This window comes from Bos indicus x Bos taurus, chromosome 27 (genome assembly GCF_003369695.1).
Source record: "Bos indicus x Bos taurus breed Angus x Brahman F1 hybrid chromosome 27, Bos_hybrid_MaternalHap_v2.0, whole genome shotgun sequence".
Lineage (NCBI taxonomy): Eukaryota > Metazoa > Chordata > Mammalia > Artiodactyla > Bovidae > Bos > Bos indicus x Bos taurus.
In genome coordinates, this window is record NC_040102.1 from 5,857,659 (window position 1) to 5,929,592 (window position 71,934).

Sequence of the window (71,934 nt, forward strand, 5' to 3'; positions counted from 1 at the left end):
TGAGTCAGATCTTCCCATCACGTGGCCAAAGTATTGCAGCTTCAGCTTCAGTCCTTCCAATGAATATTCAGGGTCGATTTCCTTTAGGATGGACTGGTTTGATCTCCTTGCAGTCCAAAGGACTTCCAAGAGTCTTCTCCAACACCACAGTTCAAAAGCATCAATTCTTCGGTGCTCAGCCTTCTTTATTGTCCAACTCTCACATCCATACATGATCACTGGAAAAACCATAGCCTTGACTAGACAGAGCTTTGTTGGCAAAGTAATGTCTCTGCTTTTTAATATACTGTCTAGGTTGGTCATAACTTTCTTCCAAAGAGCAAGCAAGCGTCTTTTAATTTCATGGCTGCAGTCACCATCTGCAGTGATTTTGGAGCCCCCCTCCCAAAATAAAGTCTGTCACTGTTTCCATTGTTTTCCTATCTATTGGCCATGAAGTGAAGGAACCAGATGCCACGATCTTAGTTTTTCAAATGTTGAGTTTTAAGCCAGTTTTTTTTACTCTTGTCTTTCACCTTTATCAAGCAGCTATTTAGTTCCTCTTCACTTTCAGCCATAAGGTTGGTGCAACTGCATATCCGAGGTTATTGATATGTCTCCTGGCAATCTCCATTCCAGCTTGTGCTTCATCTAGCCCGGCATTTTGAACGCTGTACTGCTGCTGCTGCTAAGTCACTTCAGTCGTGTCCGACTCTTAGCGACTCCATGGACTGCAACCTACCAGACTCCTCCGTCCATGGGATTTTCCAGGCAAGAGTACTGGATTGGGGTGCCATCGCCTTCTCTGGCTGTACTCTACATATAAGTTAAATAAGCAGGGTAACAATATACAGCTTTGGCATATTCCTTTCCCAATTTAGAACCAATCTGTTGTTCCACGTCCAGTTCTAACTGTTGCTTCTTGACCTGCATATAGGTTTCTCAGGAGGCAGGTGAGGTGATCTGGTATTCCCAACTCTTTTTCACAGTTTGCTGTGATCCATAGAGTCAAAGGCTTTAGTGTAGTCTATGAAACAGATGTTTTTCTGAAATTCTCTTGCTTTTTCTATGATCCAATGAGTGCATGCATGCTAAGTTGCTTCAGTAATGTCCGACTCTTTGTGACCTTATGTACTGTAGCCCACCAGGCTCCTCTGTCCAAGGGATTCTCCAGGCAAGAATACTGGAGTGGGTTGCCATGCCCTCCTCCAGGGGATCTTCCTGACCCAAGGTTCAAATCCACATCTCTTATATCTTCTGCATTGGCAGGCAGGTTCTTTACCATAGTGCTACCTGGGAAGCCCAAAGGCAGAGGAACCAGAGATCAAATTACTATGATCCAATGAATGTTGGCTATTTGATCTCTGGTTCCTCTGCCTTTTCTAAATCCAGCTTGAACATTTGGGATTTCTCAGTTCATGTACTGTTGAAGCCTAGCTTGGAGAATGTTGAGCCTTACTTTGCTAGCATATGAAATTGTGCAGTAGTTTGAACTTTCTTTGGCACTGCCCTTTTTTGGGATTGGAATGAAAACTGATCTTTTGCAGTCCTGTGGCCACTGCTGAGTTTTCCAAATTTACTGGCATATTGAGTGCAGCACTTTAACAGCATCATTTTTAAGGATTTGAATTAATGCAGCTGGAATTCCGTCACCTCCACTAGCTTTTTGTTCCTAGTGATGTTTCCTAAGGCCCACCTGACTTCACACTCCAAGGTGTCTGGTTCTAGGTGAGTGATCACACCATTGTGGTTATCTGGGTCACTGAGATCTTTTTTGTATAGTTCTTCTGTGTATTCTTGCCTCCTTTTCTTAATGTATTTTGCTTCTGTTAGCTCCATACCATTTCTGTCCTTTATTGTGCCCATTGTTATATGTGCACAATAAAGGACATTTATTCCCTTGGTATCTCTAGTCTTTCCCATTCTGTTGTTCTAAGTCCCACTATGTTCTTTTCCTTTGCATCTCTTGCCCCCACAAAATGAAACCAGTTTGGTGGTCAGCAAGATCAAACTAGTCAATCCTAAAGGAAATTGGTCCTGAATATTCATTGGAAGGACTGATGCTGAGGCTGAACCTCCATTATTTTGGCCACCTGATGCGAAGACCCAACTCATTGGAAAAGAGCCTGATGCTGGGAAAGATTGAGGGCAGCAAAAGAAGGGGGTGACAGAGGATGAGATGGTTGGATGGCATTACCGACTCAATGGACATGAGTTTGAGCAAGCTCTGGGAGTTGGTGATGGATAGGGAGGACTGGCGTGCTGCAGTCCATGGGGTCACAAAGAGGCGTGGACATGACTGAGCGACTGAACTGAACTGTGAGGCTGAGTATCATGAATCCTAATAATCAAGGATAAAAAACAAGTTTACATTTACCATGCTGGAAAGGTGAGTACTTTCCTGTACATAAAATATAAAATGTTTTTCATAATCAAAAGAAAGTTACACTCTATCACCAATCTGTAATACAGCTGGTCTTCCCAGATGGCACTTCCAATGCAGGAGATGTAAGTACATAGGTTTGATCCCCTGGAGGAGGGCATGGCAACCCATTCCAGTATTCTTGCCTGGAGAATCCCATGGACAGAGGAGCCTGGTGGGCTACAGGGTCACAAAGAATTGGACACAGCTAAAACACCTTAGCACGCAGGCATACACATGATACAGTTATATAATAAAACATTTTTCTGAGTATTCTATTTTTGTGGAATGTCAGCCTGTAAACATTTATTTTCTCATTCTAAATAAATATCCATATTAAAATCCAATTTTGTATTTGTAGTTATATTCTTTTATTTTTTTCCCCTCCCGAAACTTATGTTCTTAAAGCACTCTCCATTGTCCCAACTGAGGAAGTTCCATGCCCCACAGAACCTGTTTCCACCCTTCAAGGATGAAACCAAACTCCATCTGGTTTACTCAAGCCTGAAACTGAAGAGGCATCCTTCACTCTTCCCTCCCCATCCTTATCACTAAGGTCAAGTAACTCCCTCGGATCACACCTTCTGGCTATCTCTTGCCAAAGTCACCTCTTGGCTTGTTTTTCTGCATTATTTTTATTTGCCTCTGTAACAAATTAATCCCATCGTCCACCCCAGGCCAGCAAAGGTCATGGCCTCAGGGTCTTTATCTGTTCTCTCTTTTATCTCTGACACCCAGCAAGAAGTGGGATGTGGAATGCTGGATACTTATTTGCTAAATCAATATTTTTTTGTTAAAACTTGAAATGATACAGGAAGTCCAGCTGGCCTTCATTTAATCTTACTTCCTCTCCCCTGAGAAAACCACTGTCATCAGTAGTTTTTAGACTTTTACATCTAGAAATAGAGATTTTTGTTCTTTTTTTTTTTTTTTTTTTTTACAGAAATGGGATAATAGTGCATATATTATCTAGCAGGCTTCCCAGATGGCTCAGTGATAATCTGCTTGACAAGCAGGAGACACAGGAGACTCGGATTCGATCCCTGGGTCCAGAAGATCCCCTGGAGGAGGAAATGGCAACTCATTCCAGTATTCTTGTCTGAAAAACCCCATGGACAGAGGAGCCTGGCAGGCTACAGTCCATAGTGTTGCAAAGAGTCAGACTCTACTGAGCATGCATTATCCAGCAACTTGCTTTTTTCACCTAACCTGCAGATCTATGATGATACATTTGGGTCTACTTTTTTTTTTAACTGCTGTGTACCATTTCATTTCTTGTGTCATCTTGGTGTATTCATGCAACCACTCTGCTACTGACTGTTCATTTAACTAGATTTATTGAGTCAATGGTATCTGTCCATTTGATCTGCCTCAGAAGATTCCGGGAGTCCAGAACACCTTGCATTTCACAATGTCCCATTCACTTGCCCCTTCTCCATCTTCCATACGATTCTGCACTCAGATGGGAAAGGTATAATAACTTTAGCACACAAAGAATAACTTAACTTCTTTTTTACTGAAGGATAATTGCCTTACAGACAGCTTCCTTGAACTGTTGTTGTTCAGTTGCTCAGTAACGTCCAGCTCTTTGCAACCCAATGGACTGTGGCACGCCAGGTTTCCCTGTCCTTCACTATCTCCTGGAGTTTGCTCAAACTCATGTCCATTGAGTTGGTAACTGAGGTATCATTAACACAAACTTTATTTACAGTAATTATCAGATTTTGTGATATACAATGATTAAATTGTACATTGCTAACAGCCATAGCTCAATCCAGAAGAAATTTTAACTCTTAGGACCCTGATAACACAGTCTGATCAATAAAAAAGACTGGGAAGCATAAAATATATTCTGTGAAGATAAAATGATGTGGCAGAAGTGGAATGAAAATGTTTTCAAGGAGATAAAGGATCAACGTAAAATTCTAATTGGGAAAAATCTTGTTGATGTTCAGTCACTAAGTCTTGTCCGACTCTTTGCAACCCCACAGACAGCAGGACTCTAGGCTTCCATGTCCATGAGATTTTTCAGACAAGAATACTGAAGTGGATTGCCATTTTCTTCTCCAGGGGGTCTTCTTGACCCCGGGAACAAAACTGAGTGTCCTGTGTCTCCTGCATTGCAAGCAGATTCTTTACCCACTGAGCCAACCCATGGGGTCCACTTAAAAGATTTCTGTAATCACTTAATTTAAAAATTTTATTCACAACTCATGGGAACTTACTTCTTTTTTAACTGATTAAACTTATGATAAAAATAATTGTAGATATTAGCTTAAAAACAAGTGAGGGAAATACACAACATACTTCGAGGGGGCATCTGAATTAAAAAAAATGTAGGACACATTACTTGCTGAACACAGGTTTCCTCCACCTTGAGAACCTGTGAGCTCTTAACTTCAGTCCTTCAGACATGCTGTTCTCACTTGGAAGGTGCTTCCTCTTCCTTCTCATCCCTAGTTTTACCCTAGCAAGCTCACACTCTCTACCTCAGAAGCCTTCTATGTGCCCAGCCTAAATGAGATCTCATTATATGTCCATATGGTACCATGAATTCCCCCTTTACATAAAACTCACCCCACTGCAAGGGGTTAAAATATGTACAAGGTAAGGAAGTACAGGCAGAAGGTGTGGCCTGAGTACAGCCTAAGAGGTGGACAGGAGAGTAAATTTGTGACTGGGAGTCTGCAGATAAGGAAGCTGCAGGGCACAGGGGATAATCGAGTGGGAAGGGGCTGAGTTTGGATATAAACAGAGGACAAGGGCAGCTCAAGTTCTCAGTGTCTCCACGTCAGAACCTGGCACAAAACTTTACAACCTGCTGACCAAGAGTAATACAGGGATGCTGCTGCTGCTGCTAAGTCACTTCAGTCAGTCCTGTCCGACTCTGCGTGACCCTAGGGACAGCCCACCAGGCTCCTCTGTCCATAGGATCCTCTAGGCAAGAATACTGGAGTGGGTTGCCACTTCCTTCTCCAATAGAGGGATAATCCACAAGAAGTAACATATTTACACATATCACACACATTTACTGACTTCATGTGTACAGATTGTAATGTTAACACTGAACCAGTTTTATCCCTTCACGTCTGCGTGCTTAGTCACTCAGTCCTATCGGACTCTTTGCGACCCCATGGAGTGTAGCCCGCCAGGCTACTCTGTTCATGGGATTCTCCAGGCAAGAACACTGGAGTGCATTGCCATTTCTTTCTCCAGGTGATCTTCCCAACCCAGGGATTGGGAAGATTTCTTTCTGTTCCTTTCCTTTATTGCAGGTGGGTTCTTTGCCTTCTGAATCACCAGAGAATCTTATCCCTTCATACATTTCCCTAGTTGTACAGATGTCTGGTCTCATTTAATTCAAGGAAGCATGGGGCCACTGATTGTGCACATTATCCATATCCATGACTTTTTCCCTCCAGTATGAATCTAGTTCTCACTGGGCATTGCTTTCCACAGAAAGAGGGGCGTGCTCGCTTTGGCAACACATATACTAAAATTGGAATGATACAGAAAAGATTAGCATGTCCCTGTGCAAGGATGACATGCAAATTCATGAAGTGTTCCATATTAAAAAAAAAAAAATCCTGTTGAAAATTTCTCTATTGTGAATGCTTACCTGCTGGCAATATACCTGTGCAAACACTTGTTCCTTGAGCAATTTCCATTCATCTGGCTTTGTCCCTCAGGGTGATCATTTACCAGTCGTGTTACATGTCAACTGTGTACAGACGGTCAAATCAGGTAGCCACTGTTCTGGACCTGATTACAATTTTCCACTAAAATGCCACTAAATGCATTTGGCTGGGCTTCCTTGGGTTCGATCACTAGGTCAGGAAGATCCCCTGGAGAAGTAAATGGCAACCCACTCCAGTATTCTTGCCTAGAGAATTCCATGGACAGAGGAGCCTGGTGGGCTACAGTCTTTTGGGTTGCAAAGGGTCAGACAGACACTTTCTCAGGCTTGCATCCAGAAAAAAAAGCTTTTTCTTTTTTCACTTAAAGGATTACACAGTAAACCACACTCACGGTAGTCAAAGGATGGTAGAAGAATTCAAAAGGCCTCAGAATCTGTTTTCCTAACAATAAAACAGCTGCCCTGATGTCTTAGATTTTTGTGAAGGTCACAGAAGTATGTCAGTACTTTATTTCACATGTCCATGCGGACATGGCAACCCACTCCAGTACTCTTGTCTGGAGAATCCCGTGTACAGAGGAGCCTGGTGGGCTACAGTCCTCGGGGTCACCAAGAGTCAGACACGACTGAAGCGACTGAACTACCACGCAAGTACCTTCAAGAACTACACAAAAAATGAGGCTAAGCATAAGCTATCAGGAAGACATTAAACAGCCAGGCCTAGGGAAGTGAAGCAAGAGTGAATCTGATAAGCCTGGAAGGGAAGAGAGTTTGGGTGAGAATGGATCCATGTATATGCATGGCTGAGTCCCTCTGCTGTCCATCTGAAACTATCACAACATTGTTAATCTGCTACGCGCTGTGCTGTGCTTATCAGTCCTGTCCGAGTCTTTGGACCCATGGAATGTAATCCTCCAGGCTCCATGGGGATTCTCCAGGCAGGAATACTGGAGTGGGTTGCCATGCCCTCTTCCAGCGGATCTTCCTAACCCAGGGATCAGAGCCCCGGTTTCCCCGCATTGCAGGCGGATTCTTTACCATCTGAGCCACTAGGGAAGCCAGTTTATCTGCTATACCGCAATATAAAATAAAAAGTTAAAAAAAATAAAATTTGGCATCCAACAATTAAAAAAAATGAGTGAATCTGATAAATTAAAGAAACTTGTAAAAATGCTGTCCAGCTACGCGTGAACGTAGTGATGAGAAAGAAGGGACCTGATTCGGACACACGCTAGAGGGCGAGTGAAGGGCAGGAAGCGGGGTCCTGGGCACCGGGGGGAGCAGAGGCAGGAGCCGAGGAGAGCGGGTGGGCGCCGCCGTGAAGAGGAAGGGCAGCCTGACTGTAGAATCCAGGCCGAGAGCCCCGAGAGCCCCTTTGGCTCTTCTGTAACTGCCCCGATTGTCTTCTGCTGGCCTTGACCCAGCCGGCCTGACGAATCTGTCATCTGGGCAGCCAGGGTCTGCAGCACCTTCTAAGTGCCGAGCTTCACCTGTGCGCCCCACGGGAATGGGACGTCTCGGCTCGAGGGCGCATCCCGGCGTCCAGAGGCCCTCGGTCGTATGAGCAGGTGGTGGGGCGTCCCCTGAAGCCCACCTGTGCTCAGAGCCCGACCACGGGGTACACTGCCACCCAGATCCACTCGGCGACCCGCACCCACAGCACCGCACGCCTACAGCCAGTCACCGCGTCGCTCCCGCGCGCGCGCCCCCGGAGCGGGGCGGGGCTGAGAGACCTTTGGAACATGCACAGTAGCCTGAACAGGGCAGTCCACGCGGCTGGGCAGCAGATGCGTTTCAACCGTCTACAGCGTTCAACCAATCAGGAGGCGAATTCTTGCCGCGGGGCCCCGCCCCCGGCGGGGGACTATAGCAACGGGCGGCCTATCGGGAAGCGTGTTGTTGGCGTGGAGCCCCGCCCCCGGCCGGGGCAGAGGGTCATGGGGTGTGAGCGATCCTGAGCTCCCCAGCCCTTGAGGGCCGCGGCGTCCCTGCCCCCGGGCCGCGATCAGCGCGCCCCGCCCTTCTCTCGCCAGCGCGCCCGTCCTCCGGCGGCGGCCCGGCCCATGAGGCTGGGGGCGGAGGCCCGAGCGGGCGCGGGCCGGGCGTCTCAGGTGCGGCGGGCGGCCGGGCGCGGTGAGGGGGCGGCGGCGGGGCCGGGCGCGGCCAGCTGATTGGCCCGCGACCGAGGGCCTCGCGGCGGCGGGAGGCGGCGGAGCAGCCTAGGGCCGGCCGAGCGCCGGGCGCGCGGAGACGGGAGGATGCTGCTGTCCCTGGTGCTCCACATGCACTCGGTGCGCTGCGTGCTGCCGGCCGCCGTGCTCCTGGGCACGGCGCCCACCTACGTGCTGGTCTGGGGCGCCTGGCGGCTGCTCTCCGCCCTACTGCCCTCGCGCTTCTACCAGGCGGTGGACGACCGGCTCTACTGCGTCTATCAGAGCATGGTGCTCTTCTTCTTCGAGAACTACACCGGGGTGCAGGTGAGGCCCCTGCGCGCGGGCCGCCGCCCCTGCCGCTGTCGGGGGGCCGGGCGGCGGGGTGGGGGGTCGCGGGCGCATCTCCTAGCTTCGACCCGCCCCGTGTCCCCCAGCCGGTGCAGGTCCGGCCCTGCGAACACGTGCCGCCACCCCATCCTCGCCCTGTGGGCCACGTTCACGGTCGCGCTCCGGGATTTGGCCCGATGCTTCGGTGCGGGCACCCCGAGTCTCTGGGTATAGCTGCAGGAATGCTGTTCTGCGGCCACAAATGGGATCAACCGCTCCCCTTCCCCGTCTCCCGGCTTCTGTAACTGTCTGTCTCGTGCTTGGCGAAGTCGGTGCAGATGGACATTTAAGTAGGGCAGGCAGTTGACAGTTTCTGGCGCTTGGTCTGAGAGGAGATGGTCATGCTGGAACTCGAAAGTGCGCTCTTAGAAATCGGACACCTTCTCTGCAGACAGATTGGTGTTACTCTTTGGACAGGCAATGCAACTTTGTGTTTCGCGTTCTTCCCCAGGATGATTGAAAGCTGGGCATGAAAAGTAATACATTTGTTACTGTAGAAGCCTTAACGGAGATAACATTTTTGCCAACTTTGACTAGGCTTAAGTGTGTGGCTAATCTTTTTTGTTTTTCCTTCTGTTCCTTTCCTTCTCTGTAGAGAATGGATTATGTGTAGATTAAATTTGTAAAACAAAAGTAGAAGGCCCTCTTTATTTTTTAAAGTTTTACACAAAAATAGCAACTATGGGAAAAAATTGTGAATTTTCCTTTTGTTCTCCAATTTGGGGGGGAAAAATAGAGCTTAATTCTTGGTTTTCCTTATACCTAGCCCTCTTCTTTTCTTGTTGCAGGTGAATTGGAGTGAATGGGATGGCATTATTTTGTCTTTTTGTCTTTTCTCCCTGCTAGTTCTGTTGCTTACACCCTCTTGTCCACCAGCTATTATTTTGAATTTGCACTTGCATTGCTGTTAATGCCTGATGACTCTGAACTTGCCCCAGTTGGAGGTTTGAGGGGTGGGAACTAGAAGCCAGGCCCTCTGTTTAAATCAGTATTTGTGTTTCCTAGAAAAGAAAGAAAGACTGCTTTTCCAGATAATGGTTTCCTGATCTTTGACTTTTACAATGGGCTTCATTTAAAATTTTCACTAATTCGGAACAGTCATTTCCCCACTGTGTTCTTACTTCACCACAGTTGTCTAAACGTATGGTTTTGTCATGATACGTATTGAAGTTTACATCATATGTCAGTTGGTTCAGGCTAGGAAACAGACTCAGAACATGTAACACAGTCATTTACCTTTTCGAAAAAGAATTCTACCTACAGTGTTTTTTTGTTTTTTTTTTTTTTTCAATTTTAGTTAAAAGCCTGTAACATATACGGCTGAAATAATTTCTGTAGTAAGTTTCTTATTTTAAAAAGTGGGTCTGAACTTTCCAGTGTTTCTGAATTTGTATATCTCACTTTACATCTGTTCAGTACAGACCTCAGCACATGGTTTTTTAAAAGTTTAGTCTGTTGACTAAACTCCTTTTCCTGTTTGGAACCAGTCTGTTGTTCCATGTCCAGTTCTAACTGTTGCTTCCTGACCTGCATACAAATTTCTCAAGAGGCAGATCAGGTGGTCTGGTATTCCCATCTCTTGAAGAATTTTCCACAGTTTATTGTGATCCACACAGTCAAAGGCTTTGGCATAGTCAATAAAGCAGAAATAGATGTTTTTCTGGAACTCTCTTGCTTTTTCCATGATCCAGCGGATGTTGGCAATTTGATCTCTGGTTCCTCTGCCTTTTCTAAAACCAGCTTGAACATCAGGAAGTTCACGGTTCACATATTGCTGAAGCCTGGCTTGGAGAATTTTGAGCATTACTTTACTAGCATGTGAGATGAGTGCAATTGTGTGGTAGTTTGAGCATTCTTTGGCATTGCCTTTCTTTGGGATTGGAATGAAAACTGACCTTTTCCAGTCCTGTGGCCACTGCTGAGTTTTCCAAATTTACTGGCATCTTGAGTGCAGCATTTTCACAGCATCATCTTTCAGGATTTGGAATAGCTCAACTGGAATTCCATCACCTCCACTAGCTTTGTTCGTAGTGATGCTTTCTAAGGCCCACTTGACTTCACATTCCAGGATGTCTGGCTCTAGGTCAGTGATCACACCATCGTGATTATCTGGGTCGTGAAGATCTTTTTTGTACAGTTCTTCTGTGTATTCTTGCCATCTCTTCTTAATATCTTCTGCTTCTGTTAGGTCCATACCATTTCTGTCCTTTATCGAGCCCATCTTTGCATGAAATGTTCCTTTGGTATCTCTCATTTTCTTGAAGAGATCCCTAGTCTTTCCCATTCTGTTGTTTTCCTCTATTTCTTTGCATTGATCGCTGAGGAATGCTTTCTTATGATTTCTTGCTATTCTTTGGAACTCTGCATTCAGATGTTTATATCTTTCATTTTCTCCTTTGTTTTTCACTTCTCTTCTTTTCACAGCTATTTGTAAGGCCTCCCCAGACAGCCATTTTGCTTTTTTGCATTTCTTTTCCATGGAAATGTTCTTGATCCCTGTCTCCTGTACAATGTCACGAACCTCATTCCATAGTTCATCAGGCACTCTATCTATCAGATCTAGGCCCTTATATCTATTTCTCACTGCCACTGTATAATCATAAGGGATTTGATTTAGGTCATACCTGAATGGTCTAGTGGTTTTCCCTACTTTCTTCAATTTAAGTCTGAATTTGGCAATAAGGTGTTCATGGTCTGAGCCACAGTCAGCTCCTGGTCTTGTTTTTGCTGACTGTATAGAGCTTCTCCATCTTTGGCTGCAAAGAATATAATCAATCTGATTTCGGTGTTGACCATCTGGTGATGTCCATGTATAGAGTCTTCTCTTGTGTTGTTGGAAGAGGGTGTTTGCTATGACCAGTGCGTTTTCTTGGCAAAACTCTATTAGTCTTTGCCCTGCTTCATTCCGTATTCCAAGGCCAAATTTGCCTGTTACTCCAGGTGTTTCTTGACTTCCTACTTTTGCACTCCAGTCCACTATAATGAAAAGGAGATCTTTTTTGGGACAGACTTCATCAAGGACCCATGCTAAATAAAATTTTAAATTATACTTGAGACCATCAGACATCCTTTTATAAATACATGAAGAACCAGTATCTAGTGATAATCTTCTAAATGTCAGGATTCATTTTTCTTGTGTATTTAAAAAAATGTTGCAACTTTCTCCTCTTTCTATTGGAATATAGGAAAAACTGATCATTGATATTTGCAGACCAAAATATATACTGATACACAACATGCTTCCTCATTAAAACCTAAGTATTTTAGTTACCATTTTCTTCCTGCTTAAATCAGTTAGTAACAACTGGTTTACTTTAAAATAGATTTTACACTAATGACTGCTAATACCTACCTCCCAAAATGCTAACATGATACATTGTAATAGTCAAATATGAAATTCGGTATGAAATAAATTTAGTTCTTCAATTGACCTGTTTCAAATATAAAATAGTTTAAATACCACTAGAAGTAAGACAGAATTAAGTCTAAGATTTTGATGTTTATATAATGTGTTCAATTAGAATACTCTATTAATTTACACATTTACTTGAAAGATTGTTTCAAGTTCGTGAGAAACCCTCAAGGCCTTCATATCTGGAGGCCATTTATAACTGGTTCTTTATTTTGGTAGCACTGTGTCCTCAAAAGTAGTGCTAAACTCTTAATGAGATAAATTTGTATTCCGTATCCTATAAAAAGCGGGCTTCCCAGGTGGCGCAGTGGTCGAGTCCTCCTGCCAATACAGGAGACTCGAGAGACTCAGGTTCCATCCCTGGTTCAGGAAGATCTCCTGGAGAAAGAAAATGGCAACCTACTCCAGTATTCTTGCCTGGAATATCCCATGGACAGAGGAGCCTGGCAGGCTACAGTCCATGAAGTCTCAAAGAGTGAGACATGACTGAGCATGCATCTTGTAAAAGCAGCTAAGCTATTAGAATGAAACGTGTGTTTAGAATCAGAGAAGGGACCTCACAAGTCCAAGCCTTTTATCACTTTTGGATTCTTTCTGCATTTCTGCTGAAATGTTGCCCAGATTCTTCCCAAATATTAGTAGTCCTATGTAGAATATAAATATTTCCTTGTCTCCTTTTATTTTCACCTTCCTCTACTTATTTATCATCCTCGTGAAGACTTTTAAAGACCTTAGACTAAGGTCTTTAAAAGCTAAATCTTCAGTTTAGCTAGGAGGCACAGAACCCAGAAGATGCTTAAGCAGAACACAACCTTTGAAAGAGGAAATTAAACATTTCTCAATCAAATAGGATTCCAATCTAACACAGTTTAAGTCCGGCCAGGGAACAGACTTATAAGAAAATCTTAGAGAAATGTAATCAGAACCTTGTTTTTATACTGTCTAGAAATATCAATCCTGGACTGTAAGCAACACAGTTATTTTGGGTTGTATCCATATAAAAAATTTTTAATTACCTTATTTTTCTAAGTTACAGATGCAATAAAATATTCAAACATTGCAAAAAGATTTTGAGACAGTTAAAGTTCCCTTATCTACACACCTCCTCCCAGCCTGCAACAGTTTGGTGTGTAACTTTGGATTTCTACCAGGAGCTTTTAAATAAATGTATGAATTGTGGAGAGTCTCCTTCTCCATTTTAAATTAAGTTCTTGGATGGGTTTTATGGGTTGTATAGTAGCACTAGATGTAATCTAACCTATGGGGACACTTCTGTGCCATTATGATGGAAAACAAAAGAAAAGAGGGCTTTCTGTATATACAGTTTACTTTCCCTTTTTCCTAAATGGGTCTAGTTTTATAGACTTTATATAGTCTTTTATAGACTTTTATAGAGTCTTTGTGACTCTGCTAGATTATTCAAGAAGGCTGTATCAATTGTTATGAACCACTCTGAGCTTTTATACTTCAAGCAGGAGTAACATGCTGTGTTTTATTCAGGTGGTAACTGAGTAAAAATGAAAACTCCTAAGCATGGCCTTCAAGGCTGTCACAGTTCCGCCCTGGCCAGCTTTTCCATTCACTGATTTCACTTTTGCGGAACTGCTGCTTCCTTCCCAGTACCCGCTCCCCCGGTGCATTTGCAAGGATGCGCCCTTGCACCACTCTTCTCGGTTGCTTTCTTCCAGCTCAGGCACTCTTCCTCTTCACCTGTCACGATCTCACCCCATCTCAATGTCAGGCTCATTTATGTGTAACATTAGCATGTGATATTAACATAGCAGGAGCATATTTTAATATATATATATAGTCCCTTTACATGATTGTAGCTCCTTGGAGGTGGCAATAGTGATTTGACTCGATGGTTCCCTTGAGTTGGACACGACTGAGCGACTTCACTTTCAGTTTCATGCATTGGAGAAGGAAATGGCAACCCACTCCAGTGTTCTCACCTGGAGAATCCAGGGATGGGGGAGCCTGGTGGGCTGCCGTCTCTGGGGTCACACAGAGTCGGACACGACTGAAGCGACTTAGCAGCAGCAGCAGCAGCAGGAAAACATTTTATGTCAGTTTTTGAATTTTTACTCAAGGCTTTCTTACCTCCTTGTGGTTAATGTTCAAAGTGAAACAAAAATTACATAAGCTTCTAATACATGGGACTCCTTCTCATTTGACAATTTTTATTTGGAATTTTTCCAGGTAATTTGTTATATTCAAAAGATTTTTGGATGTTGGGTGAGATTCCTAGTTCTTTGCCATTTTCTGTTAGCTTGAGTAAACCAACTTTTCAACTCAATATTCTCATTCTTAAATGGAATACTTATTTTCCTGTTATTTTGAAGACTGAGATAATATGTGAAGCTGTTTAGCTCAATGACAGATCCATCACAGATACTCAGGAAAAACAAAATCTGTAAATGAAGACAGTATCAAGTGATACATATGACGAATATATTGTATAAAGAGAGCTTTGTGATTTGTAAGGTTCTACTTAAATGTTGCATAATAATTATTTTTATACTGATTATTAGACAAATGACTATGTTTATATTTTAACTTTGTTTCAGAAGGGCATCATACTTTTCCTGTTCAGGGAAATGTTTCAAGCTGGGCAGAAAAAGACCATCATTTCGTGTGTATTACAGTAGAAATCTTGTGTGTGATCTTGAAATAATGTATTTCATCGACATAGAAATATATTTAAAAATTCACTTTAAATAATTATAAACAATCACGGTGTGAATTACATATGCAAATGCTGAAATTATAGCTGCATTGCTACATAATCAGACCTTTTTTTTTTTTTAAAGGAAGATAAACTAGCTATCTATTTCTGTTATCCATTCATCATTTAACACAGTTTTGAGTGAACAGTTTCACCATATTGGATAATAATAATAACAACATGAGCTTCCCCTGTGGCTCAAATGGTAAAGAATCTGCTTGCAATGCAGGAGACCCAGGTTCGATCCCTGGGTCTGGAAAATCCCCTGGAGAAGGGAATGGAAACCCACTCCAGTATTCTTGCCATGGACAGAGGAGCCTGGAGAGCTACAGTGCATGGGGTCTCAGATTCAGACAGGACTGAGCGACTAACACTACTACTAATAGCAACAGTTAACGTTTTGGGGGGATCGTTACTAGGAATCATGTGAAGTAGTTTGCTGCTGCTGCTGCTGCTAAGTCGCTTCAGTCGTGTCCGACTCTGTGCAACCCCATAAACGGCAGCCCACCAGGCTCCCCCATCCCTGGGATTCTCCAGGCAAGAACACTGGAGTGGGTTGCCATTTCCTTCTCCAGTGCATGAAAGTGAAAAGTGAAAGGGAAGTCGCTCAGTTGTGTCCGACCCTCTACGACCCCATGGACTGCAGCCCACCAGGCTCCTCTGTCCATGGGATTTTCCAGGCAAGAGTACTGGAGTGGGGTGCCATCACCTTCTCCGGTGAAGTAGTTTACATGGTCTCAATTATTTCAGACAACCTGTGGGGAATATTGCATTCATTTTACAGGTTACCAAAAAAAAAAAGACACGGAGAGGTTAGGTACTAGTGCTGAAGTTCATAAAGTTGGTACGGTGATGGACTAGGATTCACATCTACGTCTTCATTTGAATCGAACATTTCTGCCTGTGTCTTAATGATGATTATATTGGAGCATAGAGGAGGCAAAATATTCTGTAGCTGGGCCTGCAAATTCAATCGACAGAAGTCAGAACAGAAGAAAAGGCATACAAATTCCATTGATATTAGTATTTAAAAAAATTTTTAGTATCTTACACGTTAAGTAAGTGTGTTTTTATTGGAGCATCACAGAAAAGAAGTGAAAACCAAAAGAAGTGGTTAGACTTAGCCCAGGGATGTGTATGTGTTAGGCGCCGAGTCCAACTCTTTGTGACCCCATGGACTGTAGCCTGCAGGCTTCTCTGTCCATGGAATTCTTCAGCCCAGGGGTGTATATATCATTGTATTAATAACAAAGGACAGTAGACTGTGGAAACACAGCTAGATAGAGGAGAGTTGTGTTGGGTTCTTGGGGCTGGTAAATGGTGGGACGGTCCCTGGGATAAGACTGTTTAAGTAAGGTTTGCTGACTCATTGATGAGTAGAGTTTAATGTCACCTTTACAAAGGGACATCACCGACTCGATGGACATGAGTTTGAGTGAACTCTGGGAGTTGGTGATGGACAGGGAGGCCTGGCATGCTGCAATTCATGGGGTTGCAAAGAGTCGGACACAACTGAGCGACTGAACTGAACTTAACAAAGGGAAGTTTAGGGGGAGGACAGCTGTGTGCGCTGTTTCTCAATTGCCTTCAGCTCAAAATAATCCTCATGTCAAAGTGGCATATTTTGGGGTGGATATTCTGAGCCCTTTCTACAGCATCATATATATTGAAGGACAGCGAAGGAAGGTTTTTACAAAATTCATATTTCAGTTTGCATACTGAAAGAAAATAGATATTACTGAGATCAGTCGTTCAGTCGTGTCCAACTCTTTGCAATCCCATGCACTGCAGCACACCAGGTCTCCCTGTCCATCACCAACTCCCAAAGCTTGCTCAAACTCGTCTCTTTTGAGTCGGTGATGCCATCCAACCATCTCATCCTCTGTTGCCCTCTTCTCCTCCTGCCTTCAGTCTTTCCCAGCATCAGGGTCTTTTCCAGTGAGTCAGTTCTTCCTATCAGGTGGCCAAAGTTTGGAGCTTCAGCTTCAGCATCAGTCCTTCCAATGAACACCCAGGACTGATCTCCTTTAGAATGGACAGGTTGGACCTCCTTGCAGTCCAAGGGACTCTCAAGAGTCTTCTCCAACACCACAGTTCAAAAGCATCAATTCTTCGGTGCTCAGCTTTCTTTGTAGTCAAACTCTCACATCCATACGTGACTACTGGAAAAACCATAGCTTTGACTAGATGGACCTTTGTTGGTAAAGTAGTGTCTCTGCTTTTTAATATTGAGATAAATGAAGACTTTTGTTTTTTGAAGAGAAAGTATGCTGTGTTTTATGTCCCCAAGGCATTGTTGAGTAGATATTCCACTGGGTGAGATATGTGATTACTTTAGATTCCGTTCTGCCATCCCTTTTCAGGATACAAAAGAGGGCGTCTTCAAGTAGTTTACAGATGATGAGAACAAACCAAAAGAAAGGTTACGGTGAGACCCTGGTGAGCCGACAGTGTCGCACCTAAACCCAGGGCTGCTGAAAGCTTTCTTTGTGCAACCTAAACGAGCTTGTTTGACTGGGGCAGGGCTGTAACCAGCGTGTTTCAGTCACGATGAAGGTAATCAAAGAGCATTTTTATTGTCTGTTAAGTTAATAAAATTAAAAGAGAACATTGTTATTTTTCTCCAGAGGGATTTTACATGAGTTTTTAAAAAATGGATGATCCCCAAATTGAACAATTGTGATGAACCTAAAATTCCTCAGAAACTTAGGAAGAACCAAAAAAGCCACGTTTTTCACATGCCTTGTGTGAAGGAACAAATTACCTGCTAGTGAAGTGATTGTAATTTGAAATACACGTACTAGAAGACTCACAGAATGATGCCTTAAAGAAGTCACTGGTGCATTTAAAGTATTTGTTTATACCCCAACTCTTTACTGTTGAAAGTGAGGCGTAGCTTTATCCGCTTGTGAGAAATACAGGTGCAGTGTATTGATTCAGTGAACATCTGTTGAAAAGCATCTGGGTGCTGGGCTCTGGGCAGAGGGATGAGGCTCTGAACAGGGATGAGGTCCCTGCCCCTGAGGAGCTTGTGGGCCTCAAGGGGAATGTGTTGTGAGCTGGAAATAGGGGTACACAGGGAGGCAGGGTTTACTGTGATGCAAAAATGGGAGTGATGAATCTTGGGGTCCAGCTCATTAGGCAGGAGGGCTTCCGTGAGGAGGTGAATAAATGGTGTGAAAAAGCTGATCTAAGATGACTGCAATGAGAGAGCTCAGGTGGCTTTTAGGTAAGGCGATGGCACCCCACTCCAGTACTCTTGCCTGGAAAATCCCATGGACGGAGGAGCCTGGTGGGCTGCAGTCTATGGGGTTGCTAGAAGTCGGACACAACTGAGCAACTTCACTTTCACTTTTCACTTTCATGCACTGGAGAAGGAAATGGCAACCCACTCCAGTGTTCTTGCCTGGAGAATCCCAGGGACTGGGGAGCCTCATGGGCTGCCGTCTATGGGATCACACAGAGTCGGACACGACTGAAGCAGCTTAGCAGCAGAGTAATTTAACAATGTATATGTATGGATATTTTGTAAGTTATTATGAATTTTTTAAATTTGGGAAACCCTTTTTGTTGTTTTAGTCGCTAAGTTGTGTCTGACTCTCTGTGACCCCCATGGGCTGCAGCATGCCAGGCTTCCCTGTCCTTCACTATCTTCCAGAGTTTGCTCAGATTCGTGTTCATTGAGTTGGTGATGCTGTCTATCCATCTCATCCTCTGCTGCCCCCTTGTCCTCTTGCCTTCAATCTTTCCCAGCATCAGGGTGTTTTCAAATGTCAGCTCTCATCACTTCAGGTGGCCAAAGATTTGGAGCTTCAGCATCAGTCCTTGTAATGAATATTCAATAATGATTTCCTTTAGGATTGACTGGTTTGATCTCCTTGCAAGCAAAGGGACTCTCAAGAGCCTTTAGTACACACACACATATGTGGTACATAAACTTTACAATCACATATTCCTTTCTTTGGCTAATCAATGTTTACTTGAAGTGCTTAGTATTCGGCATCTATTGCAGTAAGGTTTGCAGTTCATCATTTCACTTACTTTGCTTTTAGAGCTTTTAAATTTTCAAATATTAAGAGCAATTCTTTGTAACTTTCATTTCTGTTGAATTCCAAACAAGTTATAGTGACAAAAAAAAAAACAACTTAAAGGCAATGAATCTAAATACCTACTTTGAGATCCTAACTTATGTCAGAGGCTTACCATCTTCTTTTGCATCTCAATTGGAAATAGCTTTTATTTCAGTGAGATGAATATTGAAGAAGAATCTTCAAAAGTATGAACTATGCATTTACTTTCCTTTTAGTGGCTATGAATTAAGATTTTGTTCATTTCACATTTTGCCCATCTGTTTTGCCCACCAGAATTCGTTACTTATCTTACTTTTTCTAGATACCACTGAAGATCTGTTTTTAAACACTGGGCCTGTTGAACTTTAACAAACTACATTTTGAAAATGTCAGTTGTTTGGAAGCTATTTAAGGATGGGGGAAATTAGTGAGCCTCAGGGAAAGCAGAGGTGGCTTTCCTGCAAAGCTTTTTGGTTAATCAGATCAGATCAGTCACTCAGTCGTGTCCGACTCTTTGCGACCCCATGAATCACAGCACGCCAGGCCTCCCTGTCCATCACCAACTCCCACTCACGTCCATTGAGTCAGTGATGCCATCTAGCCATCTCATCCTCTGTCATCCTCTTCTCCTCCTGCCCCCCCCCCCCCCCCTCCCAGCATCAGAGTCTTTTCCAATGAGTCAACTCTTCGCATGAGGTGGCCAAAGTACTGGAGTTTCAGCTTTAGCATCATTCCTTCCAAAGAAATCCCAGGGCTGATCTCCTTCAGAATGGACTGGTTGCATCTCCTTGCAGTCCAAGGGACTCTCAAGAGTCGTCTCCAACACCACACTTCAAAAGCATCAATTCTTCAGCGCTCAGCCTTCTTCACAGTCCAACTCTCACATCCATACATGACTACAGGAAAAACCATAGCCTTGACTAGATGAACCTTTGTTGGCAAAGTAATGTCTCTGCTTTTGAATATGCTATCTAGGTTGGTCATAACTTTCCTTCCAAGGAGTAAGCGTCTTTTAATTTCATGGCTGCAGTCACCATCTGCAGTGATTTTGGAGCCCCCCAAAATAAAGTCTGACACTGTTTCCACTGTTTGCCCATGTATTTCCCATGAAGTGATGGGACCGGATGCCACGATCTTCGTTTTCTGAATGTTGAGCTTTAAGCCAACTTTTTCACTCTCCACTTCCACTTTCATCAAGAGGCTTTTTAGTTCCTCTTCACTTTCTGCCATAAGGGTGGTGTCATCTGCATATCTGAGGTTATTGATATTTCTCCCGGTGATCTTGATTACAGCTTGTGCTTCTTCCAGCCCAGGGTTTCTCATGATGTACTCTGCATATAAGTTAAATAAACAGGGTGATAATACACAGCCTTGACGTACTCCTTTTCCAGTTGGAACCAGTCTGTTCCATGTCCAGTTCTAACTGTTGCTTCCTGACCTGCATATAGGTTTCTCAAGAGGCAGATCAGGTGGTCTGGTATTCCCATCTCTTTCAGAATTTTCCACAGTTTATTGTGATCCACACAGTCAAAGGCTTTGGCATAGTCAATAAAGCAGAAATAGATGTTTTTCTGGAACTCTCTTGCTTTTTCGATGATACAGCGGATGTTGGCAATTTGATCTCTGGTTCCTCTGCCTTTTCCAAAACCAGCTTGAACATCAGGAAGTTCACGGTTCGTATATTGCTGAAGCCTGGCTTGGAGAATATTGAGCATTACTTCACTAGCATGTGAGATGAGTGCAATTGTGTGGTAGTTGGAGCATTCTTTGGCATTGCCTTTCTTTGGGATTGGAATGAAAACTGACCTTTTCCAGTCCTGTGGCCACTGCTGAGTTTTCCAAATTTGCTGGCATCTTGAGTGCAGCACTTTCACAGCATCATCTTTCAGGATTTGAAATAGCTCAACTGGAATTCCATCACCTCCACTAGCTTTGTTCGTAGTGATGCTTTCTAAGGCTCACTTGACTTCACATTCCAGGATGTCTGGCTCTAGGTCAGTGATCATACCATCATGATTATCTGGGTCGTGAAGATCTTTTTTGTACAGTTCTTCTGTGTATTCTTGCCACCTCTTCTAAATATCTTCTGCTTCTGTTAGGTCCATACCCTTTCTGTCCTTTATAGAGCCTATTTTTGCATGAAATATTCCTTTGGTATCTCTGATTTTCTTGAAGAGATCTCTAGTCTTTCCCATTCTGTTGTTTTCCTCTATTTCTTTTCTCTATTTCTCTATTTCTTTCCTCTATTTCTTTTGGTTAACGGTTGTGTCTATAAACAAAAGTAGGAAACTGATGTTTTAAGGCCAGTGTGGTATATAGAATGTGGACTAAGCGCAAGTACTGAAGGTGTGGGGTCTTCTTAAGTGGTACTGTTGACCTATCACGGGTCCGAGCAAGGCAGCGTGGTTGGCCTGTGCTCGGCCTGCTGCCGTGGGAGGCTGTGGTCCTGGACCAGATGATGGCCAGACGCTACTCTGCTGCCGTTGCGTGTAGTGGCCGTTTTCCCTGCTGGAGATTGTTTGTCATGAGATTAGATGACTGTGCTTATGTTTGTGGTTTTCTTTTCACCCTCACCATGCTTGTTTTATTTTAAAGTGGAATATATTTAGTTTTATAGGAAATAAAGTTTGCAGTGCTATGTTTTCTATATGATTGATAACTATCATCCTGTGAATACCCATTATTTAAATTTTTAAGGTTATTTTTGACACATAAAAATTTTACCTATTCATGTTATTATGATGTTTTGGTATAGGTATGCATTATGAAATGACTACCACAATCAAACTAAAAAAAAAGAAATCCTTTTAATAACTTGTTTGTCAGCTGCCTTCAAAGGCTGTAGTCTCTTAATGAAGTGAAAGGGAAGGAGAGTCCCCCTGGGTGGCTCAAGTACTGCCTTCAGCCTGAGGGCAGGCAGGTCTCCAAAGAGTGGTTTTCAGATTGAATCAATTAAACCGCAGCCTGTCATTGTCAGTATCCCGTCCAAGGAAGTCAAGCCAGAGTTCTCTGTCGCAGTGCTTTGAACCCAGTGAGTCCTGCCTAGAGGTCCCAGAGCAACTCTGGCTCATTGCTGAGAGGGTGGATCGCTTACAGACTAGGACTCCACTTTTTAACCTTGCGTGGATCAAGTCATTGATCTTGGTTTTTTGTTTTGGTGTTGATAAACTTTATTAATAAAAAATTATTGAGCAAGCAACTTGGTGCTCTGGGATGACCTAGAGGGCTCGGATGGTGGGGGTGGGGGCAATAAGGCTCAATTTATATTAAAAGATTACTAAGCAAATATTTAAACACATATTACCTACATAGACTGAAGGCAGGAGGAGAAGGGGACAACAGAGGATGAGATGGGTGGATGGCATCACCAACTCAATGGACATGAGTTCGAGTAAACTCCGGGAGTTGGTGATGGACAGGGAGGCCTGGCGGGCTGCAGTCCATGGGGTCACAAAGAGTCAGACACGACTGAGCGACTGAACTGACTGACTGACTGACTGACCCACATAGCGCTGTATAGTTTTCTGAGGAAGATAATAGAAATCTCATTCCGAGTCCCTGGTCTCCAGAACTTTGACATCTAGTTACATTTATCTACACAGATACAGAGTCCTTTGTTCTGTTGTTAAGATATTAATGAGTAGTGTTATATTCAAAAGACAATCTCTGTGACTATCTAAAAAGATAGTTGTTGTTCAGTTGTGTTGTTTTAAGTCGTGTTGTAAGTCGTGTCTGACTCTTTGTGGACTGCAAAGAGAGTCCATGAGTCTCCTGTGGACTGCAGCACACCAGGCTCCCCTGTCCTCCAAGTTCTCCCGGAGTTTGCCCAAATTTTTTGTCCACTGGGTGGCTGATGCTATCTAACCATCTCGTCCTCTGCCACCCTGTTCTCCTTTTTACTTCAGTCTTCCCCAGCATCAGGAAAAAGATCTGTAGCTAATTCATAATCTTGAATAATCCATGATGACAAGATATGGAAACAGAAATGCCCTGAATAAAAAAATTACACTGTTAGGAGTCATTTCCTTTGAAGCCTTTAAAAATATACTGGCAGTTTCTTGAAATGATTGATTATGAAGTATTTCAGACATGCAAAACTACAGAAAGACTCCTGTAAGGAGCACCTGCGTACCCACCCCCAGTTAAAGACGTGAAACATGAATGCTGGAGTTGCAGCCTACTGTGTACCCCTCCTCTCCTGCAGCCCACCTTCCTAGGGACCACTTGAACTCCATCTGGGGAGCTCTGTATGGAGTCATAATAGAGTCCCAATCAGGATCCAGGTTTCCCCATTACTTCCCAGGTAAAGTTTTCGTCTTTAGCTTGGCTTTCAGCAGACACTGCGTTCTGGCTCAGCTCTCCCTCCGGTCCTCTCCCTGACTGCGTGCAGCCCCGGTTTGACCCAGACCCTGCCAGGCGCACCCGTGCTGGCCCCAGACGCTGCCACTCCATCCCTTCGTTCCCCCTTCCTGATGTCCCTTCATCATCTCCCGTGCTGTTACCACACCTAACAAATGCTACTGCAGTTCTGCGGTTGAGAGTTCTTTAAAATAGACTGTATTTTCATAATATTTGCATTATGTTTCATCACAGTGCTGTGTGCACACCTGTGTCTCCCCCCGTAGGCTCTTTGAAGAACGATATACCTTATGAACAGGGTTTCAGATATTGTGAGAAATCAGGAAAAATTCCGGAGGATGACTGATCATTGTTTCTCTTAATGACCGTTAACCCGCCCTGTGCTCAACTTCTTTCTAGTCATATGCTGTTGTTGATGGTCTCTAAGGCTCCTAAGAGAAGTCTAATAGTTGTTAATCATGGATGGCATATTCATGACGTCATGTTTTTGTCAGTGTTTTGACATTGTCATATTTTGTATGTTACCGTAGTACATGTTTTAAAATATCAAAATAATGTTTCTCTTTTTATTTTATCTTTTAGATATTGCTATATGGAGATTTGCCAAAAAATAAAGAAAATATAATATATTTAGCAAATCATCAAAGCACAGGTTTGTATTTCATTTGCATGAAACTTGGGTCTCTCCACACACAGTGGAGAAGTAATTCAAAGTAATGTTCTGATTTTAAAAAATTAAATGGATTTTTTGTTGTTGTTAAAACTTGAATTTTCAATGCAGATATTATATGTAACCTTGTATTTTTGTAATTTTACTGTTTTGGAAAAATAGGACTGTGAAAGCTATGAATTTTCCTTGTCCCTCTGCTGGGTGTATATAAGCTATTTTCTTTCCTTTTTTCTCTTTCTTTGACTATCTCTTTAAAGACTCATGTATTCTCCCTTTTTAAGTTTTGTTTTTGGAAGTGAAATTTGTGGATCATAATGTATGAACATTTTAGATTTTTTATTGTTAGGCTACAGAAAGGTTGTACCAATTTGTATTTATTCCTAAACACAGTATTATTTTCTGATGTCTGCAGTTCCTTTTGCTTCTTCAGATGTTTTGGTTTAGTTATAGCTTCCTTTTCTGTCAGAAGAATCACAGAAGACTCTGGTCTCCAATATAGCAGTGTGTACTTTAAATTAGGTCAAGGTGCTTTAAAAAAAAAAATTAAAAAGCTTTTTATATTGAAATAATTGTAGATTTCTAAGGATTTGCAAAAATAGTACATAGACTCCCATGACTCCGTCACCAAGTTTCTCCCAAGGGTGGCATCTTATATAACTATGCTACAGAATCCAAACTAAGAAATTCAGGTACTTTTTAGTTCTCCAAATACTTCAGTCAAAAAGACATCCAACTTCATTATTTTTTCAAAGCTGTAACTGCTCTTGATGCACACTTCCTAAATTCCATTTTTGTTACTTTTAAAAATGTAGTAAGCAGAAGTTCAAGACTGAAAACAGACCGAAGAATGATTAACACCTGACTGGAAATCACTGATGCCTGTGGCTGTCCTTTCTCTTCACCCTGTCAGCTGTGTTTCTTCACAGTTCCTTTCATCACTACCTATACCTTCGGAAAGGTTATGAAGGAGAGATGCCTCTTTCTCAACTTAGCTTATTAATAGTTACACTCAGTTTTCTAGGTCAAGAGTTGATGTTACAAAGTGAATAGGAATTTGATGTATTTGTATTTCCCTAATTTTATTAGCCTAACTGCTAAGACTATTTGACTTAATTACATTTGACTTTAGGAAAGCAACCAGCCCTGTGGTCAGAGTCTGTTTCTAACTCTGGTCTATAAAGCAGCCTGACTTCCTCCTTTATTTTCACGCTTTCTCCAGTCATATCGAGCTTTTTATTAGTGACACAGTCTTGCTATTCTGGTCCTGTTACTGATGGCCAATCTTTACCAAGGTTCCAACATCCAGATGAAAAGGATTTCTGGTTCTAGGACAGGGAGTGGCTCATTTAGCCCATTTTTCTTTATATTGAACCCCTGGTTAATTTCACTTAGAGCTAGCTTTCTATTTAAAAGGTCTCTTAAAATTCCTTAGGTTCCCTGCCAACTTGCCTTTTTCCAGGCTTCAATGGAAAGAGTGTTGTAGGGACAGAGCCGTGGGCCCAGCTCAAACCTGTAGAGTGAGGACTCTGAACATTTCCCGAGGCCGCTGCTGTCCTCCGTGTGCTCCCCACGCGCTGGCCTTTATGTCCCTCACTCCCGAGTGCGGACTTTGGGGACTGGAAGGGTATTGCGGGAAGTGTGAGGGCGGCAGTCAGCGCCGGCTGACGGGGAAAGCTGCGCGCCTCATGGCAAGAACCTGGGCCGTCCATGCCCTCCTCTGACCTGGATGCAGGCCCCGCTCCAGTCAGCCGTTAGGAGGGTTGCTTTTTGAGTCCTTTAAAAAATCCAGGGAATCTCCTGACAGTCCCATGGTTACGACGCTGTGCTTTTCACAGCTAGAGCTGGGGTTCAAGCCTTGGTTGGAGAGCTAAGATCCTATAAACCGGTGGTATGACCATAAATAAAAAACCTGTAGCTTAAGAACATAACTAGACAGAGATTTTAAATTACTTTAGAATTGCAGGCTTCAGTTAGAATACGGGCACGTAAAATTCTGCCTATATCTGAGGTTCTGCAGGCCCCTTGTTTATCCGGGGATGTGGGCCCTGGGCCTGCTATGTCTGGGTGCCCTTTATGAAACCCTTTTGAGACCCTGAAAACCACCATCAAGTAAACTGAAAATGTCAGAAGCAGAAAGAACATTTCAAAGACTGCTGTTGAGCTCAGACTTCACAGCTCATGCTCTCCAAGGCCTGCCGGAGTGCAGGAGGCTTTTCTTGGCCGGGCTGGGCGCTGAGCTGGCGTCTCAATCTGTCCCTCTGCTCCTTTGGTTTCACTTGCAGTGAGCCCTCGCCATCTCTGTCTTCTCTGTCACTGTTGACTGACTTTTCTCCAGAGTCAGCAGGACTGCGGTGGCCACTGTTCCTTTCCCTTCGCCTTCCTTAACTCTCTGCTTTGAACACTCTGGACCTTTTTAATCTTATGAAACATTCCCTTTCCTTGATCTGGGTGACATTTTCCTTAACTAACAGCATGAATGGTGAGTAGACTTTCATCGAAAGGCCTGGGCTGTGGAGTCAGACCCCAGTTCATATGCTGTTCTACAGCATGCTGTGTGTCTGGGGCCGATGACTTAGCCTTTCTGAGCCTTGTTGGTCAGGTGTGAGTCATGTCTACTGGTCAGGGCTTTTAGGCAGTTTCCATAACCTGGCTCTAATCTCGCAGAGAGCCTGGCTCAAGGGCAGCCAAGAGTAGGCGTGATGGTGTTGATGACGGCTAATCCCTAGGTCACGTTGCATCCGTGATAGGCGAGTACTTCACGTGCAGGGTCCCTTTCAGCCAACACTGTGCCCTCAAGAATTGGAAACTCTTGTTCCATAGTAGCACAGTTGAGAAGCGCCTCGCTTCTCTTGCTGCCTCTCCTCTGCCCTTCCCTCCTCTCTTCCAAGTTAATAATATAAACTGAGGCACTGCCTCAGCTGGATCACCATGGAAGAATTCTTACACAGCTGCATTTCTTGATCTCTTAATTAAGTTATTCATGCTGGAACACAAAATGTGAATAGTTATTAAGGTAATATCCCAGCCATCAGTAACTCAGCTGTAGTCTGCTGTCTTCTATCTGAAACCTAGTTGAGAATTTTTAAAAATTTAAAAAAAGATAATTGAGTTGAAAAAATTGGAGGCACCAAGCTTATGTGTTTTGACTACTTAAATGAAAGTCACACAGCCGTGTCTGACTCTTTGCGACTGCATGGTGTGTATAGTCCATGAAATTCTCCAGTCCAGAATACTGGAGTGGGTAGCCTTTCCCTTCTCCAGGGGATCTTCCTGACCCAGGGTCTCCTGCATTGCAGGTGATTCTTTACCAACTGAGCTATCAGGGAAGCCCTTTGACTACTTATGTTAGTTCTTAAAATTTTTCACTAAATATTTCAAAAGTGTAAGGGCATAGCCCAGGAAAGTTCATTACAAACATAACATTTTGTAAACTTGAAACTTTCTCCTTCGAGTTATTGGAAGGTGTATCTAGGCCATAGTATAGCCATGTGTGTTTAATATAAAAATGCATTTTCAAATTCCTCCAAATTTAAAAAAATGGAAAAGATACCAAATGTTGTTTTTAGCCTGTACCAAAATTTGTTCCACAGTGTTCTGTAGCCTGGAAACAATACACTGAGTTCTCCATTTATTCTGAGTCTCTACTTTTACATTAGGTCTAGTTTTAACAAACTTGATTATTTAGTTTCTACGACATGGTTAGGAAGAAATGTGTTTATCAGTGCCTGTTTAATTGATTTGAATTAGAGGGGAGGTGGGTAAGGAGACGAGAAAAGTGATAATTGATGTTCAGTAGAGTAGGTGTTGCTGCCTGACAGACACACACGCTGGGGATCGTTCGTTTACTGTAGGGGACGTCTTTGCTTCTCTCTAAAAGGGAGCTGTGACAAATTAGAGATGTTTTAGTTGTACCTCTGAAAGCATCAAGAAAGAGTTAAATGATGAATGATTTAAAAAAGGGAGATTTATACTAATTGACAAAACATTTTTCCAGAAGAATAATTTTTAATGTTTGAATCGGCTAAATCTTCTGTGGCATATTCTGTCCAGCGTGGTGCAGCGCGTAAAGGAGTCCACACAGCTAAGAGCTCATCCTCCTGCATTCCTCGGGAAAACTCCTCTTTGGTTGAAACTTGATCATAAGGATCCCTCTTGGCTTCCCCCTTTTTATACTTAGCATCTCCTCCTATTGGTTGTATCCTGTGCAAAATAGGGCTTTCCTGCCACCCATCAAGAAAGGGAATGCAAATGGGCATACACTCAAGGCCGGTTGACAGTTGCAAGTTACATAACAACAGGCTCTGTTGTGCATGTCTGTCCATAATTCAGTCTGTTACAATCAGATGTATTTGCTGCTGCTAAGTCGCTTCAGTCGTGTCCGACTCTGTATGACCCCATAGATGACAGCCCACTAGGCTCCCCGGTCCCTGGGATTCTCCAGGCAAGAACACTGGATGTATTTATGTATAAAATATTTATGAGCCCTTAATGGGCCCCTAGCTTTCTAAGGTTGCCTGAGGAAGCCCCTGCAGTTAGTTTGTTATCCCTGTGTGCCCAGGGCGCATGTGCAAGAGTTGGAAAGGTCTCTCTGTGAGCTCTCTTGGTTGTGTCTGGGGTGGGCTTTAGTGATCAGCTTGCATCTTTTTTGGCTAGGCCACCCCTCATGGCTCATGTGTACCTTCCTGCCCGACAAAAACATGTTCCTCCAAGAATCTGTTCCTTTTGTTCTCATTCACCTGAACCTGAATACACCTGTAATCCTATGACTGAATCCTTTCATAGATTCTTTTTTTTTTTTTTTGAGTTTTTGTCTTCGTCATTTATTAGAATGTACATAGATATCTAGATTGAATGGACTTAAACATGAATATGGTATCATCACTTAAACATGAATATTGTTATTTTGAGGTAGAGGAAATATCACTGACCTAGGAGTTAGCCTGTCTGTTATCTGACCCAGCTCTGGCACATGACAATGAGTATTTCAGTTTTGCTAAAGTATAAGGTGGATTGGGAGGTAAGACAAGAGGTAAATGAAGTAAGAAGCAAAAGAATAGGAAGCATCTGGCCTAGTGAGGGCCACACATTCAGTGCACAGAAAATACCTACTCAGTGAATAAAGCTAAGAAAAAATGTTTTATTTTATAAACAGCAAACATTTATTTTTCACAGTCCTATAAGCAGGTTTATCCAAGATCAAGGCACCAGCAGATTTGGTGTCTCCTGAAGTCCACTTCCTGGATCTTAAATGCCAACTTTTCACTATGTCCTCACTTGGCAGAAGGGGCAGAGTATCTCTCTGGGTCCTCTTACTGCTGCTGCTGCTGCTAAGTCGCTTCAGTTGTGTCTGACTCTGTGCAACCCCATAGACGGCAGCCTACCAGGCTCCCCCGTCCCTGGGATTCTCCAGGCAAGAACACTGGAGTGGGTTGCCATTTCCTTCTCCAACCTTTCATAGATTCTTATCGATGTTTTTTCAAGTATGCCTATCTTCCAACTCATCTGTAGGTCCTAGAACAGTCTCCCTCACATTTCATTTTTATCATTTTTATTCTTATGAAGAAATAGAGTAGTTTGCAGACATTTATTTTCAAATCAGCTTTCTCTGGTCTTCAAGACTCTACTGTTTGCTGTCTTAACTTCACTTCATTTTCTCGTAATCTCTTTAAACCATCTCCTCTGTTTGGCATCTTCTGTACCCTTTGCTGGTCCCTGTTTCTTTGCTTTGGGAAGGAAGGGCTAGATCCTCTGTTCAGAATTTGTTCTGCTGGAAAGATCAATTAACAGCGTATCTCTTCCTACAAGTTTTTTGGGTTTGGTGTTATCAGCTCACTGGTGGTTTTCTTTTTTTTTAACTGGTGCTTTCTTTTTGTTGTTTTTTTGACCTTGTAGTAATAACATATCTACATAATTAGAGTTTTTAGCAGCTTGGCTACATGTCCTTTGATATGTAAAGAATACACATTTGCCCAACATAGTTGTAAACTTTGAGACATCTTTGTTTTGAATTATGTTATAGCCTATGATTGTGTCCTGAAAGTCATTGGTAAAGATAAAATGTCCTTGCCTTTTGTTGAGCATATTAGTATGTATGGAATATTTTCTTGAACGTGACAGTTTGATTTAGCCAATCTCTGCCTATCATTTCATGTTTTCTAGACTTTTAAGAATTAGAGAAGCTTATTGTATTCTTTGTTCCCGCATCATTTGTATTACTTTGATGGTTTATGGCTTTTGCATTATATCCCTGGAATAAGAAGCTTTTAAGAAATGTAAAAACAAACCTGAAAAAATCCACAGAATTTGTATTTTTCAAGTGTCTGGGATTGATTTAAAGAAATTAAAAAATTCTACTAGTAATATTTTCAAAGCACGTCTTCACAACAGTCTTGTGAAGAGGCTCTGTTTCTGTGGCGGGGATCATTAGGACTGACGGGTTCTGTCTTTGTAGTTGACTGGATCATCGCCGACATTCTGGCCGTCAGGCAGAGTGCCCTCGGACATGTGCGCTATGTGCTGAAAGATGGGCTCAAGTGGCTCCCGCTGTATGGCTGTTATTTTTCTCAGGTAACTTTTTTCTATGCTTCTTTCTTTCTATATGTATGAATGTTTAAGTTTTTTGGGTTTATTTTTAATGGGTTTACCAGTTCATTCTAAATTAATGTGGTTTTATTTGGCATTTTTAATGGTGTGATGGTGTGTATATATATATATATATATGTCTGATTACCCAAATTGTTAAATAAAAAATGCAAATGTACAAAAATCATATAAAAATTTTTAAGATAAAAAATGTGATGGACCCTTAATAAATTAAAAAGTAATTATCTGTAGGATATAAAAAAATAGTGAACTATATATGTAAAGTACCTAGCATGAATGTCAGGTACATAATAAATATTCAGTGTATGTTATTTTATAAAAGCCCTTTAAAATCACATCATACTCATCAGGTCACGAAACTATACAACAGGTTCTTTAATATTCAGAAGGGGATTACTAGCATTTTTCTATGCCTTTTCTGAATAAATTATGGTTATGCAATTTTCTGGGGGCTTCTCCAGTGGCTCAGCAGTGGAGAATTCGCCTGCAGTGCAGGAGACACAGGAGACATGAGTTCGATCCCTGGGTCGGGAAGATCCCCTGGAGGAGGCTCTGGAAACCCACCCCAGTTTTTCTTGTCTGGAGAGTCCCATGGACAGCGGAGCCTGGGGGGCTACAGTCCATGGGTGGCAAAGAGTCAGACATGACTGAGTGACTAATACAGATACACTTGGAATTCTCTAAATATTAAGAATGAAATTTGTATAGAAGACATGCTTGATAATAAGACTTATAATAATACTCGATTAAAGAAGAGAGGCTAAAGTTATGCTAAGCCCTGAAAAGACAGATATCTGGAGGTCACCCCTTGGACAGTCCATGCTGCCCACAAGTCCCGTGATCAGAGTTCCTGTGGTGTTGGAGGTTAGTCTTGACTGTCCATTTCCTCTTTCTTTTTCTTATTTCCTTCTAAAGGAAAATAAAATCCAAATATATTTTAATGAAAAGTATTTTAAACTATTTTGTTCATGTATAAATGGGAATAAATTAAAAAGTAGTGCACTTTGTGTTACCACTCAGTTGTGTCCGACTCTGCAACCCCATGGACTGTAGCCTACCAGGCTCCTCTGGCCGTGGGATTCTCCAGGCAAGAATACTGGAGTAGGTTGCATAACTTTATGCCAGGAAGTAAGATTTTCTTTTAAGCGGACTTGTTTTTTACAGTCTGTATGAAGCAGAAATAATGCTGTTCAAAAATAGTTACTTACAAGCAAAATGTGAGGAAACAGTCAAGTTTTTTATATATTTTATATGTGGTGATGTTGTATTTTAAATGTTTTGTTGTTGTTCAGTCTCTCAGTCATGTCTGACTCTTTGCAGCCCCATGGACTGCAGTACACCAGGCTTCCCTGTCCCTCACAATCTCCTAGAGTTTGCCAAGTTCATGTCCATTGAATCGGTGATGCGATCCAACCATTTCATCCTCTGTCACCCTCTTTAGTTTTAATATATAGATATTCAGAAAATTAAACGTTTCTAAACCACCAGCTTGTGAACATTGACAGGTGTAGTTTACCTTGGAAATTCAGAACAGAATCTTCTCTGCTCCCTTGTCCCAACAAACGCAGATGTTTTGGGAACCTTACTGTTGTGTTTGAAAAAAAAAAAAAAATCGAAAAGGCACTAGAGAGCTTTTGCTCATTTAAGCCCTGTGAGTGTAACTAGAATATGTGTGGCAGCTGTGACTGACCTGAGCTCTCTACACTTTCTTCCACTCTGCTTTCAATTCTGGCCATCTTTATTGTAATACGTATCCATTCTCTTATATTACACTCGTATACGTATTTTGCTTCATCACTAATCAGGGAGTTCCTAAGGGAAAGATAGCTGGTCTTCACTTCTGTAGCTTCCATATACCTGGGAAAGAACTCAGATTTTTTTTTTTTTTAATGAAAATTGAGTTTAATAAGCACATTAAGTGATTAGTAGGAAATAGTGTGTGAAGAAGAGACATAATGTCATTGAAAGCTTGGGGAAGTTTCACATTGCAGTATATGTTTCCTGTGGCTCTAATTCTAAAGAATTTGTGAAGAATGACTTTATCCTCATGGGTCCTCTCAGTTTGGGTAAGTAGTACCCAAACTACTACTTACTTACTTGGGTAAGTACCTGCACTCTTAGAGCACTTGGAGTTTCTTTTCTGTACTCAGGCAAGTCAGCCGATGTGTGAAGCAACCACATCCAGAATCTAAGGCCACCCTTCCCCTCCTCTATATCCTGTCCCCTCCTTGCTTCTCTTTATTTCCTTTTACTCATATTCTTAAGACAAAATCAAATTCAGCCAGTCTTTTAATTTTACAGATGAGTTCGAGTTAGCATAGAGGAAGACAAAAAAAAGACCGACCTGATGCAAAGTTTCAGTGACGTGCACATGTGAGGTTTAATTGAGGTTATCTTAAATTTTATGAGGACCTCCCTGGTGGCTCAGCGGTAAAGGATCCGCCTGTCAGTTTAGGAGACTTGGGTTCTATCCCTGGGTCGAGAAGATCCTTTGGAGAAGGAAATGGCAACCCACACCAGCATTCTTGCCTGAGAAGCTCCATGAACAGAGGAGCCTGACAGGTTACAGTCCATGGGGGTTACAAAGAGCTGGAGACAACTGAGTGACTGAACAACAATTTTTATGATGGTGTTTGTATTAGCCTGCCTGGGCTCCCATAATAAAATACCACACTATGACTTAAACTACAACAGAGGTTTATTTGCTGCCAGTCTGGAGGCTGGAAGTTCAAGATTAAAGTGTCAACAGAGTTGGTTTCTCTTGAGGCTTTGGTTTGCGGGTGACTGTCTTTTCCCTGTGTCTGTCCTTTACTTGACTTTGTGTCCTAATCTCTTCTTACAAGGCACCATTCCTATTGGATCAGGCCCCACTCTTATGACCTCATTTAACCTTAATTATTTTCCTAAAAACCCCATTTCCAAATATAGTCACATTTAGGGGTTAGGGCTTCAACATAAGAAGTCAGTGGAGTAACTGAAAGCTAAGATCCATCTGATTGAATTTTTGATTTGGAAAAAGAAAAAAGTGTTTTTAAGGTAAGAAAGCATTTTTAATTGCCAGCAGAAGTAAATGTTTGTGTAGTTTCCTATGATAAGCCACACCCGGTTTTATTTGAATTGTATTAGATTCAGCTAATGTTATTTAAAGGCTAACATTTAAATGTATTAAATATAACTTAATTCCTAAAATGTGATTTTATTCTTCATCCTTTGGAAATAAAGTTAACCCTTTTGATGACTGGTCATTGGACATTTTAGTAGTAAATATGTCTTTCCCCTCATTTTTTTTTTTTCTTAACATGGCAGCATGGCGGAATCTATGTTAAAAGAAGTGCCAAATTCAATGAAAATCAGATGAGGAAAAAGCTGCAGCGCTACATCAACGCAGGAACTCCAGTAAGATTATGCTCATTTTTATTTTTTTTCTTATCAACTCTCAATTTGTAATTTAAGGATTAAATTAGCATTTAAGAATTGTTTTGAAAATATATTATCCCATGTGTAATAATTCAGAGTTTTTGAAGCAAAAAACCTTCTAAATATGGGTAAGCAGTTATTTTTGGCCGTCAGAAAGGTTGCTGCAGGTGATTTGATCCTTTCCGAGTGGTTGTCAATCTTGACCTTAAAGAGGACTAAGGAGAACATTTGGTGTCTTCAGTCTATAAATAGAAGCAGAACTGCCCTTGTAACCTTACACTTGAGCTACTAAGGAACTCCTCTGACTCCTCTTCTTCAGCCTCAGGTGGAGTTTTAGAAGGACTGTTTTCTGTCAGTATGAATTTGGATTTCTTGTATCTACTGAGTTATTTGAAAAGTCAGAAAAAGTATGAATATCTGCAAATGAAGAATCACTGCATGTAAACATTATTTTATGAAACCTTGTTGCCCACAGAAGAAGCCTCAGCATTCTCCTTGCAGAATGCTCATTGCTCCCCTGTGGCTCTCCACCCCCTCCGAGGACAGGGCTGCAGGGGAGCCATGCCTCCCTGAGCCTCGTTCCCCGGGGCCCTGCTTGGTTGTCTGTCCTGGTGCTCGGAAACAGAGCTCACAGGTTCAAGTTTTCCCCTTTTTTCCTTCCTCATCGCCTCTCCCCTCCTCCTCCCCCCAGCTGCCCTCCCTTTCCACTTCCCTCTCTCTTCTCTCTGGCTCATGGTGCCTCCTTTCCCTGTGTGCTAGGTGATCTTTGTTTGCTCTTAATTGTATTTGGAAAAATTATTTGCAAAAATCAGCTCGAGCATAAGATGAAAGAGAACACTGGCGTTTGTTCTAGCCCCGTCCCTGGAGGCGCCTCTCCCCTGGGCCCACCCGAGCCTAGTTCTGAGCTTGAGGCTACCTGGACCACCCAGGCCATGCAGTGAGACAAGACCTTCTGAGACCTGCGTGCCTACCTGCCTTGCTTTTACCCCAGGAGTGTGGCTCTTTTGGTGTTCCCTTCACTTCTGTTTCACTCTTACTGTTTCTAACAGAAGATCTGTGGCCTTAGATTTTTGTTCCCTCACTTTTTGTATCTCTTAAATTCTTCTCTGGGCTTACTTCTGCTTTTCTGTGTTTGCTTTAGTTTTGGTCTTACATCTTGTCAGCTCTTAGATGCTCTTAGGATGATGTTACATCCAGCTTTCTAAATTGTTTTCAATAGGAAAGTCAGTGCAAAGAACCTACTGTGTGCTGTGCTTAGTCGCTCAGTTGTATCCGACTGTTTGCAACCCCGTGGACTGCAACCTGCCAGGCTCCTCTGTCCTTGGGGATTCTTTAGGCAAGAATACTGGAGTGGGTTGCCATGCCCTCCTCCAGGGAATCTTCCCAACCCAGGGATTGAACCCAGGTTTCCTGCATTGCATGCGAATTCTTTACCAAGAGCCACCAGGAAAGCCCAAGAATACTGGAATGGTTAGCCTATCCCTTCTCCAGGGAATCTTCTCAACCCAGGAATTGAACCAGGGTCTCCTGCATTGCAGGTGGATTCTTTACCAGTTGAGCTACGAGGGGAGCCCTCAAATAACCTAGTCTTTCACTTTGGGCTCCCAGAGAGCATTTCTGTTTTTCAGGGGCAAGAGTCTAGTGTTTTGGTGGTCGCGCAGTGATACTGAGTGACGGGCTGCCAGTCTCATGAGGCAGCGCTACAAGTGGCTATCACTTCAGGTCACTGCGGGGATGAGGCCGCTTTCATGGAATCTGGGTGGTCGCTTCACTGTTTAAGTGCTGTGAAACAGATACGTATTTCTCAGACTCTTTAGTAGGGTCTTTTGTTTCTGAAAGTTAATCACATAATTGGCAAGGTAGAATATATTTATAAAGTTAACTTCCATGTGACTTAATACTCCTCACTGAAATCAATGATTAATTGATTCAGTTCTTATTCACCAGTAGTAGTATCTGAGAAAGCTTTCCAGGCGGTGCTAGTGGTAAAGAGCCTGCTTGCCAGTGCAGAAGACAGAAAAGACATGAGTTCAATCCCTGGGTCGAGAAGACTCCCTGGAGTAGGAAATGGCAACCCACTCCAGTGTTCTTGCCTGGAGAATCCCATGGACAAAGGAGCCTGGAGGGCTATAATCCATGGGGTCACAAAGACTCAGACACAACTTAGCATGCATGCACATCATTTGAGACACTGTAGGATTTTTTCCCCCCAAATTACTAAGAAATATATCTTCTGAATAAACATTGCTATGGGAATCTTTTGAAATATGAATATCTATTACCTTTTATATTATGGAGATTTATATATTTATATATGGTTTCCATCAGATGAGGTGTACTTAGGGACCCTGATGTCTAAAATTTACACCTTTTCCAAAGTGATTTTGGAGAATCTTAGTGGGGGGAACCTCTTTCAATAATGAATTGAGGCTTTGTATGAGTCAGCATTTCATGGCAAGCTTTTAAATTAGTGAATATTAGCATGTAATTAGAAATGTTGTTAGATTATTAATGACTGACATCTGAATAAATGTAGGACTGCATTTTTAATATATTCTATGCTATGTCATGACTTAATTGAATTTGTGCATTTTGGTTGTTCTGCTTGGAATAAAGGTCATAGGTAATAGAATTTTTTTTCACCACCATGGGAAATACTCTTAGGATTAACAGGGTTATCATTGGTAAGTTAACAGCAACAACAAAAACACTCACATAAAACAAACCAAATCTTCTTTATGTTTTCACAGATGTATCTTGTGATTTTTCCAGAGGGAACAAGATATAATCCAGAACTAACAAAAGTAATTTCAGCTAGTCAAGCATTTGCTGCTCAAGAAGGTAAGTAAAAAATTAACTACATTTGAAACTATTATTTTTAAATGTGTCTAAGAGTAAATTTAAGTGCTTGCTGTATACGTATTCTGGTACCATAGATTCAGGTAGAATCTATCCAGGGACATGATTATTTAGATGGAACCTTTGTTTGCAGTGTGGCTTCTCTGTGGTGGACAGAGTTTCTGTTCTGTAGGTTGACAGACCTAGATTGGAATCCAGATTCTGACATCTGTTAGCCGTGTGGGCACAAGCTGCCTGATGTTACTGAGCATCAATTGGCCTACCTCTTAAAAAACATATAGTCAGCCTGCCAGATCTGTGGATTCTGCATCTATGGATTCAGTCAACCACAGGCAGAAAATATTTTTAAAAAATTTTTTCAGAAAGTTCCAAAAAGCAAAACTTGAAATTGCCATGCGGGCAGCTATTTACATAGCATTTGCATTGTATCAGTTATTATAAGTGGTCTAGAATTGATTTAAAGCATATGGAAGTTGTACATAGGTTATATGCAAGCACTCGGCCATATTTACATAAGGGCCTTGAGCATCTGGGGATTTTGGTATCCAGGGAGTAGATGGGGGTGGGGTGGTCTTAGAAGCAGTCCCCTGGGGATACCGGGGTGAGGGGGGGTATGCTTGTTCCCATAAGTTCAGTTCAGTTCAGTCGCTCAGTCGTGTCCGACTCCTTGCGACCCCATGAACTACAGCATGCCAGGCCTCCCTGTCCATCACGAGCTCCTGGAATTCACCCAAACTCATGTCCATCGAGTCAGTGATGCCATCCAGCCATCTCATCCTCTGTCGTCCCCTTCTCCTCCTGCCCCCAATCCCTCCCAGCATCAGAGTCTTTCCCAATGAGTCAACTCTTCGCATGAGGTGGGCCAAAGTACTGGAGTTTCAGCTTTAGCATCAGTCCTTCCAAAGAACACCCAAGACTGATCTCCTTTAGAATGGACTGGTTGGATCTCCTTGCAGTCCAAGGGACTCTCAAGAGTCTTCTCCAACACCACAGTTCAAAAGCATCAATTCTTCGGCCCTCAGCTTTCTTCACAGTCCAACTTTCACATCCATACATGACCACTGGAAAAACCATAGCCTTGACTAGACGGACCTTTGTTAACAAAGTAACGTCTCTGCTTTTGAATATGCTATCTAGGTTGGTCATAACTTTCCTCCCAAGGAGTAAGTGTCTTTTAATTTCATGGCTGCAATCACCATCTGCAGTGATTTTGGAGCCCCCCAAAATAAAGTCTGACACTGTTTCCCCATCTATTTCCCATGAAGTGATGGGACCAGATGCCATGATCTTAGTTTGCTGAATGTTGGGTATACCTAAATCTGTGTAAGGATTAAAGATATGTGAAGCTCCTAATGGAGAATATTACACAAAGTTAGTCTACAGTACTTAAAGCTATTGACGTCCCCAGTAACGAGGATGTTCTTAGCATCCATCTTTTAGAGACCTGGATAGCTGATACACTGGTAGGTGTACAGTTTAGCCAGGCGGGCTGTGTTCCCAGAGGTGTCTGGGAGGCTGGCTGGATCACGTGCGTTCTGTCTGAGCAGGTGCGTTGTTGCAGCACTGGCCGGGGCCTCTGCGGTGCTTCTGAGGATCTGCTGTGTGTCTCTGCTCTGACCCCTATACAGTGAGCAGTTGAAATGGGCTGGTGCATCAGAGAAACAGAGTGTCTGCTTCTAGTTAATTCTGGTTAATCAATCATGCTTGGAGGTGGAATCCTTGTGGTGTTACTGAAGTTCTCTCCCGAGATTTCTGTCACACTCGTCTCCTTTCCTCCCGCCTTTCTGGCACTTCCCACTTAATCTCCTCCCTGTCCTCTTCTGCTTCATCCTTTCCTGTTTCCTGTCGAGTCTTTTTCATTTATTTCGCTTTCTGTGTTTTTCACAGTGGCCTTCCTCTAAATCCATAGCTGTCACCACCATTTATTTGACTGCTGATGCCTCACAAAAAACTGTCTCTCACCCACACGTCTCTGCCTGACTCTTGACTTTCCTGTACAGCTGCCCAGTAGAGAGTTTCAGTTGCCTGGCTCAAAGGCATGACCCATACTGGCTGTGTCAAATGCAGTGCTTCTCTTCCCACACGCACCCTGTCAGCTGGGCCTCTCTCTGCAAGGTTCTCTCAGCTTTTCTTTATGTTGTATATCAAGTATCCTTCTTGAACCAGTGTTTAGTCTTAGATGAACATTAGCTTTGGGCTACATTCTCAGGCGTATATTATTCATATAACCTTCGACAAGTTGCTTTATTTTTTGGTCTGTTTTCTTATTTGTATCAGCAATTATCTTCATAGGGCTTTTGTGAGGTTCAGTGACATAATGTTTATAGAAAGTCTGATATCAGATCAGATCAGATCAGTCGCTCAGTCGTGTCCGACTCTTTGCGACCCCATGAATCGCAGCACGCCAGGCCTCCCTGTCCATCACCAACTCCCAGAGTTCACCCAGACTCAGTCCATCGAGTCAGTGATGCCATCCAGCCATCTCATCCTCTGTCGTCCCCTTCTCCTCCTGCCCCCAGTCCCTCCCAGCATCAGAGTCTTTTCCAATGAGTCAACTCTTCGCATGAGGTGGCCAAAGTACTGGAGTTTCAGCTTTAGCATCATTCCTTCCAAAGAAATCCCAGGGCTGATCTCCTTCAGAATGGACTGGTTGGATCTCCTTGCAGTCCAAGGGACTCTCAAGAGTCTTCTCCAACACCACAGTTCAAAAGCAGCAATTCTTCGGTGCTCAGCCTTCTTCACAGTCCAACTCTCACATCCATACATGACCACTGGAAAAACCATAGCCTTGACTAGACGAACCTTTGTTGGCAAAGTAATGTCTCTGCTTTTGAATATGCTATCTAGGTTGGTCCTAACTTTCCTTCCAAGGAGTAAGCGTCTTTTAATTTCATGGCTGCAGTCACCATCTGTAGTGATTTTGGAGCCCAGAAAAATAAAGTCTGCCACTGTTTCCACTGTTTCCCCATGTATTTCCCATGAAGTGATGGGACTAGATGCCATGATCTTTGTTTTCTGAATGTTGAGCTTTAAGCCAACTTTTTCACTCTCCTCTTTCACTTTCATCAAGAGGCTTTTGAGTTTCTCTTCACTTTCTGCCATAAGGGTGGTATCATCTGCATATCTGAGGTTATTGATATTTCTCCTGGCAATCTTGATTCCAGTTTGTGTTTCTTCCAGTCCAGCGTTTCTCATGTTGTACTCTGCATATAAGTTAAATAAACAGGGTGACAATATACAGCCTTGACGAACTTCTTTTCCTATTTGGAACCAGTCTGTTGTTCCATGTCCAGTTCTAACTGTTGCTTCTTGACCTGCATACAGATTTCTCAAGAGGCAGATCAGGTGGTCTGGTATTCCCATCTCTTTCAGAATTTTCCACAGTTTATTGTGATCCACACAGTCAAAGGCTTTGGCATAGTCAATAAAGCAGAAATAGATGTTTTTCTGGAACTCTCTTGCTTTTTCTATGATCCAGCGGATGTTGGCAGTTTGATCTCTGGTTCCTCTGCCTTTTCTAAAACAACCTTGAACATCAGGAAGTTCACAGTTCACATATTGCTGAAGCCTGGCTTGGAGAATTTTGAGCATTATTTTACTAGCGTATGTATATTACATATACATACATTTACTGGGTCATTACTTCTAACTTAGAATGTGGAGATTTGCCACAGGTAAATCTGTTAATAATGGCAAAAAGCTATAGCTGATCCTAAGGGATAAAATAGACTAATTCCTTTAAGAAATACTTATTTTACAAAGCAGAGGAGTCCTTATACAGATAGTGGTAAGGACACATGTTTGTGATACAGCAGTCCGTGGGAGTTGAAGGGAAAGAGAACCAGCTAACAGAGGGTGTCCATCGGAAAGGTAGAATTAAGACCGACACGTGTGGTGAAAGGAAGAGATTCTAGGTGTAAGAAACAATAATAGCAAAGACGTGGAGTTATTAGCAAAAAGTTTGATGTCTTCAAGCCCTGGATGAGTGAGGAAGAGCTGTGTGAGTCCAGCCACCACAGAAGACTCTGGGTTCTGTCTGCGCGTGGTGGTCTGGACTTCATTCCAGAGTTGAAGGGAAGCCACTGAGCAGTATTCTTTTTAATTAGTTCATTGTGTTTTATCTAAGAAGTCACCGTCTTAATTCCCTTGTTCTAAAAGCATGTAGTAACTGAGACTACAAAAGTTTGCAGGGGATGGGGGAAAAGGGTTCCATGTGCAAGTGGGTTTAGAGATTGTTGCATTTATATCCTTTCCTTGGAGAGTTATTCACATTCGTATGTATTAGTCTCAGAAAAATTCTATTGTAAAAATGTCTTCTTTTGTTTAAGGAGCTGTTTACCAAATTTATATAAGAAAGAAAACAATGACCTAGAATTGTTACACAAAAGTTGGGGGTTTTATGGAGTACCTTCTTAGGATTTCAGAATATTGCAGCTCTCCTAAATTATTCCTTCTGTAACGATTCTACATTGCTGAGCCCTGACTGTAACAAAATATATATTTTACTCTTTGAAGCTTAAAAGAGTTTATAGGTGAACTTGTTTGAGACTCTTCATAAAGTCTCGAGTTATGAAGGCTAATAAACTATATAAATTTTCAGAAACTCTTATGTGTCATCTCATATCCACTTTAATTCTCTTTGGGAATTAGAATTTTATGTTAGATGAGATGAAAGAGAAACAATAAACTTACTATTTGGGAATTTTTTTATTGTTCCTTTTCATGTGTCTTGTAAAATCTGGTGTATTTTATTGTGATTAAGGAATCAACTATGTCTTGGAACATGTGTTTTTAATGAGTTGATTTGAGTTGAACTTGGGAGAAGTTAACCTAGAGCACTTTAAGTCCTCATTGACTACTGATTTCATTTTTTATTTCTAAATATGTCACACAGTCTGCTAAGGTGGTACAACTGGCTGTATAATGTCTTTCAGGAGTTTATGATTTAATAGGAGAGAAAACATGATTGTGTTTGTTATTCACTGATGTATAACACATTATCCCAAGCTGTAGCGACTTAAAACCACAAACGTTATTATTTACGTTATAAACTTAGTAGCTTATATATAACTACTAAGAGTTACTTATGTTTAAAAATCCAAGCTAATTTTATAATGCTAAGGCAAGTACTTGTAACTAATTCTTAAAATAGCATAATAATGATATATACTTGCATTTTAAATCTAATAATACCTTAGTCACCAGTAACTGACCATTACTGGTCTGTCATCTTTCTGTGAGTTACAGATCTTTCTCAGAAAAATGGATAATTTTTCTCATGGATACAGTTTTTAACTGCTGACTATTCTTTAAATCCTGTAACTGGGAAAACTCACTGTTTATTAAAAATATATTTTCTTATAACTCTAATGGTAATTGTTTTCCACCGCCCACAAAGGAAGTTGATTTGTGAACAGTATAGCTAGAAAGAGTGTTTCCTGTTTTCTTTCCTCTTAGCTCACAACTAAATGAGATTGCTTGAAAATAAAAACAAACGAACTCATTTTTCCAGCTGTTAAGCTAATTTTTCTTCCGGAAAATTGAAACTTAATAGCACTTCTTGTTAGTTTGTTGTATGTTTTGCTTCAAAACATTAATTTTACTCCTAAAGTACACCTTCATTTGAATCTGACTTAGTAAACAAATAGAAAAACAAACCCAAACCAACCTTTTTTAATTTAGATTTTTAACATTTGACGCTTGTTTACATGTTGAGGTCATTACACCATATACCACTGATGTGGTGATGTCTGGTTAAGAGGTAGGGGTGGTGGGTGTGGGTGTGTCTGTCTGTTTAATAAATCCTAAATATTTCAAGGCCCTGGCTATTACTCTTCCCTAGAAGTATTTTCCTTCAAAAATGTATTAGTCACAAAATATATTTATTGATAATTAGAGTTGTTATTTAAGGTATGTCTGTATTAGAGTGTCATGAATTCTTATGTTGTTTTATTGGATTATAATTGCTTTACAAAGTTGCATTCGTTTCTGCTGTATAACAGTGTGAGCCATCCATCCCCTTCCTCTTGAGCCTCCCTGGACCCCTCAGCCCATTTGCCTGGGTCATCGCAGAGCCCTGAGCTAAGCTCCATGTGCTTTGAGCAGATTCCCGCTAGCTATCTGTTTTGGACACGGCCGTGTGTGTACGTCAGTGCTTCTCTCTCAACTCATCCTGCCCTCTTCTTCCCCCTCTGTGTCTACAAGTTCCTTCTCTACGTCTGCATCTCTATTTCTGCCCTGCACATAGGTTCATCTGAACCATTTTCCTAGAATCCATGTATATGCGTTAATATACAATATTTGCTTTTCTCTTTCTGACTGACTTCACTCTGTATGACAATGAAGACTCTAGGTTCACATCTATATCTCTATAGATGACCCAGTGTTACTGTCTACTTCATGGATTGTTAGATTAATGATCTCTAAATTTGCTTTTTACCTGAAACTAAGTGTTAGTCATTCCTTTAAAAAAAGACTTATTCATATTTCCGAATAAATTAGTTCACCTTTGGTCATCTGTCCAAAGTGGACTTTCCCCCACTTTCTACCCTACAGGCCTCTATCTTGGCCTTTCTCCAGCATGCTCTTTTTCCTCAAGCTTTTACCAGTTCGTATGAGAAGGCAATGGCACCCCACTCCAGTACTCTTGCCTGGAAAATCCCATGGACGGAGGAGCCTGGTAGGCTGCAGTCCATGGGGTCGCTAAGAGTCGGACACGACTGAGCAACTTCACTTTCACTTTTCACTTTCATGCATTGGAGAAGGAAATGGCACCCTACTCCAGTACTCTTGCCTGGAGAATCCCATGGACGGAGGAGCCTGGTAGGCTGCAGTCCATGGGGTCGCACAGAGTCAGACACGACTGAAGTGACTTAGCAGTAGCAGTAGCACCATAAGTAAGTGAAAAAAATCTTTAAGTGTGAGTAATCTTTTTATGTTGGGCTGCCCAGTTGGCACAGTGATAAAGAATCCATCTGCCTATGCAGGAGATGCAGGTTCAATCCCTGGGTCAGGAAGATGCCTAGGGAAAGAAATGGCAACATGACCTAGTGACTACACACACACACACACACACACACTCACACACACACACACTCATCTCACTTGACTCCCACAAATTAAGTACAAATCCTCAGAATGCGTGTGTGTGCACTCAGTCACTCACTCAGTCATGTCCAACTCTTTGCAACCCTGTGGAATGTAGCCTGCCGGGCTCCTCTGTCCATGGGATTTCCCAGGCTGGAGTGGGTAGCCATTTTCTTCTCCAAGGAATCTTCCCAACCCAGGGATCGAACTTCTGTGTCCTACTTGACAGGAAGATTCCTTACCACTCAGCCTGGGAAGCCCTGTGTATGTCTGTATGTATATATGGCAATATATACACATACATATATATATTGTAAAATTTCCTACTTGGATCAATAAAGATTTTCCATTCAGTGGTATTTATTTAACAGCAAAATTTCAGTTATATGAAGCATCACCATGTTGGCCCTCAGGGAGAAGTTTGGTCTAGGGTAAGCTAGAATATTGTTAGTGCCAGCTAGAAGTCAGGAGGTCTGGAGGTGGAAGCAAGGCAAAGCAGATACTAAAACAGATTAGATGTTGACCAGGAAGAATTAATTGAATTAGCTAACATTTTTCTGTTCCAGGCTCAGGGGTTTTCTGAGTTCCCTAGAGGCAGTGTGGTGGGCTCAAGCTCAAGTAGTTAATTACGAATGCCTGTTGTTTGACTCTGTACTGAAATTCTAACTGGTCTCTATAGTGTTATTATGAAGTTAGTTTTATAATAATGATCCGAGATTTGGGGATAGTGGAGTGGCCCTATACCTTCCACAGTGAGAACATTCTGTCTTCACTTTCTTCACTTACTAGTGATGGGTGTTTCTTATTCATCTGCCAGTCAATTTTCCCGAACTTTTATTATAACTCATTTTTAGGGAAGTATTACTTTTCTGTCTTCTTACCTTCTTACTGACTTACTTAGATTCTAATAATTAATTGCCCCAGGGTGATACTGTGGAACTGTGGACTTCATAAAGTTGGGTGAATTCCAAGAGCAGAGAAGGAAGTATTAACTAATTTAATTGACAAATGTTTCCCAGCCTGGTATACTGTTCAGGTTTTTGTTATAAGTTTGTGAATAAATTAAACTTTCTGCCCCAGGGACTCAAGTCAGATATGTGGTTGTGGGAATCTTTTTCTTTCCCACACCACTCTGCATTTTAAAAATTCTTCTGCAGGAAGATCCCAACATGCTATAGCTGTTCTTTCTTATGCAGCTAATTTTCCCTGGAGAGAAGCAGTAGAAAATCCAAATTGAGTTTCTTTTTTAATGGTTTGTTTTCCTGTCACTTTTTCAGAGAGCTACACTTTTCTGTTAAATTGTCAACAAATATTCTAAACCAGGAAGTGGGGGGGCGGCGGCAGTGGCGGGGAGTAGGAAATAGGAAGTTCAGTTTAGTTCAGTTGCTCAGTTGTGTCCGACTCTTCGAGCCGCCATGGACCGCAGCACACCAGCGTTCCCTGTCATTCACCAACTCCTAGGAAATAGGATGGGAAAGGAGCAAATTCTTAACACTCACGGGAGCACTAATGAACATGTTGAATTAGTCTACCATTTATATGATAGTATTTTCTCACTTGAGGCTTTTAAAAGTGTGTGTGTGTGTGTAAATAATTGTACTTTCATACCAAGACTTGTGTGCATTATTCATATGCAATTTACATGGGTGTCCACAGCTGCATTACTCATAATAGCCAAAGGGTGAAAACAACTCAGACATAACGTCAGTGGATTAGCACAGTCTGGTATATCCATGCAATAGAACATTATTCAGCCATAACAAGTAATAAAGTACTGATGTACACGCCAGACACAACAGTCCACATGCTTTGATCTCGTTTATATGATTTGTCCATAATTGGGAAATTCATAGAGACTGAAAGTAGCTTTGTGGTAATGGGGAGTGGAGTGGAAGAAGAGGGTGTCTTCCTGGCCGTGTCTGCCAGGGTGAAAGGTCTTTGGAGTAATGAAAATGGTCTGGAGTTTGATAGTGGTGATGGTTGTATAGTCCTTTGAATAAACTAAAATCAACGGAGTTGTGTACTTTACAGTGGTGAATTTTATGGTCTGTGAATTAGATTTCAGATTTTTTAAAAAAGTTTACTGAGAAACTAGATTCTTTAGCTACCCTAAAATATCGAGTCAGTATTTCACATTTTATATGGATCACAGCAGCTCTCAGTTCAAGTGTTGCACACAGTGGGGGTTGTTTGGGAGTTGCACTTCATCTCTATTTGAGTAGACATAGAACTAGGAACCCTGGACTTGGAGTCAGGAATTAGGAATTTTACCCCTGAATCTTGAGTGACCACGGGCAAGGTGCTGCCACTTTCATTCTGTCCTCAGAAAGGAGGATTGTATGTTTGCTCTTGTCTGAGTTTTCCAAATTGGAGGGTTTCTGAGAGGCATAAGCCTTTTGAGGGCAGGTTTTCCAACAGCTTCCTGCACGGTCTTGTACATGTGGGTGTGTGGTAAGTGCATTAAATGAATGTTGGTTTAAGCTGAGAAAGGCACATGAAAGTGCGGTCTCAACTTTCCTATAAAATCAGTTTAGAAGTTACAGTCTGTTGCCAAGGGGTTTTGTAACTAATACACGGTCATGCTGACTCAACTTCTCTTCTAGGCCTTCCAGTATTAAAACATGTGCTGACACCAAGAATAAAGGCAACTCACGTTGCTTTTGATTCTATGAAGGATTATTTGGATGCCGTTTATGATGTTACAGTGGCTTTTGAAGGGTCTGTGGATGATAAAGGGCAGCGGAAGGAAGCACCATCCATGGCTGGTAAGTTTGTTTTCCAGTAAGTCATATATGTTAATGAATGTGGGGTATATTTTTTTAAAGGGTAAGTGTGTTCTATTATGTTACATTGATATATTTTCAAAATGTGTACCCTTGATGTATTTTTTATTAATCTGTAATGGCAGTAATTTCGTTAGCTCTGCTTGGCTGTCCAATTAGTCCTTTGGATTTTCCCGGTATCATTAACTCGGCCTCTTTCTGCCTAAGGTTCACACATAGAAATGGAAAAGCTCCATAAAGCAGAGGAAGGAGAGACCAGGGAAAATGCTAAGCTAGCAACACTGAGTTGTGCCCTCGGTCAATATTCTCTTTATGTGTGTTTTTCATGCAACATTTGTGAACTCTAGTATCACAGATAAGAAGAAGGACTGTCACGCATGACTTTTTCTTTTTTCAACCATGGACTCAAATATTAAGAACTTCTGGGCCATGATTTTAAGTGGGCAGCATGTTTTAGTTCAATATAAGCGCACTTTTGACTGTTGGAGACCTCTGGATGTGGGGCTGGGCAGCAGGAAGCATGTGGAGTTTTCCATCCACTCTTCAAGGTATATCGGCCTAGTATTTCCCCTCGGCAGCTCTGGATATGGAACCGGCTTGTCTAGCGCGTCTCAGCAGGATCTCTTGAAGGCGAATGTTCGGAAGGGAGAGTGACTCCCAGAGGAAGGAGGGGAAAGAGGACAGGGGGGTGAGCAGAATGCGGCTGAATGGTGGAAAGCGGCTGGCGGAGGAGGAAGAGCACCCGGAGGGGCCCCATCTACAGACTGACTGCTCTCCTAATTCACTGTCACCGCAGAGCGAAGTGGGAGCTGCAGAGAAAGTGTGCAGGCTTGTCTCTACCAAAACCCGTCCACCTGCTCTCCCCCTCACCGGTACCCCTTATCTTCTATTGCTTGTCTATTGTAGGTACAAATTTAATTTACAAACAAAAGGCAACGTATAATACTTTTTACTCTTTTCGAAGCATTGAAAGAGTCCTTGACTGAGTTTTACATTTGAAGACGGACATACACGTAGTTATTCAACAGTACTGCCATGAGTTTATCAAGCATTCTTTAGAAAACAAGGCTAAACATATTTTTTTTGTTTATGGAAACCAGATGTAATTCCCATAATAACCTTTTTAGAAGGCTGCTTTTATTGAGTCGAGGTCCCATGGTAAGAACCCGTGGGCCAGGCAGCGTCCCCAGGGTCCCCAGGGTGCTGCTGACCGGGGCCTCGGTGCCCAGCCCCAAGCTCCTTCACGTCGTCGCCACCTGCTCGGGGCCCTTGGGGCTGCTGGTTTCCTGCCTGTCACAGAGACCCTCCCGCTCCGCCTGTGGTGGCTTCTGAGACGAGGGACGGTGTGTAGGCTGGGCCACCTTCCTGCCGTCACCCTCATCCGAGCTGTGACCTTGTCCCTGACGAAGGTGCCCCTTGGTAGCTCACAGAGCTTTTGCACTCCCAGGGCACAGCATGTATAGAAGGCAGTGCTTGGTGTTGGTGACTCCGTCTCCTCACAGTTAGGCCAGAAGTGCCTTTTGGGGGCACACGTCTTAGGGCTGGGTTTCCCAGGCGAGGCCCTTCCTCTTACTGCTCCACTTGTTCAGCACCTTAGCTGGCTTTGGGTCGTCTGGACACAGGGCCTCTAGTTTTGAAAAGGTTGGCTTTTCTCTTACATTCAGAAGCCACATACAAAAAAATTATTTCAGTCAATTAAGAATAAATATTTCTTCAAGCAAAAGCACACAAGAGTAAAACTAGAAGACTGAAGACAAGGGGACTGCAGGAAAAAAAAAGCTAATTTCCTTAATGTACAAAGTAAAGGGTAAGAACAGCCAGTTCACAGAAAAAAATGTTCATAATAAGAAAAAGTCAAAAACTATTTTTTGCTATCAAACTGGCAGAAACCCCAAATAACAGGTTAGATCCCATGCCTGTGGGTGAGTAAAGTGTCCCAGGGACTTTTGCACTTTGTTGGTAGGAGTGCAGCCATTTTTTCCATAAAGTTGCCAGATGGTTTATTGATGTGCCATAGGCCAGTGTAGCTCCCAGCCCTGCAGGGGAATGCTTCCATCCGAGTTCCCTGGGGTGCCTCAGCCTGGCTGCTCACAGGCTGTCCTGAGCGGGGGCGGGGCTGTGTGCCCGTGACCCTGGGGGGATGACCCTGCCACGACCCTCCTGGTGACCCGCATCTGGTAGCCGGGGCCTCCCAGCAGAGTGGCAGGCGGCAGGCAGTGAGCCGTGTCCTTCCCATTTCATGGTCTATTCCGCTCAGGGCCCATCAGGGGGTCCTCCTGCCCTTCGCCTGCTCTTTCCAACAGTGTCCAAGTGCTTCTGTGGACAGAGTCCATTGGGCAGAGGTGAGACAGGGCCATTCGAGTGTGATTGATTTATAACTCCCGTTTCTAAAATGAGTGTTACACTTGAAGAAATTGTGAGCTAAAGGACAACAATTGATATTCTGTTTAAGTATTTTATATAATTCTCAGGTAATTTTTTTCTCAATATTTTCTTATATGAAAATAAGACATACTTGAAGGGGAAAATTACAGGTAACTCAGAAGAAGGAAAAAAAACTCTACAAACTCACCTATCCAGATACAACCCCAGATAACACCTCAGATATTTTTCTCAAAGTCTTTTGTAATGTCTGTATGTTGGTGTGTATATCTGCCTGTATGTATTTATATAGACATACATATATATGTGTGTATGTGGTTCCTTTTTTTGGCTTAAGAGTGTCATGAACATCTTTACATGTCATTATATACACTTAACATGATTTTTTAAAAGGCTGCGTAGTGTTCATCGGTGTGCGCATATAACCATTTACCTACTCAGTTTTCTGTTGGGCTCAGGTCGCATTGTTCTGCTCTTGTTTTTACCCAGAGGGACGGAAGCGGGTTATGAGCCAGGCCGGGCAGAGCGGGAGGCAGGTTCCCCGGGCCCCTGGGTTGCGCCCCGCCCCTCTCTGGGGCTCCACAGGCACAGAGCAGCGCGACTCGGTTCCTTCGGAGACTCGGCCTTGTGGCCTGTCTAGAGCCCTGGAAGATTTCCCGTGTGGCCCTGGAATACAGCATACTCTAGGGACCTGCTGGGAAAGCTGTAGTCAGAAAAAAATCACACCTTCATTAGAATAATTTTCCCTACATTCCCTAAATATTATGGGATAAAGTTTGCTCATGCCCTGTGAAATGTGCCCCAGCTAAAATAGTTGTTACTAAAGTAGATATCGGAGCTCATGAAATACTGAGGAAAATATTTCCGTCACTCATTTCTCGTCTCTGGTGGGAGTACCTCCTGGATGTCGCTGGCGCTGATCTGAGCTTGTATGGTCTGTATCTGGATTCCTGACCACAGGGACCTGGCTTGACTCGATGCTGAGCCTTGGTTCCTTCACCCCCACAAAGGAATGATAGTCCTTGCCTGTAGATGTGCGTGAAGGTCAAGTGAAGTGACGTGCACAAACGTGCGTTGTAAATACCAAAGCACTATGTACCTTCTTAGGTTTTCCTGGTGGCTCAAACGGTAAAGAATCTGCCTGCAACATGGGAGACCTGGGGTCAATCCCTGAGTTGGGAAGATCCCCTGGAGAAGGGAATGGCAACCCACTCCAGTATTCTTGCCTGGAGAATTCCATGGACAGAGGAGCCTGGCGGGCTACGGTCCACAGGGTCAAAGAGTCGGACATGACTGAGCGACTTTCACATGTACCTTCTAGGTGAGAAAAAGCCGAAAGCATCCAGGGGACTTTTCGGGTCCTTTCTCACATGGGCGTCTTTAAGGATGGGTGACACGTTCCAAACACTTGAGTTCACACGCATTCATTTCTGACCCCAGAAGTGCACCTGGTTTCGTGTCCCTGCAGATTCTGTACATCTGTGCCCCGGGACTCGGGGGACATCCAGGGTAAATGCAGTGTCAACCGAATACCCGCTTAATTAAGGGGCAGGAAATGTTAGGGGCAGGTGTAGATGATTAAGTGAAGGCAGGAAAGTTGGTGCCAGCTCCTGCATTTTTACGTGTCAGAAATAGAAGTGCGGTGAGGTGAGGAGCCACATGCAGCCAGCAAACTCCAGTGACTGACACTCCACACGCGTGTGTGCTGGGTCCTGTTCTGCCCCATCACCCTCATGACAGCCTCCCGGGCCGGGTCTGCTACCGTCACGTCTTGTGGATGGACACACGTGGAAAGGTGTGCAGAGAGGCTGCACGCTGAGATCTGCCCAGGCTGGTGAGGGGTCAGAACCCAGGCCACCTGACTCACTGTCTGTGCTCTTCACCTGTGCACAGTTCTGCTCCTGAAAGTACTTCCTACGCTGGTCTTTGATTTAAAGAAAACGGAACTTGAGAAAAAGAGAAAAATATTGTAAAAGTGCAGTCTTCTTATGGCAGTGTTTTGCACATTTATCATCAAAGCTAGTTCACTCCTAAGAGTATATAAACATAAGATAATTTTTGATGACTGAAGTGCGTTACTGAGGCTTGACACCAGAAGTGGAGGAAAGCAGTTGCAGAGAGAATTCACAAGAAGGGCTGTGTGCGGGGTCCAGAGGTGGAGCCTTTAAGGATCAGCTTCCTGTCTTCCTCCAGCTTCACAACACACCAGCCACTGTTTCCTGAACACACCTGTGAGCACATTCCAACTTGAGATAAATGGTCTTATCCCCCTACTTGCATGCCCACCCAGGGAACACAGTTGTCTCTTAAATCTCTTAGCAACATTTCCTTCTTCTCCAGGAATTTAAATATGTTAGCATGGTCATGTCTTCACAGAAAGTCACATCCAAAAAAGGAAATTTCCGGGCTCAAAGTTCTTTCTTATCTTGGAATAAATCCTGACCTCATCCCTTGTGCAACCTGGGCTGAAAAAAAGACTGTCTGCTAATTTTTAGGTTAGCATTTTTTAGTAACTAGCTGTTGAAAGGCCCAGAGCTATTCCACAAAAAGAAATTTGGTTCCCAGAGCAACTAAAATATGTTAAAATATGACAGGGATCAGGGAAGCAAGGCGCACCAGTGAGTAGACACCACTGGCAACTCATGGAGTTGGTGGTGGGCAGAGGCCTGTGGAGCCATGGCAGAGCCACGGGTCAGCACTGGGGTCTGAGGGGTAGGATGGCTCCATGTGCCCAGCCCAGGCACATCCATCCGGTCCCAGTGACCTGTGACAAGCACTCAGCCCCATGAAGGTGACTGGTGGGCCTGAGGGTGGTTGGCATATGGGAATCTGTTTAGAGGGTGGGTGCATACTTCTGGTAGAGGCTAGCCTCCTGACCTGGGCTGCCTGTTCAACTTGTAACAGTTGTTGCATGAGAAATACCATCTGGTTGATTTAACTCATGACGTAGGGAACTATGGGAGACTTGGAAATTATACTGCTTCAGCCTGAAACCCCAGACCACCAGTTTGTAATCTTTATTTTCTTTTTTTTTGTCTTTGCTAAAGAAAGACTCTGAACTTTGTTTTAAAACTTTTTTAAACCTCATTTTGTTGGTATTTTATATAACTGAATTCTAAACTAATAAAAATGAAATATTTTTGTTTCTTGTTAGAATTTCTCTGCAAAGAATGTCCAAAAATTCATATTCACATTGATCGTATAGACAAAAAAAATATCCCAGAAGAACAAGTATCCATGAAAAGATGGCTTCATGAGCGTTTTGAAATAAAAGATAAGTGAGTAATGACAGTTCTCGCCCTTCAAATACGTTGGCTCAGCTTGGTCACTAAAGTAAACAATGTGAAATGAGTGTAAACAGATTATTGTCTTAAGAGTGCTTTTTACAAACTCAAATCTCATTCCATGTTTCGTCTATTCATGTTTTAACCTTGACAGTTACAAGTCATTGTAAAAGATCTTGTTATGGGGGGCTGTCCATCATTATTTACCACATTTCAATAATTTGTGTAAGATGTAGTTTTTTTACAAAAAGACAAACAGAAGGCTTCGCATTGTGGTGCTCCAGGCTTGGGGGAGGGTGTGCGGCCTGAGGGCCAGCAGGGCGTGGGTGGAGGATGGTGCCTCACATGTATGTGGAACTGACCCCAGGGCGTTTGGTGGAAAAACAGGGGCAATTGACATTTTTGTGGCCAAAGTGTTGTTTTGCTGTTAGTGTTTTGGAGCCTAAACAGTTTCTGGGGTTGACCTGGTGTCTCTCCTGCTAATAACATGACTTTGGAGCAAATGCTGAGTGTTACTCTTAAGTACCAGGTGGGGGCCTCTCGGGATCGGGGAGGGGAGTGTGTGAGGCTCCCTGTGATTTACACAAATTCCTAAAAGTAGAAATTTTAGAATTTTGTTTTTAGGAAGATAAAAACGGAGTTCTTAGGCTTAGAGATGATATTTAGACGTTGAATTTTCTTGGATAAAAACTTTAGGATATATTATTTACTGTTTGTTTTGCTATCGATGGATATTTTTTCTGTTTTTTTAAAGCTGTGTTTTAAATATTGATACTTTTTTCCCTCTTCTTGAAAAAAGTGGATTCATGAGTTATAGGATCCACCATTAAAATGATTTTTTTTTACTGTCTAGAAACTCCAATTAAAGCAACTCTTTGAGTATTTCCTTATAAGGACCTGTAACTTCTCTAACAGGCACCCAATAAATATTTGTTGAATTAAAATATTGAAATGACTAAATCTGAAAGTTAAAGCAATTTTCTTTTTCATTCTGGCCGTAGATTGCTTATAGAATTCTATGATTCACCGGACCCAGAAAGAAGAAACAAATTTCCTGGAGAAAGTGTTAATTCTAAGCTAAGTCTCAAGAAGACCTTACCATCATTCTTGATCTTAAGTGGTTTGACTGCTGGTTTGCTTATGACTGAGGCTGGAAGGAAACTGTATGTGAAAACCTGGATTTATGGAACCTTGATTGGCTGCTTGTGGGTTAGTATTAAAGCATAAACGAGTAGCTGTCTCCAGGCGGTGGGATGCGCTATGCTGTTTATTGTTCGTGGCTCCACGTTACATCCGATTGCTCCTGAATTTAATAAGAAGTGTAAATAAAGCCTTGTTGATTGAACATTGGATAAAATAGAATTTCTGACTAAAGCCAATATTCAGTTGGTCTTGGGCAAACATACACAGTTTTACAACTTTAGTCCAGAAGCTGTTGGAAAGGGAAAAGGTAAATAGAGTTTATATTATTCTTGGCATTTCCTATGAACTAATGTCAACTGCAGAATATTGATAGGATTGTATATTTGTTGTGTTAATCAAATAGTGGCATTCATGAACATTAATTTGCAATGTATTTTACTATATTCATTTTCAATTTTTTTTAAGACTTGACTGGGCCAACTCTTATCACTAAAGTACTTAGTGTTTTGCAACTGTGAAATATTTTGCCTTTTGTTTAATTTCTCCAAGTCAATGAAAGAAATTGTAATTAAGAATCAAGAAGGGCACAAGGAAAGGGCCGGGGAATGTTGATGGGAGAAGCTCTGTGTTAGCGCAGGCTTTTATTGTATTGTGTTGTGTTGTTAGCTGATTTCACTTGATATTTGCAAAATAGTATTTCTAATATTTACTGAAACAGCTTCATTTGCACACCCTGTACTCTATACAAAAGAATAATGTAAAAAAAAAAAAAAAAAAAAGTAAAATTGTGATCCAGATTCATTGTAGCAGAACTTTAAATTGCTCAGCTTTTTGAAGATTTAGGCTAAGCTCCTAGAACTTCATGACATTTGTGCCATAAGTACTTGAAAACCTTAAGATTTCCTGTTATTTTTTATGTCGAAATAATCAGTGTGAACCTTTGTTAGACCTGAGTCCACAGATATCTAAGATGGTGGGAGCTCTCAGACACCTGACTAGACTTACTAGCACGTGCCTTTTGCCTGTTACCCTTGGGTTCAGTGAAATGTCTAATCCAAAAATCATGTTTTTGTGTCATCATGGTCGGTTTCCGTTCTACTCGAGTTCCTTTCCTTCAGATCATCAGCAGAGGTGCTGCCCACAGCGGACACGGGGCCTCACCGGAAGCACTGTGTCCTGACGCAGGTCTCACCCGGAAGTGCTGTGTCCTGACGCAGGCTTCAACCGTTTAAGCTCTTGTGAGCCAGCCCACTGTCCGCGGCAAAGGCATTTTGTGTTGTTTTACGTCAAGAAGTTGCCTTCCTCAAGCCGGTAAATACAGACTTAATCCATCAGGACAGAGTGAATTTGTTTAGTTCCCATTAGTGTTAATGGGGCCGCGTAATTCATCAGAGTCACCTGAAAAGAGTGGTGTTTCAGGATCCACGTCACACAATTTTCAGTCCTGGAACAACTAACCCTCAAGAGGACCTTTTAAAGTGTGGAACTTTTATGTTACAGTTCAAGCTCAATGGCCTATTAGTCCCTTAAGATACCCATTTCTGCTTCCGAGTAATGGGTTTTTGCTGTAAAATTGTATCAGTGCCCCAGATGAAAACACCTCTTAAATCATGATAAACAAAATAGAAATAATAAGAGAAATTTTGTCTGGTTTTCCAGAACCAGAGTAAGTTATTTCAAGAAACCCCTCTTAAGAGTTGGGTAGTATGAACTGGTTTGTGCATAGTTTAGTATGTGTATGTATATAGACACATTAGTATGTAATGTGTGTGTGTACACACAGTCCCACAGGATACCATCGGCCTCACTATAAATGAAGGTGCAGGTAAAACTTTTGTTCTTACGCCACATTGCAGCTTTCTCTTACCCTCTAAAGCGCAATTGTGTCAATGCCATGTCTTTGTTAAATACTCTTTTTAACAGTCCTAAAGTTAGGAACTATTTCTAATTAGATCACAATAAATTAAGTTGTGTAACTTATTTTGAATGTCATGGATATGCTCTAAATTTTAAGAAGCAATACCACTGGAATTATGTTGACTATAACTGATTTGAAGAAGGCCAAGTGAGCTGCACAAGATCACTTGGACAGCATGTTTCTTATAACTACCATTATATTCTTCTCACAAAAGGTCTATAAAATGTTTAAAATTTTTTTGTATCAAAATATTTTGAAAATTAGAAGCTTCTTTCTAACATGTATTGATATGACTTGAATTATTATTTTCTGAAATTAAGAACTCTATATACCAGTAAATAATTTCACATAATATCATTTAAGGTTTTGTTTATATTATTGTTGACTTATGGCTTAGACTTGTTTTTTCTTTAAAAGACTGCAGTCAATGTGCATGCTTTTATCTTTTTCACAAAAGGGTGTGTTTGGATGAAAGTAAAAGAGATAATAAAATCTTTCACTGTCTCTGATGTCTGTGCTATTTAACATTTTGTGACCCAAAAATTCACCAACAGTCTCTCTCTACATAAAATAGGCCCTATGGCTGGCCCTGCATTAAGGACATTAAAATCTTCAAAATTGTGACACAGTGTGTTAATTTGGTTATATAAGGTCATCCATATATTTTATAAGATTTATGAATGAATGTTAGTAGCTCAGTTGTGTCTGACTCTTTTCGGCCCCATGGACTGTAGCCCGCCAGGCTGCTCTGTCCTTGGGATTCTTCAGGCAAGAATAGTGGAGTAGGTTGCCATTCCCTTCTCCAAGGGATGTTCCGGACGCAGGCAGATTCTTTCCCGTCTGAACCACCAAGATGTATGGAGATTCTTAATTGCTTGACAATTTTGTAATTACTAAGATACCACACTGAAAAGTGTCAGATGCTTAAAATTAGCCAGGTTGGTGAGTCAAGAACGAATCCGACTGATCCTTACATCACACATACTGGTGACTTCTTTCATCTGTATCATTTCCATGTAATTTTTTTTTTCCATTTAGAGTGGTACAATTCTTCTTTATATCCAGATTCAGTTCAGTTCAATTGCTCAGTCGTGTCCAACTCTTTTCAACCCCATGGACTGCAGTACACCAGGCCTCCCTGTCCCATCACCAGGACATACTCAAACTCATGTCCATCGAGTTGGTGATGCCATCCAACTGTCTCATCCTCTGTCGTCCCCTTCTCCTCCCTCCTTCAATCTTTCCCAGCATCAGGGTCTTTTCAAATGAGTCAGCTCTTCGCATCAGGTGGCCAAAATATTGGAGTTTCAGCTTCAACATCAGTCCTTCCAATGAACACCTAGGACTGATCTCCTTTAGGGTGGACTGATTGGATTTCCTTGCAGTCCAAGAGACTATCAAGAGTCTTCTCCAATACCACAATTCAAAAGCATCAATTCTTGCAGTGCTTAGCTTTCTTTATAGTCCAACTCTCACATCCATGCATGACCACTGGAAAGACCATAGCCTTGATTAGACGGACCTTTGATTTCAAAGAAATATCCAGTTACATAAATTTTATTGTTTCTTTCATAATGTTATATGGTTTATACTTACCTTCACTGAATAAGTCCATATCAGTAAAATGATCTGAATAAATTGACCACTAAAACTAAGAAATGTATAACCTTTGCCCATGAAGCATAGGTGCAAAGTAACTGCCAGATGTATAGCAGACTCACATTTGAGAAAATGGAGAAATGTCTATCCTGGGATTTCATGTGTACAATTGCAAATGTATACAGTAAAAAATAAGATTTGTTCTTCAAGTGTTGACTTGAGGAAGAGGTTTTCTTGGCACGTATTCCAGATACCACCTTGTAGTAACTTACATATCTTTGCTTATAAGTAGGAATTTGAAGGAGGGACAATCTCTGTTATGAGTTACACCTACTTTTAAACTAAAGATTGGCTAACTTGGAATGTTGTGTTACGATTTAGTATAACTGTCTTTATAAACACAGTAACTGAACCTAACACCTTACATAGGTAAAATCTCCATTGACTGAATCTAAAACTTTTTACTCAGATGTTTTGGTGTGCCATTTGGCAATCACTTATCTGTGTCAGTTTAGTTACAATGTCACATTAGCCCCAAGATTTCACTGATGTGTTTTCAAATTTATGGATAATTAAGTAAATTCATTGCTTCTACTAACTGGGGAGACATTCTGGGACTATTTATACCTGAGGTCAAAGAGTCAGTTCAGTCACTCAGTCATGTCCGACTCTGTGACCCCATGAATGGCAGCACACCAGGCTTCCCTGTCCATCACCAACTCCTGGAGCTTGCTCAAACTCATGTCCATTGAATCGGTGATGCCATCCAACCATCTCATCCTTTGTCATCCTCTTTTCCTTCTGCCTTCAAAGTCTTCCCCAGCATTGAGGTATTTTTCAATGAGTCAGTTCTTCCCATCAGATGGCCAATATATTGGAGCTTCAGTTTCAGCATCACTCCTTCCAATGAATATTCAGGACTGATTTCCTTTAGGATGGACTGGTTGCATCTCCTTGCAGTCCAAGAGACTCTTAAGGGTCTTCTCCAACACCACAATCAAAAGCATCAATTCTTCATAGCTCAGCTTTCTTTATGGTCCAACTCACATCCATACGTGACCATTGGAAAAACCACAGCTTTGACTAGACAGACCTTTGTAGGCAAAGTAGTGTCTCTGCTTTTTTAATACACTGTCTAGGTTGGTCATAGCTTTTCGTCCAAGGAGCAAGCGTCTTTTAATTTCATGGCTACAGTCACCATCTGCAGTGATTTTGGAGCCCAAGAAAATAAAGTCTGACACTGTTTCCACTATTTCCCATGATGTGTTGGGACTGGATGCCATGATCTTAGTTTTCTGAATATTGAGTTTTAAGCCAGCTTTTTTCACTCTCCTGTTTCACTTTTATCAAGAGGTTCTTCAGTTCCTCTTTGCTTTCTGCCATAAGGATGGTGTTATCTGCATATCTGAGGTTATTGGTATTTCTCCCAGCAATCTTGATTCCAGCTTGTGCTTCATCCAGCCCAGCATTTTGCATGACGTACTCTGCATATAGCTTAAATAAGCAGGGTGGCAATACACAGCCTTGATGTACTCCTTTCCCAATTTGGAACCAGTTTGCTTTTCCATGTCTGGTTCTAACTTGCTTCTTGACCTGCATACAGATTTCTCAGGATGCAGGTAAGGTGGTATGGTATTCCCATTTCTTGAAGAATTTTCCAGAGTTTGTTGTGATCCACACAGTCAAAGGCTTTGGCGTAGTCAATAAACCAGAAGTAGATGTCTTTCAGGAACTCTCTTGCTTTTTCTGTGATCCAGTGGATGTTGGCAATTTGATCTCTGGTTCCTCTGCCTTTTCTAAATCCACCTTGAACATCTGGAAGTTCTCGGTTTGTGTATTATTGAAACCTAGCTTGGAGAATTTTGAGCATTACTTTGCTAGCATGTGAGATGAGTGCAATTGTGCGGTAGTTTGAGCATTCTTTGACATTGCCTTTGGGACTGGAATGAAAACAGAGATTCTTGGTTATTATCCTGAGTGGGGGGCGGGGGAGGGGGAGGGGAAGGGAGGAGCCTGTTTTTCAAAAAGTCACCCTAAATAGAAAGCTCAATAACTTTCTACTGTGTTGAAGAAAATCTGATTTGTGCAGCAAACTCTCAATAAATGTTTACTGATGGTGGGGAGACAGCTCAGTTATTCATCCATATTAATGATGATTCATGATTTTATCTGTGACTATGTAAGAAAGACATGTTCTGCAACTATTTTTATAAATCTTTATATCTGAAAAAAGAATGCTTATTTACTAAGAGTCTTGTCTCCTTATAGTATGTTCAGAATAAATTCTGACTTACATTCTTGGGTTTATTGATGCTTCATTAGTTCAACCAAAAAAGGGAAACTATAAATCTCAAAAATTAGTTACCTGGCAATATGCATGGGTGCATGCTAAGTAGCTTTAGTTGTGTCTGGCTGTGTGACCCTGCGGACTGTGACCCGCCATGTTCCTCTGTCCATGGGATACTCCAGTCAAGAATACTGGAGCGGTTGCCATGCCCTCCTCTAGGGGAGCTTCCCAACCCAGGGACCGAGCTAGTGTCTCTTTTGTCTCCTCCATTGGCAGATGGGTTCTTTACCACTAGCACCACCTGCGAAGCCCCTCCTGGCAATATATGTGATGACAAAGGCTGTGTTTGCAGATAGTTATTTCATACATATGTGATAGGTAGGTATGTTGCATTGACAGATGTAATGATAGAGTATTATATGTTACTTTTGAAGCTCATTTTCCTTTGGTTCTTCTCGAGACGTGCTTACTGTCTGGTGGGGCAGTGTGCTACTCCAGGGGCGTGATCTCTCATCTGATCCCCATAGCAGGTCCCATATGGCGGGAAACTAACTGTTGGCTGTCGAGAGTAAGCAGGCAGCAAGTGGACTGCCAGCTTTTGGCTCGCAGTTTCTCCACTTGACATTTGACCTTGAGCAAGTAAAAATGGTCATGTCATTTTTCCAGTGGTCATGAATGGATGTGAGTTGGACTGTGAAGAAAGCTGAGCACTGAAGAATTGATGCTTTTGAATTGTAGTGTTGGAGAAGACTCTTGAGAGTCCCTTGGATTCCAAGGAGAGCCAACCAGTTCATTCTGAAGGAGATCAGTCCTGAGTGTTCATTGGAAGGACTGATGCTGAGGCTGAAACTCCAATACTTTGGCCACCTGATGCAAAGAGTTGACTCATTGGAAAAGACTCTGATGCTGGGAGGGATTGGGGGCAGGAGGAGAAGGGGATGACAGAGGGTGAGATGGTTGGATGGAATCACCAACTCGATGGACATGAGTTTGGGTGAACTCCGGGAGTTGGTGATGGACAGGGAGGTCTAGCGTGCTGCGATTCATGGGGTCGGACTCTTCGCAAAGAGTCTGACACGACTGAGCAGCTGAACTGAACTGAAGTTAAAATGTAAAGTTTCTGTGACCCAATTTTTTTTAATCTGTTAAACAGTCATAATAATCGTGTTTACCTCAAAGGCTGGCTGAGGTCTCAGTAAGTCAGTGCATCTGAAATATTGTATGCAGCACATGGAATGTAGCAGTACTAAATACGTCTGGTTCTTCAAATCCTCCTCCTACCCCTGGTTCTACAGGTGAGGAGATTCAGAGTTCAAATAAAGTAAACGAAAGTCACTTAACTAATACTTCTGACAGAGAAAAGCACTCCTGCTTAATGAGGATGTAACACAGTATTTCAGACTTTGTAAGTGCCTTTAAAAAGTGGATGATCATTACTCTGACCATAGTTATTTAAAGATTACAGTGGTTTTTTAAATATAGATAAAAGAATATAGAGATTACAAAAGGGAAGATTGTCCATCTTTCATAAAAATCTGATCTTTCCAAACTGACCCCACATTGGTCCTAAAGGCTGAGGAGTGTCTGTCCCCTCAGACTTGCAGCACAGACTCCTTCTGAGGTCGGCGAAGGTGGTGTGTAACAGCAACCTCAAAGGGCTTTCTGTGCAGTGCCATGTACGCGTGCACATGTGTGTGTGTGTGTGTATGTGCTCGGTTACTCAGGCATGCCCGCCTCTGCACATTGACTGACTGTAGCCGGCCAGGCTCCTCTGTCTGTGGTATTCTCCAGGCAGGAATCCTGCAGTGGGTTGTCATTTCCTCCCCCAGAGGATCTTCCCCACCCAGGGATCGAGCCTGGGTCTCCTGCATTGGCAGGTGGCTCGTTAACCGTCTGAGCCACCACCACGGGAGCCCCAAACTACCCTGTATACTGTGTCTATGTATATGTCCATAAGTGGTTCTGCTTTACACTAGAACTAGCAACTTTCTTGTTTGAAGTTTTTTGGTATGCTGTTCTAATTTGGCATGTGACAAGGATAAACTTGATATTGTGAAATGAAATAAAGTATATTTTAAAGGATCAAGGCAACAATTTATTCCTTTCTTCTGCTGCTGCTGCTAAGTCGCCCCAGTCGTGTCTGACTCTGTGCGACCCCATAGAGGGCAGCCCACCAGGCTCCCCCGTCCCTGGGATTCTCCAGGCAAGAACATTGGAGTGGGTTGCCATTTCCTTCTCCAATGCATGAAAGTGAAAAGTGAAAGTGAAGTCGCTCAGTCGTGCCCGGCTCTAGGCGACCCCATGGACTGGAGCCTACCAGGCTCCTCCATCCATGGGATTTTCCAGGCAAGAGTACTGGAGTGGGGTGCCATTGCCTTCTCCGATTCCTTTCTTCATGTGTGCTAATACCTTTATCCTTTTTTTTTTTTTCCTTTTTGCCTCTGTATTCCTTCCCCATCTGTTTCTAGAAGTTGAATAAAGGTCAGAAGTAAACCATACAGAGCACCCTCCCCTGGCCCTTTTCTCGGGGACCTCCAGGCCGAGCTTGTCTGACACTCTTACTCCCACACCCACGCTGGTGTCTGCTGGCTCTGGTGTCAAGTCTGTCGCTTTGTTCCCTGACACATTTTATTTCTAACTGCTGGCCCGGCTCTAACAGGCATGTGTGTCTGGCATTGGCTTCTGGTGGGCAGACTGGTCTACAGGATGACAGGTCGGTTGGGGCTTGTGGGTCCTGAGATTCCATCCCAGTTCCCGGCATACTAGGCACCCAGCATGTTTATTTACCTCATTCGATAGAGACACTGAAACTGAAAGGAGCTCAGTCGCTCTTTGCGACCCCATGGAATTCTGCCAGGCTCCTCAGTCCATGCAGTTCTCCAGGCAAGAATACTGGAGTGGGTAGCTATTCCATTCCATGCAATTCTCCAGGCAAGAATACTGGAGTGGGTAGCTATTCCCTTCTCCAGGGGATCTTCCCAACCCCAGGGACTGAACCCAGGTCTCACACATTGCAGGTGGATTCTTTACCATCAGAGCCACCTGAGAAGCCCAAGAAAACTAGAGTGGAGTTTTCCAAGGGAAACTGAGTTCCTTCTCAGGGGAACTTCGCGACCCAGGGATCGAACCAGAGTCTCCTGCATTGCAGGTGGATTCTTTACCAACTGAGCTACCAGAGAAGCCGATTTAATTCAGATGACCATTATATCTACTACTGTGGTCAAGAATCCCTTATAAGAAGTGGACTAGTGCTCACAGTCCACAAAAGAGTCTGAAATGCAGTACTTGGGTGTAATCTCCAAAATGATAGAATAATCTCTGTTCGTTTCCAAGGCAAAGCATTCAATATCACAGTAATCCAAGTCTATGCCCCAGCCACTAATTCCGAAGAAGCTAAAGTTGAATGGTTCTATGAGGACCTACAAGACCTTCTAGAATTAACACTAAAAAACGATGTCCTTTCATCACTGGGGACTGGAATGCAAAAGTAGGAACTTAGATACCTGGGGTAACAACAGGCAAGTTTGGCCTTGGAGTACAAAAGGAAGCAGAGCAAAGGCTAACAGTTTTGTCAAGAGAACACACTGGTCATAGCAAACACCCTCTTCCAACAATGCAAAAGAAGACTCTACACTTGGAAATCACCAGATGGTCAATATCAAAGTCACATTAATTATATTGTTTGCAGTCAAAGATGGAGAAGCTCTCTAAAGTCTGCAAAAACAAGACCGGGAGCAGACTGTGTCTCAGGTCATGAACTCCTTATTGCCAAATTCAGAATTAAATTGAAGAAAATAGGGAAAATCACTAGACCATTCAGGTATAGCCTAAATCAAATCCCTTATGATTATACAGTGGAGGTGACAGATAGATTTAAAGGATTAGATCTGATAGAGTGCCTGAAGAACTAAGGATGGAAGTTCATGACATTGTACAGGAGGCAGTGATTAAGACCATCCCCAAGAAAAAGAAATGCAAAAAGGCGAAATGGTTGTCTGAGGAGGACTTACAAATAGCTGAGAAAATAAGAGAAGTGAAAAGGAAAGGAGAAAAGGAATGATATACCTATTTGAATACAGAGTTCCAGAGAAGAGCAAGGAGAGAGAAGAAAGCCTTCCTCAGTGATCAGTGCAAAGAAATAGAGGAAAACAATAGAATGGGAAAGACTAGAGATCTCTTCAAGAAAATTAGAGATACCAAGGGAACATTTCATGCAAAGATGGGCACAATAAAGGACAGAAATGGTATGGACCAAACAGAAGCAGAAGATATTAAAAAGAGGTGGCAAGAATACACAGAAGAACTATACAAAAAAGATCTTGACCCAGATAACCATGATGGTGTGATGACTCACCAGGAGTCAGACATCCTAGAGTGCAAAGTCAAGTGGCCCTTAGGAAGCATCACTACAAACAAACCTAGTGGAGGTGATGGAATCCCAGCTCAGTTATTTCAAGTCCTAAAGATGATGCTGTGAAAGTGCTGCACTCAATATGCCAGCAAATTTGGAAAACTCAGCAGTGGCCACAAGACTGGAAAAGGTCTGTTTTCATTCCAATCCCAAAGAAAGGAAATGCCAAAGAATGTTCAAACTACCGCATAATTGCACTCATCTCACATGCTAGCAAAGTAATGCTCAAAATTCTCCAAGCCAAGCTTCAATAGTATGTGAACCGAGAACTTCTGGATGTTCAAGCTGGATTCAGAAAAGGCCACAGGAAACAGATCAAATTGTCAACATCTGGTGGATCACAGAAAAAGCAAGAGAGTTCCAGAGAAACATCTGCTTTATTGGCTACACCAAAGCCTTTGATTGCATGGATCATAACAAACTGTGGAAAATTCTTAAAGAGATGGGAATACCAAACCACCTTACCTGCCTCCTGAGAAATCTACATGCAGATCAAGAAGCAACAGTTAGAACCGGACATGGAACAAAGGACTGGTTGCAAATTGGGAAAGGAGTATATCAAGGCTGTATATTGCCACACTGCTTATTTAACTTCTATGCAGAGTACCTCATGCAAAATGCTAGGCTGGGTGAAGCACAACCTGGAATCAAGATTGCTGAGAGAAATATCAATAACCTCAGATATGCAGATGACACCATCCTTATGGCAGAAAGCAAAGAGGAACTGAAAAACCTCTTGATGAAAGAGGAGAGTGAAAAAAACCTGGCCTGAAACTCAATATTCAAAAAACTAAGATCATGGCATTCAGTCCCATGACTCCATGGCAAATAGATGGGGAAACAATGGAAACAGTGACAGACTTTATTTTCTTGGGCTCCAAAATCACTGCAGATGGTGACTGCAGCCATGAAATTAAAAGATGTTTGCTCCTTGGAAGAAAAGCTATGACCAACCTAGACAGTGTATTAAAAAGCAGAGACACTACTTTGCCTATAAAGGTCCGTCTAGTCAAAGCTGTGGTTTTTCCAATGGTCATGTATGGATGTGAGAGTTGGACTGTGAAGAAAGCTGAGCACTGAAGAACTGATGCTTTTGACTGTGGTGTTGGAGAAGACCCTTGAGAGTCTCTTGGACTACAAGGAGATGCAAACAGTCCATCCTAAAGGAAATCAGTCTTGAGTGTGCATTGGAAGGACTGATGTTGAAGCTGAAACTCCAATACTTTGGCCACCTGATGGGAAGAACAGACTCATTGGACAACCCCCTGATGCTGGGAAAGATTGAAAGCAGAAGAAGGGGAGGACGTAGGATGAGATAGTTGGATGGCATCACCGACTCAATGGACGTGAGTTTGAGCAAGCTCCGGGAGGTGATGATGGACAGGGAAGCCTGGTGTGCTGCAGTCCGTGGGATCACAGAGTCAGACGTACTGAGGGACTGAACTGAACTGAACCACAGATACACACCCGAGGCTCTATGTTTCACAGTTAATCACTGGGCCAACAGATCAAATATCAGTTGAAGTCTTTCTAAAGCTACTATGTCTCACTTTTATAGTCTGAAGTCAACAAATTCTTTTTAAAAGTCAATAAAAGTCAATATTTAGCAAGTGTTATGGAAGCTATGGTTTGGGAAGGTCATCAAGGAACTGATGGTGATGAAGACAGAAAAGCACAACCAAGGAAGACAATGTGAGGCAGATATGATGCTATCAAAAGGTTTTCATTCTGGATTGGGCTTTGAGTGGTTATATCTTGTCAGTTTCTGTGTGGAGGAAGAGGGGAAGGGTGGGGGGGTGGGATTTTTTGTATATCTTCAAGTTTTTCCAAATTAAAAAATGTTAAATTTACTAGGCACATAGGTTATTTTGTTCAGCACTATTATCAGAACATAATTCCATATGGTATCATGATGGCTAGTAGTAATTCAGTAAAGTCCTAAAATCTGCAGTATTTGAAAAATCCTCTTTCTGGTTGTCTCTAAATGAATTCAGTCAGTTAATGTTATGTGGTAGAGTGACTGCAAATAATTATTGGAAAATATCTGTGTGCTGTCGCATCTGCTTCTAATGAAAAGAGAAGCTCTTGTTACTTCTGTCTGTTCCTTTCATTCTTTCCAAAGGGAATTACTTGGGATGAATTGTGTTGAAAGGCAGTATGTTTATAGCAGCCTCAGAAGACACATTAAAAATGCTGACAGCAAAAGAATGAGACTTCTTATTTTTAACAAGGCTGCAGTTGATTTTGAGAAGTGCATAGGAAACAAGATAATTCCCCTAAGTTGTTAGAAGAACAATCTTGTAATCTTGTGAATAATGTCGTGTTGTGTGTGCGTGCTCAGTTGCTCAGTCGTGTCCAGCTCTTTGCGACCCCATGGACTGCAGCACGCCAGGCTTCCCTGTCCTTCACTATCTCCCGGAGTTTGCTGAAACCCATGTCCATTGAGTCGGTGATGACATCCAACCATCTCATTCTCTGTTGTCCCCTTCTCCTCCCACCTTCAATCTTTCCCAGAATCAGGGTCTTTTCCAATGAGTCAGTTCTTTGCATCAGGTGGCCAAAGTTTTGGAGTTTCAGCTTCAGCATCAGTCCTTCCAATGAATATTCAGGATTGATTTCCTTTAGGATGGACTGGTTGAATCTCCTTGCAGTCCAAGGGACTCTCAAGGAGAAATAGATAGGGGTCCCCAAATGTCCTGTTCACAACAGTGAACATTTATTACCTTTTTTTTTTTTTTTTTTAAATCTCATCCAAAAACAGAACTGGGCCCTAAGAGATGTGTGACATTTGCTTTAATGTCCATAGACGATGAAACAGGTCCACGGAGACAAGGCCAGTCGGAAAAACACATCCCCTGTCCAGGGAGTCCAGGGATTTACAGAATAAAAGCCATTGGTCATTTCTTTTGAAACTGTAAATGTGTATGAGCAGAAGAGCACTAGTTCGTTGATAATATTGCATAATACTTAGATTTTCACATTAAAAGTTACTTTGAAGCCTACGTCCAGATACCCCGTGGGGAGCGGTGGTGATCATGGACTTTGGGGTGAAAGGCAGGTGTCAAGTGTAGACAGAATAAGCTGGAGCCCCCGCCCAGGCGAGGAGAGCAGGAGGAGCAGCCTGGGTCTGGGGGCGGGAGAAGCATGTTTGATGGAAGCACGGGGCAGTGGGTGGCGGGGGTGGGAAGACGCCGAGAGGAACCAGCAGGTCTCACCGGGTCGTGGTGCCGGACTGGGGACCTGAGCTGCCTCACCCCTCCCATCCCGTCCAAGACTCCGAGGACAGGCAAGTCCATCCTGCATCACGGCTGAGGCCCATGAAGCCCACCCAGACTAAATAACTTAGGCAGAGTTCCTGAAGAGCCAGGGGCTGAGCCAGGTCCGAATCCGTGCGTGTGAGCCCAGCACCAGGGACCGCTCACCCCAGCGCCTCCGAGGAGGCCTCTAGACAACCCCCGCCGGCTGGGACGAGGGGCAGCCCCGGCCCGGCCTCTGCCAGCGTGGCGGGGCCCCCCATCTCCTTGGGGAAGTCAGCAGCCCTCGGTCACCGGCAGGGCTCTCTCATCTAGAAAGGTCATCGCGACCAGCGCCTACGTGGGAAGCTCTCTGGCTGCACACCGCCCGCCCAGCAGGCCTGGGAGAGCTGGCGGGCACAGCCCCGTGTGGTCGCGGAGAAACACAGGGTTTCCTCCCCACCCACCCCTTTCTCCAGGACATAACTGCCAGGCAGGACTGAAGTTGGCCTAGACGTGCGTCTGATTCTCCCTGGGGTCAGACTTTCTGCTGTCTTGCTGTTCTTCCATTGATGAAGTTTCTGCCTGCAGGAGAGCCGTGCCTTTGACAACGTGACCTCCTTGAACCGACCCAATCAGGAATCAGAAAGGACAGGCTGTCATGCGCCTCCTCCTCCGCCAGGGTTTCTCAGCTTCTCTGTGCTCTGGTTTGGCTCCTTCAGACACGTTCATGCCGTCTGTGTGTCGGGGGAGGAGGCTGGGGAGGGGAGGTTCGGGTATACAAAGTGAGGCCGGCAGGTCGGCTCTGTCTGTAAATGCAGCGGGCGACTCTGGGACAAGGAGTGGATTTGGGGAGAGTGAACACACGCGCGCTGCGGTTGGGTGTCTGTCTGCGGGGTGCCCCCTCTCCGTGTGGACTGTCAGGGAGAAGCCTGGAGGGTCGCAGCTGATGGACACTGGGCAGGTGTTGCCCCAGGAAGGAGTGTCTGCCCTCTCGCTCTCCAGCCCTGTCCGAATTCCCAGCCTGGCCCAGCCCAACCCACGAATCTTCCTGCTCCCAAAATGCCGCTCATATCTAATCTGGGCAAATCCACTGTTGACCTGTCAGCTGTCTTTCCCAGGGCCCAGCAGTGTCCAGGGGAAGCAAAATGACCGATTGGGTTTGTGAATGAATATGTGTCAACCTGCCCCCGCCTCCAGGTGGGAAAGCAGTGTGGGCTTGATTCTGGAATCACGGGGATTGTTATCCAGGACTTCAAAATGTGACTGGTGTTACAGAAGGTCTTAAATGGTGATTACGGTAAAGTGAGGTCATGGGTTGGGACCCTGATCCCAGAGGACAGGTGTTCTTTACTGCTGTTATTCTTTCATTGCTAAATAGTATTTGACTCTTTGCGACCCAATGGACTATAGCCCACCAGGCTCCTCTGTCCATGGGATTCTCCAGGCAAGAATACTGGAGTGGGTTGCCACGCCCATCTCCAGGGGATCCTCCCGACCCAGGGATGGAACCCGGGTCTCCTGCATTGCAGGCAGATTCTTTACCACTGAGACTCCTGGGAAGCCCGTCTTAGAGAAAGAGACACCAGGGATGTGTGTGCAAAGCAAAGTCCAGAAGATGGAGTGGGAAGGCGGGCCTGGAGCAATCTAGGAGGTCACGTGGTTTAAAATTAGGGCTTTATTATTTCAACTCATTTTACTTCAGAGGCAGAAGCCAACAAAGGTCCTATTTGAGGAAGCCAGAAAAAGCCGCCATCCCGTGTGTCCTCAGAAAACTCTTCTCAAAGGTGATCGATGTGAAGTTCAGGGGAGTCCAGAGCATGGACTTGCTCCTCCCTCTCTGCAGGCCTTCCTGTTTGTCCTGGGACCGCAGCATTGGAGGGCGGGGACGGCAGAGGTTGTCGGAGTCACAGACCCCCTAAACCAGCACCTCCAACAGGCTCGAGGCTCCCTATGTACCCAGTCAAGGTCACAGCTGCAGGCCTGGGAAGACAGGTCTCCTCGGGACAAGCCACGAAGGAGGCAGCTTTCTGCGGGAGGGACCAGCCTGCCCGAGGTACTGAGGGACTCACAGTCAGCCATGTGAACACAGCGAGGCCCAGCCCAGCCGGTCCTGTGGACCCCAGGCCCAAACAGCTCGGGTTTCCCCGCAAAGGATGGAGCGGCCGGAAGGGCCAGGCTGATGGGAAAACCATACCAACAGCCGGCTTTTCCCGCCGCATACCGAGGAGACCCCGCCTGCGGATGGAGACCGGGAGTCAGGGGGGCCTGTTGGCGGCCCCGTGGCCCGAGCGAGGCTTCCTAAACGGCGGGGTCGCCGGTTCCGTGTAAGACGGAACCTCCGAGGACCTGAGATGAGGATTCCTAAGTAGCGCATCTCAGCTTCCGTGACCCGGGAAATATTTTGGCTCCAGGCTTTTTTCTCCCAGACGGGCTTCCAGATTTAGTACATTTGTGTTTGGCTCTTTTTTGTTGTTGTTTTTGAAATCCCCGCCTAGATTAGACTTCTGTTGAGCGTTTCTCTACGCAAAGCCGCCGCCCAGGGGAGCGGGAGCTGGTCCGGGCTCTCAGCGGACGCGGGTCGCAGAAAGGGGTGGCGCGCCATCTCGTGGCCAGCAGAGGGACGACAGTTTGGCCACTGGCTTCAGCCCAAGTCCTTCAAAGATGAGTTTGAGAACCAAGACGCAGAAAGCAAGACAGCGGCTTCAAGGCCGAGTCATCCTGTTAACACGGAGGGACGCTACGTAGCTGCCCCGCGGCCAGGCCTCGGTTCTTTCCCGGGCTCTCGCTTGCTCCCAGGTGATTTGCTCCAGGCACCCCGAGTCCCTCCTGCGTCCTGAGTGCCGGGAGAAGGTGCCCAGGGGCTCTGTCTTCCGTGGGGAGGACACCCCGCCTGCTCAGGCGCCCAGAACCCTCATCAGTCACCCCTGCCTCGCCGTGCGGGGACAGAAGGTCCCTCCTGTCCTGTCGGCCTCATGCGTCCAGCTGGACCCTCCCCCTTTCACACCAGTCTCGCACGTGAGGCAAGTGGGGTCAGCTCCCAGGTTAGGACACAACCCTGCCTTTGGGGGCTTCCTTCTCCCAGGGGGGGAGACCTGCTGTTGCTGGCGTCACGGGTGGAGACCCGGCTGCCATGTGCTGGAGAGACTGGTTTTCCCTCCGTGCGAAACACCTAGAGACACAGAGGTCAGCTTTCTCTTTGGACACCAGGAAAGATCTTCACTGCACTCCTAGAAGCAAGGGGACAGTTTCCAAGAGCTGCAGGGTGGGGTTCACAGAGAGCCTGGCCTCAGAGGCCTGGGGTGCTCTCTGGGATGTCTGAAGTCAGGAGATACGAAGGAAACAGCCCTCTGTAATTCCCTTTCCATCGCTGTTGTTCAGTCACTAAGTTGTGTCTGACTCTTTGCAACCCCTTGGACTGCAGCACGCCAGGCTTCCCTGTCCTTAACTATCTACTGGAGTTTGCTCAAACTCATGTGCATTGAGTCGGTGATGCCATCCAACCCTCTCATCCTCTGTCGCCCCCTTCTCCTCCTGCCCTTAGTCTTTCCCAGCACCAGGGCCTCAACTAGTGGAAAACTGTGCCCCTAAATGCACGTGGAGAGGTCTGAAGAAGGTTGGGAAGACATGCCTTGTCGAATGTTACTAAATGGTAAGGGGCCCATGTATAACCTGCAACAGGTCATAATTTTTCTCACTATTAAAATGTGTTCATTTCCAGACTGAACACAGCTGGCACAGACAGGGGGTCGTGAAGTGTGGGTTTTGCTCCAGTGTCCATTGGTCATGGTAGCCTGGAACTCCTGCCCCTACTGAGTGTCTCTGAGGAAGTCTCCTTGAGTCTTGGTTTCCTCATTTGCAATCTGGGAACAGGTAAGAGTTCCTTCCATCTTGGGTTGTTGGTAGGACCAGGTGAATCAGTGCATCAGGGCTGGCATATAGGTGTGAGATAAATGTTTGCTATCATAATCTGAATTGCTGTTGACTCATTCAAATAAATCCAAGGGAATAAACATTAATTTTAAACTGGTGTATTTTTCTGTTACTAGAAAAATTGGCTAAAAAATTGTTGTTTAGTCACTAATTGTGTCTGACTCTTTTGCAATCCCATAGACTGCAGCCCGCCAGGCTCCTCTGGCCATGGGATTTTCCAGGCAAGAATACTGGAGTGGGTTGCCATTTTCCACTCCAGGGGATCTTCCCAACCCATGGATCGAACCCATGTCTCCTGCATTAGCAGGAAGATTCTTACCACTGAGACACCAGGGAAGCTCCTGGCTAAAAAATAGAACTATATTATTTTTCTTTCTTTGGTTTGGTTTTTCATGAAAAAAAAAAAAAAAAAAAACCCAAAAAACAAAAAACCTCTCTGCAAACTTAAATGAGCAAATGACCTAAAGGAAATTTACCGCCATGGGGAGTCATTAAATTTGAAGGCCTCCCTGGGGGCCTCGGAGAAGCCATCACTCCATGACTCCAGCCCATGGAATCATTTGAGAATGCCCTTCCCGGGACTGGATAAAATGATGCAGGCTGATTTTCCATCTGCAGGGCTGTGAGGATGGTTCCCACTGGCCCCTGACCCATCTGAGGCCTATGACTAGGTGACTGCTTTCTTTCCACATGGAAAAACTGCCTTTAATGGGAGATCATGATCATGGAACCCTTTGCATCTCACGATGGACAGCGTTTCCTAGTTCATTTCATTTCCCTTGACCACCAGAAGGTGCTGACTCTGTTGAAAACATGAAAGTCCATCTGCTTTAACTAGCCCATCTCCAAACCACAGCCATTAGCCTCGAGTTGGAAAGCATCTTTCCTCCTGGGGTTGCTGCCTAGGTTTGAACAGGAATGGACTTCAAACAGGCAGCTCGTTGAAAGAGGGCTGGATCTAGACAACCTGGTCTTACATCCTAGCATTACTTGCTGTGTGATCTTGAGGAATCCTTCTTTCTCAGTTCCTGCGTATTCATCAGTAAGGAAGGACGGATGCTGAAGCCGAAGCTCCAATACATTGGCTACCTGATGCGAAGAGCCGACTCACTGGCAAAGGACTTGATGCTGGGAAAGACTGAGGGCAGGAGAAGAAGGTGGCAGAGGATGAGGTGGTTGGAT

At 43.3% G+C, this 71,934-nt stretch overlaps 1 protein-coding gene and 1 non-coding gene across 2 annotated transcripts; both read left to right on the forward strand.

Annotated features, from left to right (window-relative positions):
• Positions 1-5,870: 5,870 nt before the first annotated feature.
• On the forward strand, positions 5,871-5,976 carry LOC113885106. The gene has a single exon (XR_003509147.1). It is a non-coding gene; the product is annotated as a U6 spliceosomal RNA (small nuclear RNA).
• A 2,223-nt stretch (positions 5,977-8,199) lies between these two features.
• On the forward strand, positions 8,200-55,798 carry AGPAT5 (1-acylglycerol-3-phosphate O-acyltransferase 5). The gene is made up of 8 exons (XM_027529833.1): positions 8,200-8,515; positions 23,727-23,796; positions 30,266-30,381; positions 33,724-33,813; positions 36,585-36,675; positions 46,383-46,544; positions 52,099-52,222; positions 53,230-55,798. The coding sequence occupies exons 1-8, from the start codon at positions 8,297-8,299 to the stop codon at positions 53,453-53,455; spliced, it is 1,098 nt and encodes a 365-aa protein (XP_027385634.1). The 5' UTR covers positions 8,200-8,296; the 3' UTR covers positions 53,456-55,798.
• Positions 55,799-71,934: the final 16,136 nt, after the last annotated feature.

Coding starts and splice junctions, on each gene's coding strand:
- AGPAT5 (XM_027529833.1), top strand. CDS start 8,297: ATGCTGCTGTCCCTGGTGCTCCACATGCACTCGGTGCGCTGCGTGCTG. Junction 36,676..46,382: donor AGCATTTGCTGCTCAAGAAG/GTAAGTAAAAAA, acceptor CTTCTCTTCTAG/GCCTTCCAGTATTAAAACAT. Junction 52,223..53,229: donor CGTTTTGAAATAAAAGATAA/GTGAGTAATGAC, acceptor TTCTGGCCGTAG/ATTGCTTATAGAATTCTATG.